The sequence below is a fragment of the Capsicum annuum genome, chromosome 7, assembly GCF_002878395.1.
Source record: "Capsicum annuum cultivar UCD-10X-F1 chromosome 7, UCD10Xv1.1, whole genome shotgun sequence".
Classification (NCBI taxonomy): Eukaryota; Viridiplantae; Streptophyta; class Magnoliopsida; order Solanales; family Solanaceae; genus Capsicum; species Capsicum annuum.
This window is the reverse complement of record NC_061117.1, coordinates 23,317,517-23,379,566: the sequence shown is the minus strand read 5'-3', so window position 1 is coordinate 23,379,566 and position 62,050 is coordinate 23,317,517. Positions and strand designations below refer to the sequence as shown.

At 35.9% G+C, this 62,050-nt stretch overlaps 1 long non-coding RNA gene across 4 annotated transcripts; it reads right to left on the bottom strand.

Moving 5' to 3' along the window:
• Nucleotides 1-2,258: 2,258 nt before the first annotated feature.
• On the bottom strand, nucleotides 2,259-22,700 carry LOC107856502. 4 transcript variants are annotated; one of them, XR_001670569.2, is made up of 7 exons: nucleotides 22,385-22,666; nucleotides 6,603-6,718; nucleotides 5,647-6,101; nucleotides 5,444-5,570; nucleotides 5,059-5,337; nucleotides 2,817-2,936; nucleotides 2,259-2,729 (listed from the first exon to the last, which is right to left on the bottom strand). It is a non-coding gene; the product is annotated as an uncharacterized LOC107856502 (long non-coding RNA). The 4 variants fall into 4 exon arrangements; XR_001670570.2 differs by having other exon boundaries at nucleotides 2,259-2,718; XR_007042657.1 differs by having other exon boundaries at nucleotides 2,259-2,936; nucleotides 5,647-5,859; nucleotides 5,933-6,101.
• Nucleotides 22,701-62,050: the final 39,350 nt, after the last annotated feature.

Sequence of the window (62,050 nt, the reverse complement as noted above, 5' to 3'; positions counted from 1 at the left end):
AAGTTGAAAGAGACTCATCGTTCTTTTTGGGGAGGGGAGCAATACGCGTGAACTGATTTCTCTGAAAGATAAAGAGACGCGTGAGATTAGGAAAAAATATTCTTTGGCACTTGATTGTTTGACTAAGATTCGGACCATCTGATCGTTTGATCGGACGGTTCAAATTTATTAAAAAATATAAGAAAGAAAAAGAATAATAATATATATATATATATGTATATAAAACGAATAATAATAATAATAAAGAATAGAATTTTTTTTATATAGAGAGAGAAAAAAAAAATACCCAATTACCCCCTGAACTATACCTAAAAGGGCTATGCTACACCCCTACTTAAAAGGGGTCCCATTACCCCCTGAACTAATTAAAAGTGAAATTTTCACCCCTTTAATGCCTATGAGGCACATATGTGGCACACACGTGTGCTTATGTGAACACTTCAGTGTGTTGTGCCACATAGGCACTAAGGGGGTGAAAATTCCACTTTTAATTTATTCAGGGGGTAATAGGACCCCCTTTAAATTGATGTGTGGCATAACGCTTTTGGGTATAGTTCAGGGGGATAATTGGGTATTATATCATATATATATATATAAAACTGAAAATTCTTGATTCCTAAATTGAAAAAATATTTAACAATCGAGATGAATTTGTATTTGTTGGATGAATATTTGTGTTGCTTGCCGGCGTGGTGGTATGTTATTGATGGATATTGTGTGGGCGGATTGATGAGGTGGATATAGGGAATGGACTGAATTTTAAATCAAAGTTGGGCCTCTTTGGTCTGAAATTGATAAATAATTGGGCTTGAATAAATATAATTAATGATTATTCCCACAAATTAATGATTTTGATATTGAAATTGTGTAACTCAACCCAGTCTTGTGAAACTTATTTTGAACATGAGAATATTCATATTGAACAACCTTTGAAATCATTGCATGATATAAAAGGGTATTGAAACATAACAGTTTTATAATTGAACCTTGGGGTCGTGGATTCCCCCAAGCTAATGAATAATTGAACCTACGGGGTCGTAGATTCCCCTGTATAAATGAATGATTGGAGCTTGTGAGGTCATGGATTCCCCTATTTATAATAATTTAAAGGGCATAATGATAATAACTTGCAAGTATAGTTGGTATGACGATATCAACAGTGTATGCCTTAATGAATAATATGGTTCAATGAATAGAAATATGTGTATGTTTTAATTGGGATTAAAGGGGGTTGTGTTGCTGGCCATGAAGGTGGAGGTCCTGAAGGACTAATACTGGAAACCCATATTTGCCGGCGTGATGGTTGGTCTTGATGACTATGTGCTTATGTCTCACATGATATATATTTTTGTCAGGGATAGGCGAAGGGTTGTGGATTTCCCGACCTTCTTTGACGCTTCTGGTTTGTGCTGCTAACACGTATTACGGCCCGACCAGGGGGAGAGAGTTGGGCCCATATATCCTATGGGTACTAATATGACGATTAAGCTACACTATTAGAAATTAGTATTTTTCCTACCGTTGATATAGTCGGAATGTAGTTAGAAAACAAGGTATTTTCGACAATTTTTTGACTGTTTCATGGTTATCAGAATATAGATTGTCGAAAAAATATCTTCGACTACAGTAGTTGGAAATTTCTGACAACTGTAGTAGCAAATTGTAAATTATAAAATGACCAAATAAAAAAAAAATTCGACTACGATAGTCGAAAGATTAATAAACTAATTAAAAATAATTATTTAATAATTATAAATCGTCCGACTACTGTAGTTGGAAATGTAATAAATAATTATTTAATAATTACAATTATTCCGACTACTGTAGTCAGAAAAGTAATAAACAATTATTTAATAATTATAATTATTCAAACTACTGTAGTCAGAACTTTAATAAATAATTATTTAATAACTATTGTTCCAACTACTTTAGTTAGAATTTTAATAAATAAATATTTACTTACAAAATCTTTTCAATTATTGTGGTCAGAAACTAATAAAATAATTATCCCGACTACTGTAGTCGAAAATGTAATAAATAACTATTTAATAATTATAACTGTTTCGACTACAGTAGTAGAAACTTTAATAAATAATTATTTAATAATTATTCTTTCGCCTACTTTAGTCAGAATTTTAATAAATAAATATTCACAAGTAAAATAATTATTTAATAAAATCTTTCATTAGCTTACACTACTCTCAAATTATAATCAACATAACTAATGTATTTTTCACAGTAGGATCAAGCACGACAAAAATTTAAAAATTCAACCACTTTAAAACTTCCCAAACAAACATCGAGTTAAATAGTTTAAACATCTAAATGACACAACCAAAAATAAGAACAATATACAATCTAATCATCACCAGGTTCACTCTCTTCCTCATCATGAAATACTTGAGGCATGTACTTCTTGACCAACTCCTCAAATTTAACAAATTTTGCAAACTTAGCATCATTAGATGCACATTGTTGCGTCAACTCTACAATTTGCTTTTACATCGCTTCCATTTCTTTCAAAGTTTGCAAAGTAGAAGGGGAATTGGGAAACAACGAAAGACTACTTGAAGATTGTAGAACCCCACGACCGTATGTTCTACCTTTCTTTGGACCACTTACCATAGTTGTCCACATGTTAGTCATATTAGCAGGTGATGGTTGGACCATGGTACCATCCTCTGAAGTAGATTGGGTTTGACGCCAATCTTCTATGCTCTTTTGAAATCCTTCCCGAAAGAAAAATTATTTTCCAGTATGTAAACAAGCTAAGTTGAGTAATAATAAAACAATGTATGTAAAAGTTATTATCTTACATATGCATCCTCAGCATGCATTTCGACTCAATCTTCTCTTGTACCGTCCTTATTTTTCTTCTTATGCGTCTCTTCGAAGACCTCAAGAAAAGTTGGCTCTTTTCCCCCATTTAAATATTTCTGCAAAATTTTAGAAAAGAGATGAATAAACCGTGAAAGAAAAATTGATCTCTTTCTTACTGAACATAATGAACCAAAAAATAGTTAACAGCCAGAGTCAATGGCTACATATTTAATATGTCAAGTCATTTTCCATCCAGTATTTTAAATGGCTACATATGCATTGTGTAGAGTAAATCTTACATAGATTTACACAAGTAAATTATTCAGTAGATCCAAAACAAAATTAGCTGTTATGTATTCTGCATACCAAAGCTATACTTACAGTTTTTAGGGCCTACCTTTCCACCATGCCAAAGAATAACCAAACAACAACAAAATATTGTTTTGTGTGTGCTACCATGTTGACTAATTTTCCATACTTCTCACATTTTCTCAAATAGGCTCCAGTATCAGTGGCCAAGAAGCCAGCATTCTCACTGCAGGTGAAGCTTTTCTCCAATGTATTTGAGTTAGTGGCTATGAAATATGCACAGGGTAGAGACTGTTACATGTTTTTTAATAATAAACTTTTCTTTCCACTTTAAAACTACTATTGTTTCTTTTTGTCCAAATTGTCCATCAAATGACAGGAGCAGCAAATTGTTAACTGATGCGTACTATTGTTTAACAGCAGCAACAAATTGTTAAAACAGCCTAGAATTAGTTCTTAAACATTACCAATAACTATCTGTTCACTGAAAAACAGGTCTGCATAAGCTACTCACCAAGAAATTCTCTTTAAATCAAACAAAAGAAAGACAAAAGGCAAGGTAACCGTCTTTAGATGACAAAGGAAACAAAACTACCTTCATAATGAATGCCAAAGTTGCAAATGGTTTTACAGCATAGCTAGTTTCACTAGTTTATCTCAATTTCAAATAGTTAGTTTCACTAGATTAGAGATTAAAGACAAACAACATAGCTGGAATCTAAAGTTACAAGTGTCATTTTGAACACCTCTAGCTTACCAGTTTTTTCGTTGGCATTTGCCATAATCCAGTCAACCTCACTTTTTCAGTGAACTACCTGTCTATCAATGCCCATCCAATTGAGTAACTTGCTCTATATACTTGTCACAAACGAGCATCGGAACAACATATGATCAATGTTTTTCTTCTTCACTTTACATAGTGGATATGCCATATCCTCCAAGTTCACCCAACAAGATTATTTTTTCTAGATTTGGAGCCTCTTATGCATTGTATGGTATAGCATAAACAACCATTTTAATATACTTATCATGCTGAATATATAACAACTGGCTTCCTTTAGAACAATTTAATAAACTTATCTTCTATTAATAAGGAAATCATTGTCTCCAGAAAATGTCTCATAGCAAACACACACTCAAAATCACACAGAAAATGTCTCATAGCAAACACACAGAAAATGTCTATATGCTATTAAGTATATAGCAGTTGATAAACGCACTTTAGAGAAATGTCTTTAATTCAGATTTTCATCTTCCTGATGACGCGCACTCAAAATCAAATCCTTAGTAATCTTATACGATACTAACTTCCCTACTGTTTTGTCAGCTGTGATAACGACAACTGTCGTACATCTTTGTTTGGTCAGCTAAGGGAATCACTTTTCATATTGGATCCCAAATTCTAGCAGGCTTGGAAGTTTCTAATCATCCTCAAGTTGTCCCCCAAGAGTTACACTAAATCGGGGAAAACTCTACGACTAACCAAGGTTTGCATGAAATTGTTTTCCATCACATTCAAGTGGTGTAGTAGAATCAGGGAATATTGTGAACAGACAGACTGAAGTAGACACTTCAATGGCTAATAATTCTCGTATTCGAGGCATAGGGAAAAATCCAGCAGTCATGCAATTGGTGTAAACAAGAATCGGGAGTCGCATACCACTTGTGCTGATGGAACTGAAGAAGATGACATTCTTTTGGTAATTTTTGGTTTGGCTTAAGCATATTACAGAAAAGACTTCCCACTTTCCCTAGAATATATCACATTATTTGTTGTTGACTTTTGAAACTAGGAATTGCAGACTCGATCCAATTTGAATATACTGATGTTTTAGGTAAAAATTACTCCCTCATGTTCCAAGAAACAAAAAGATTGTACAACAACATAGAATCACTAGCATAGATGTTAATAATTTAAGCTAATATTACCGGTCTTCGTCGGTGGGTAGCAAAACTCATCGAACCTCCAGTGTGCAATGAGCCACCCTTTTCAGAGGCTCTATTTGTCTTTGCCTGGTCCCTTCCCGCCTTATATTCAGGAGTATCCCATTTTTCCAAGAACTTGACACACACATCATCTGTCAGCCAACCAGGATTTTTCAAGTTCTTTCGAGCCTCATACAAGTGTTCTTTGATCTGTAGAGCTTCTTTGAACTTGAAAACGACTTGTACTTCATTTTTATGACAAGACTTCTATGCACACTTTGTCTGCAAAATAGTTGAATATAGAGTCATAAAATGAGTTGATGGATACAAAGGTAAATTCATCATTGATAGCATACTGAAATGGTAAATTCTTTGAATTTGATTATACCGCAAACTGTTTCCACATAAGAATTCTGATGTCGAGTCGAATCTCATTCCAACTACCCCATGGCTCCGTGTAAAATAGTTTAATTGTTTCTATAACCATATGCCCGACGCTATATGCGAGAATGGACCTACAATAAAATTATATTAAATCATCTTAGCTTTTGAAAATTTTAAAAATTAAGGAAAAACATAAGTGTTACTTACCCATTACCATCAGGGATGATAATTAGTCTCCCGTGGCTGTCATATTCTACTACCTCTTTAAATTTCAGATTCTATAAAGTAGCTGCTTTAGCATTACATGTTGTAGCACTATCAATGAATGCCGATGTTGATGTGGTAGGACCTCCAATTCTCAATCCAGAAAGGCTAGGTGTGGATGATGTCGAAGGTACAGATGAAGAGCTACTACCCAGACTATTACAGGAAGAAGAGGTTTGGAACTGGTCAGATGGTGGGGGCATGAAAAATACATTTGGTAGTGAAATACCTTGGAGGAGGACAAACATTTGTAGTGGCTGGTTGAAGAGTTGTGGTAACAGGTGGTGGTGGTGGTGTTGTATATTGACCTGCATGAAGATTATCAGGTCCTTTCTTACCTTTCTTATGCCATCCATTACCATGACCTTTTGATGCCATTGATTTTCTTTATTAACCACCTGGACAAGAAAAAGAACAACCAAATTGAACAAAACAAACAACACACATATACTATAGAGTATGAAACTTGCTTAAATTACTACACTCAGTAAGAACATTGAATGGCCAGAAAACAGAAACCTTTGACCTCTAAAAGCTAACAGCTAATGTCCAATTACAATCTATTAAAACAAAACTTGAAGCTCTAACTGAGTTAATGTTAGTAAATCTACCAAATGCACAGAATAGACTCCGATTAGATAACCTAGGATTGTTCCAATGGGGAAGTATCTGTGTGCCCAACTAATTAAATCACATCAGCTCTCGAATAACAGAGTACACATCAGAGCTACTACTAACATTATGAAGTGATCTATAATAAAAATGCATTGGATGTTGTGCAACCTATACAAGCAGCCAACATAAAGTTTAGTAAATTCTTATAAATGATTGAAGATTTAACACTTTTGAGAGAATTAAAGAATAATAGCAAAATTCAAATATAAAAAGAAGAGGATTACCTGCCAACAGAATAAAGGCCAAGCGCAAGGAGATCCTCTAATGGGGTTGGAAGAACAGGTATCAGAAGTGACACTGATAAACCAGTTGCTCCAAGACCACCGAAAGTACCCAAGAACTGAAAAATGAATGAGCTATCCTCAGAAATTTGTTTTGCGCTAATCATATTTTAAATAGCATATATATGCTTAAAAAATATGGACATCTCTGCTAGAAATATTGCACACCCCACAAATAGATCAATGAGGTTACAATAATAGGATATTATTACCACCAATATCTATTTTCCAAAAAAGCATTTGATTTGATCTTCCAAATACACAAGAACATCCACATTAATAATTAAAATGATTATGCTTTTCCATCATTTCAAAAAGTTTTAAAATAATGGATGAATGCAATATAGTTGAGTAATACCAATTGAGCAAAACAGAAAACACATGTATACTATAGAAATTTACCACTGCTATTTAATCAAATAACTAGAAATGTTTTTACTGGCACCACAAATGTTAACAAAGAAAAGACACTATTGTCAAGTAAAATAGCAAAAAGCAGCAGCTAAAATACAATTCAAGACGTTGTTACTACACATTACTACTATTAATAAAACTCAATCATCATCGCTTGTTTCATAGTCATTCATCAATTCTTCTTCATCACTTATTTCATTTTCATTAAGTAACTCTTCCTGGCTTGTTTCATTTTCATCAAGTGACTCTTCCTCGCTTATTTCATTTTCATCAGTTGGATCTGGGTGTTCCTTCTCCATAATCATTAATATTCAATCTAAGTTCAGTAGGATTAAATTCTTCATATAGGCCTTCACTATGCTGCAACTCACCTGCTAATTCATCATCCACCCTTTCTTCAACACTTGAAATGTCATTCGGATATGCTATATCCAATGCATCCTCTATTTCAACTCTACATGGAATTTGTTTTTATAACTATACGTTATGCAAATTTATTCTTACACAAAAGATAAGGAGCATAATACACTTGTTTCACATTTTGTGCAATGAAAAATAAATCACAGAGTCCATACTCCCTTGATCGCTTAATTTCAACTATTTTGTACTGAGGGTGCACCTTTGTACCTAACCTAGGCGTAGGATCGTACCACTTACACCAAAAGAGTACCAACTTTTTATTTGGCCAACCAACGTAATAATTGAGTTCTAAAATCTCTTGAAGCACGCCATAATAATCAACACCACCATCACCTTTCACCCACACCCCACTATTGTTGGTTTTCTTGTCCTTAAAGAACTCTTCTGTATGAAATCTATACCCATTGACAGATTACCTAGAAAACTTTCTGACTTTAGCATAAGGTCCCCAAGCTATATCATGTAAAAATTATCATTTGGGTCAAAGTTATCTTGATTATGAACCTATAAAAAGTTTAAGAAAAGTTAGAATTTAAATATACATAAAACTGAACAAAAGTGTAAATCGTGTTAAATATTAAATTTACACTTACATATTCTCTAAACCATACTGAAAACATAGGATAAACAGCAGCATACCCGTGTAAAGTCATGAAGTAGCTGTCCGACAAAGTTATGACCTTCATTAGTTAAAGCTTAGATAGTCCTTGAATGGTTGTTGTTAATATAAATATACTCACTTATAAAAAGGCAGGACCTCGGGACAATTTAATAATACATGTGTTGTAGCTGACTTAAGCTCCACCTTATTCAAATATCAAAGTGGACCAACTTTCGAACTTCCTTTACCTGGTTGAATGAATATTAAAAATAGTGGTGCTGAAGGATCTAAATTGTATTCGTCATCATGCCTATTCAGTTGGTTTCTCAGACATGGTACATCATGTTTAAAATAATATGAATAAAAATAAAAGGTCTCTTGTAATACCCCGAAAAACCCAAACCAATGTTAGCACCATGCTTCAAGCTCATGAATAGTACATTATTATTCTTTGATAGTTTTATGAGTTAGTTTGATGTATATTAAGGCCTCAAATAACTCCCAGCTATTAGACGAATCAAAATAATCCTTATCGATTGAAATTTTAATAAGAACGTTGCATTAGTAAAATTAAAATGAGGATATCTTTTGCTCTACTCAAAATTTTCTAGCTCAAGACCCATCAAGTTGTAGGAAATTGAATTAGCTTTCCAACGATACTAATTTTGCCTAAATCCGATACTCGAGTGAGAAGTTATGGCTCTTTTAGTGCAAAGCAGTAGCTCAATGCGATAAATCCACATCGCGGGACAACAAATTCACGTTCGTCCTTTTACAGTGTGTCACCACAATAAGAACTGCATCGCGCCAAGGGGAATTTTTTCGGTTTTCAATTTCCAGTAAGGTACCGCGATTACCATCGCGTCGCGCCAAAAGTCCAGTTGGGAATCGTCCGTTTCCAGTGGCGCAACACGATAGCACCGCGTCGCTCCGTTGGCCAAAATGAGGATCATCAGCTTTCCAGTGGCCCGATGCGATTGTACCGCATCACGCCGGAGCTAAAAATCGAGATTTCTCAGTTCGCGATTTAATTTTCTAGGGACCATTTGGTCATTTTTCAAAGCCCCATATCCATCCAAACACGGAATTTAAGCCCCAATAAAGCATTATTTGCTCATTATTTCATAATTCGCTCAAATTAAATTAATCTCCTTTCAAGAACAAAAACCCTATCCTTCAAAATTCAAGATTAAATCTCAAGAATCACCATCAACTCTCACGAATTCATTAACCCAGGTATGTTAAGTGTTCATACATGGGTTCCTTTCACTCATGGAGCCCAAGTATCCAATTTTAAATTCAAAGATGTGATTATTACAGGTTATTGTGATTTTAAATTGTGGTTTTAACCATGAAAACCTTGATTCTATACTATGTTTACATGAAATTGTTGTTGTTATTAAATCCCACATATTTTAATATTGTTATTCACTGATTTAAACTCATAATTAGTGATGTTGGTATTGAAATTATGCTATTCCTCCAAGTTTTAAACTATTCTCATGCTTAACTTAAATTATGAATGTCAAGTGTTTGATGAAATGCCTACAAGAATGAATTTTTGATAAATGCTTTCATGTTATGTCCTCTAAGTTTAGTACTATCTTACTATTATTATTATTGAGTCCAGGGGTTATGAATACCCAAAAACTTAGTTGTTTACTTAACCTCAGTATCTTCAAATTAGTTTCATATATGTTATGAGTAATATCAGTTCAGTCAATTATCATGATCAGTTAAACCTAAAACAATTCAGAAATTCTGAGTCAATTCAGTTGGGAGTAGGATTTAGCACCAAGCGAGTGCCGGGAATACGATTTTCCCATCAGTTAGGCAGTCATTAGTAGCAGTTCCTATACTCCAGAACTACGTAGCTAGCATAGGATTTGAAGAGTAACCCGTCAGTTCAAGCTTGACTACCTCGTTGGGGTCACTCGTCGGTTTAGGCTTGACACCCTTAGTCCTTGGGGACAGCATATTAGTGTATCCACATAGCCAGTGTTAGTACCAGTGGCACGGTATTGACACCCTTCTAACTGGGGTCACAGTTTAAACCCCAACTTGTTCATTGGGGCATATCGGTTAGATGATAGCTCCCACAGTTTCAGTCAGTGATCAACTCAATAATTCAGTTTCAGTTGCTTGACCATAGCATACAGATATCAGTAATTCAGTTATTAGATTTCAATATTTTAGTTTTTAGATTATATTCAGAATATGATTATGCTTAGTCACGCAGTCTCAATATTTACAGATTTCATGCAACTTTAGTATTTACAGATTTCATGCATTTTATTTAGTATTTCATGCTATCTATTTACTCAGTCAGTTATTACTCATGATCATGAAACCATGCGCATCAAACTACCTCATTTAGCATACCAGTATATTCAAAGTACTGATCACACTCTTTTTTGTGCTATGATGTATCATATCATAGGTTCAAACACTCAGTTCTCGAATCGCACTTGGACCTCCCAGATTATTAGCAGTAGTGGTGAGTACTCATATTTCGAGGATAGATTATATTTATTTTCATGCTTTCAGTTCAGTATTTATATGGAGTTAGTTGGGGCTTGTCCCATCAACTCTCATTCAGTCAGTTTATAGGCTTTCAAATATTTTAGACAGTTAGTTCTCAGATTTCAATTGTCATTGTCAGACATTTTATCAGTATTAACAGTTTTGTTTATCAGATTTATTACTTAAAACCTAATGGTATTCCTCAGTTAAATTCTGCATATGTTATTGTATTGTTCAGTGCTCACAGCAGGTACTAGCTCATGGGTTATCTTATGGTTTTTCGGGATTGTAAGCACCATGTGGCTCCCAGGGTATACACTCGGGGTGTTACAAACTTGGTATCATAGCCTAAGGCTTTAAAGTATCCTAGGAAGTCTAAAAGCCACGTCAAGTAGAGTCTTGTGCATGGGTGTGAAGCGTGCCACACTTATGGACAAGAGGCTAAGGTGTTTTAGGAAAAGCTTCCCTTCTTTCAATATTCATATCGTGTGACTGAGCATGAGATCATGTTAAACACTTTGTCTAATCTATTCTTCCTTTCGTTTACACAACATGCCTCCCAGAAAAATAAACGAAAGAAGAATTGTAAACCAGTCAACATCTCCACCCGTTGAGGAAGATCCCTTGAATGAGTATGTTTCCCATACAGAGTTCAGAGCTGTATTCACTACTCTAGCTCACTCTGTAGAGGCTTATAATGCTCAGCCAACCATTGTTTCGGCCAACCCAGTGGCCAATACTGCGACAGCTAGGATTCAGGACTTTACCCAAATGAACCCTCCTCTATTTTCAAGACCCCCAAATCTGAAGAGAATCCACAGGAATTCTTAGACATGGTCTAGAAGGTAACAAATATTATAGGGGTAACTACTAGTGAGAGTGTTGAGTTAGCTGCCTATCAATTACAAGATATGGCTCATACATAATTTAAGCAGTGGAAGGTAGATAGAGGCACAGATGCAGGGCCTATAGAATATGAAGAGTTTGCTACTACCTTCTTAGATAGGTTCTTTCCGTTAGAGTTGAGAGAGGCTAAGGCGTTAGAGTTTATTAATTTAAGGCAGCGCAACATGAGTGTAAAGGAGTATTCCCTCAAGATTACTTAGTTAGCTAGGTATTCTCCTCATGTGGTAGCTGATAGCAGGTCTAAGATGAGCAAGTTTGTGTCTGATGTATTTGATAGTGTGGTCAAAGAGTGTAGGACCGCAATGCTGATTAAGGAGATGGAATTGTCTAGGTTAATGGTCCATGCTCAATATATTAAAGAGCAGAAGACTAAGAAGAGAGAGGGAGAACAAAAGGGCTAGAATGGGTAGTTTTAATTTCAATCAGCCAAGGTCAGAAGGTGGTAACCGTCCTCAGTTTCATCAAAAATCTTCAATCCCAGCTCCATCTTCAGCTAGTGCCCCAGTACCCAAATTCATAAATGATAATCGGCATAGGGCTTCAGGCTCTAAGTCCCAAGGCAGGGTTAACAATGGTCATACAAATTCTTTTTGCCAACAATGCAGTAGAAACCATCAGGGTGAGTATAGAGAGGGCAGTGATATATGTTTTAGGTGTGGCAAGCTAGGCCATTAGATTCAGAAGATTTGGGTAGTTGCTCAGAAATGTAGGGATTTGCGCCAACAGGGCTAGTCCCATCCATCATCAGTTCCAGTCGGCCGCCCGACTCAGCAGTGTGTCGCTTCCAGTGCTACCTGTGGTTAGCGTCCATACAGATTATATGCCCTTAAGTCCCGACAGGATCAGGAAAATTCTCCTGATGTTGTTACTAGTACGTTACAGGTCTTTCATTCACATATTTATGCTTTGTTAGACCTCAGAGCTTTTCTTTCTTTTGTAACCCCTTATATAGCTATCAACTTCGGAGTCAGTCTCGAAATCTTAGCAGAGCATTTTTCAGTGTGTACCCCAGTAGGTGTCTATTATAGCCAGGCAGGTATACAGGAGTTGTCCGATCACAGTGTCTTAGAAAGTTACTTCAGTGAATCTTGTGGAGTTAGAGATGACAGATTTTGACGTTATTATCGACATGGATTAGCTCCACTCATGGTATGCTTCAGTTGATTGTAGAAACAAAGTATTTCATTTTCAGTTTCCAAATGAACCAGTCCTTGAATGGAGGGGTAGTACTACAACTCTTAGGGGTCAGCTTGTTTTGTACCTTAGGGCGAGGAAAATGATATCAAAGGGGTGTATTTATCATCTTGTCTGAGTCAAAGACTCTAATTTTGATACTCCTAACCTTGAGTCGGTTTCAGTGGTGAGGGAATTCAAGATGTGTTCCCCGAAGATATTCTCAGAGTTCCTCCCAAAAGAGAAATCGGCTTCAGAATAGATCTTCTTCCAGATACCCAGCCTATCTTTATTCCGCCATACAGAATGGCTCCAGCCATACTCAAAGAGTTGAAAAAGTAATTTAAAGATCTCCTAGACAATGGATTCATCAAGCCCAGCATCTCTCCGTGGGGCGCACAGTCTTATTCATGCGTAAGAAAGATGGTTCTCTTAAATTGTGTATCGACTACCGTCAGTTGAACAAAGTCACAATAAAAAACAAGTATCCACTTCCCAGAATTAATGACTTATTTGACCAACTTCAAGGTGACAGTTATTTTTCTAAGATAGACCTCAGATCTGGCTATTATCAGCTCAGAGTCAAAAAATGTTACATTCTGAAAACAGCTTTTAGAACTCGGTATGGTCACTTTGAGTTTCTGGTCATGTCCTTTGGTAGCAGCCATTATGGACTCGATGAACCAAGTGTTCAAGCAGTACTTGACATGATCATTATAGTCTTCATTGATGACATCTTTGTCTACTCTTGTAACAAAAATGACCATACAGGCCACCTCAGACTAGTATTGCAGACTCTTAGAGCCTATCAGTTGTTTGCCGAATTCAGTAAGTGCAAATTTTGGCTAAGATCAGTAGCTTTTCTTGGCCATATTGTTTTTGGTGATGACATTAGAGTCGATCCTCAAAATACTAAGGCAGTGAGAAACTAGCCCAGACCCATCTCTCTATTAGATATCAGGAGTTTCTTGGGTTTGGCTGGCTATTACCGATGGTTTGTTGAAGGATTTTTGTCTATTGCATCTCCCATGTCAAGATTGACTCAGAAAAAAGTTAAGTTTCAGAGGTCAAATTCTTGTGAGAAGAGTTTTCAGGTATTGAAGACTCGACTCACTACAACCCCAGTTTTGATATTGCAAAATGGTTCATATGGGTTTATTGTGTACTGTGAAGCTTCCAGAGTTAGGTTGGGATGTGTTTTGATAAAGAGGGGTAAAGTTGTGGCCTATGCTTCTAGACAGCTTAAGCCTTATGAAAAGAATTACCCTACCCATGATCTTGAGTTAGCAGTTGTAGTATTTACCTTAAAGATTTAAAGACACTATTTGTAGGGGTGCATGTTGATGTGTTCACAAATCACAAAAGCTTGCAGTATGTGTTTTCACAGAAGGATTTGAATCTGCGCCAGAGGAGATGGTTAGAATTATTAAAAGGTTATGGTATGAGTGTTTTGTATCACCCGAGCAAGGCCAATGTAGTGGCAGATGCCCTAAGTAGATTGTCTATGGGCAGTGTTGCTCGTGTTGAAGGTGATAAGAAGAAGTTAGTTAGAAAAGTTCATCAGCTTTCCAGATTAAGTGTTCGTTTTATTGATTAAGCTGAGGGTAGTGTTTGGGTTTCGAATAGTTTGAAATCTTCTTTTTTTCCCAAAGTGAAAGAAAAGCAAGATAGGGATCCTAGTCAAGTGAAGTTGAAGGTGTCGTTTAGAGATCAAAAAGTAGAGGTTTTCTCCCAAGGAGGAGATGGTGTGCTGCGTTGCCACGAAAGGTTATGTGCGCCGTGTGTTGATGAGTTGAGACGGAAAATTCTTGTGGAGACGCATGGTGCGCATTATTCTATTCATCCAGGGGCCACAAAGATGTACCGTGATGTTCGGGAAATCTATTGGTGGAGTGGGATGAAGAAGGATATTGTAGAGTTTGTAGCTAAGTGCTCCACTTATCAGCAGGTTAAGATTGAACATCAGAAGCCAAGTGGGTCTATGCAGGAGTTTAGTATTCCCACTTGGAAATGGGAGGAAGTAAACATAGATTTTGTGACAGGTTTGCCTCGTACTCATTAGCAACATGATTTGATTTGGGTCATTGTGGACAGGATGACTAAATCAACCCATTTATTGCCAATCCATACTTCTTTTTCAGCCAAGGACTATGCCAAACTCTATCTCAGAAAGTTGGTCAGGTTGCACAGTGTTTTGTTATCTATCATCTCAGATAAAGGTACTCAGTTTACCTCTTACTTTTGGAAAGATTTTCAGAAGGGGCTTGGTACCCATGTTCACCTTAGTACAGCCTTCCACCCTCAGGCAGGTCAGGCAGAAAGGACCATTCAAACCCTTGAGGATATGTTGAGAGCATGTGTAGTAGACTTTCAGGGCAGTTGGGATGATCACCTATCTTTGATTGAATTCGCGTATAATAACAATTATCATTTTAGAATTCAGATGGCTCCATTTAAGGCTCGATATAGAAAAATATGTAGATCTCTAATTGGTTGGTTTGAAGTAGGAGAAACCACGCTAGTAGGGCCTGACTTAATATTTGATGCTTTAGAGAAAGTTCAGTTGATTAGGGAGAGGCTTAAGGCAACCTAGAGCCGACATAAATCATATATAGATGTGAGGAGGAAAGATCTTGAGTTTGAGATTAGTGATTTCGTATACCTAAAGATCTCTCCCATAAAGGGAGTAAAGAGGTTTAGTAAGAAGGGGAAGCTTAGTCCCCGATATGTTGGCCCTTATAGGATTTTGAGCCATTTTGGAAAGGTGGCTTATAAGATTGAGTTGCCTGCAGACTTAGCATCAGTGCACCCAGTATTCCACATCTCTTTGTTGAAGAAGTGTATTGGTGACCCAACTGTAGTTGTTCCCTTAGAAAGCATAGATGTTTAGAACAGTCTTTCCTACAAGGAAATATACGTACCAAGTACCCTCATCTTTTCTCCACAAACTTAGACTCAACCTAAGGTAACAATCTTCTTAGAATTTCTCTTTTCCATGCTCAGTTTCAGCTGCATATCATTCTCATGTCATTCATGAAATCACGTTTTCATCATGTATATTCAGCATGTAATCTCAGTTCCTCAGTGTTTTCAGCTTAATCAGTCTCATTCGAGGACGAATGTTCCCAAGGGAGAGATTGTAATACTCCAAAAAATCTAAACCAATGTTAGCGTCATGTTTCAAGTTTATGCATAGTACATTATCATTCTTTGATAGTTTTACGAGTTAGTTTGATGTATATTAAGGCCTCAAATAACTCCCAGCTATTAGACAAATCAGAATAATCCATACCGATTGAAATTTTGATAAGAACGTTGCCTTAGTCAACTTCAAACGAGCATATCTTTTGCTCTACTTAGAATTTTCCATCTCAAGACCCACTAAGTTGTAGGAAATTGAATTATCTTTCCAATGATACCAATTTTTCCAAAATTTGATACTCAGGTGAGAATTATAGCCCTTTTAGTGAAAAGCAGTAGCCCAACGCGATAACTCCGCGTCGTGGTGATGGCCAATTTCACGTTCGTCCTTTTCCAGTGTGTCATCATGGTAAACACTGCATCGCGCCAAGGGGAATTTTCACAATTGTCGATTCCCAGTAAGGTACCGCGATTAACATCGCGTCCTACCAAAAGTCCAATTGGGAATTGTCCTTTTCCAGTGGCGCAATGCGATAACACCATGTCGCGCCGTTGGCCAAAATAAGGATCGTCAGCTTTCTAGTGGCCTGACGCGATTGTACCGCATCATGCTAGAGCTAAAAATCAGGATTTCTCAGTTCGCGATTTAATTTTCTAGGGACCATATGGTCATTTTCCAAAGCCCTAAATCCATCCAAACACGAAATTTAAGCCCCAATAAAGCATTATTTGCTCATTATTTCACAATTCTCTCAAATTAAATTAATCTCCTTTCAAGAACAAAAACCCTAGCCTTCAAAATTCAAGATCAAATCTCAAGAATTCACCATCAACTCTCATGAATTCATTAACCCAGGTATGTTAAGTGTTCATACATGGGTTCCTTTCACTCATGGAGCCCAAGTATCCAATTTTAAATTCAAAGATGTGATTATTACAAGTTATTGTGATTTTAAATTGTGGTTTTAACCATGAAAACCTTGATTATATAATATGTTTACATGAAATTATTGTTGTTATTAAACCCTACATGTTTTAATATTATTATTCACTGATTTAAACTCATAATTGGTGATGTTGGAGTTGAAATTATTCTATTCTTCTAAGCTTTAAACTATTCCAATGCTTAACTTAAATTATGAATGTCAAGTGATTGAAGAAATACCTACAAGAATGAATTTTTGATAAATGCTTTCATGTTATGTCCTCTAAGTTTAGTACTATCTTACTATTACTGTTATTGAGTCCTGGGTGTTATGAATACCCAAAAACTTAGCTATTTACTTAACCTCAGTATTTTCAAATTACTTTCAGACATGTTATGAGCAATGTCAGTTCAATCAGTTATCATGATAGTTAAACCTAAAACAATTCAGAAATTCTGAGTCAATTCAGTTGGGAGTAGGATTTAGCACCAAGCGAGTGTCGAGAAGATGATTTTCCCATCAGTTAGGCAGTCATTAGTAGCAGTTCCTGTACTCCAGAACTACGTAGCCAGCATAGGATTTGAAGAGTAACCCGTTAGTTCAAGCTTGACTACCTCGCTGGGGTCACTCGTCGGTTTAGGCTTGACACCCTTAGTCCTTGGGGACAACATATTAGTGGATCCACATAGCCAGTGTTAGTACTGGTGGCACGGTATTGACACCCTTCTAACTAGGGTCACAGTTTGAACCCCAACTTGCTCATTGGGGCATGTCGATTAGATGATAGCTCCCACAGTTTCAGTCAGTGATCAACTCAATAATTCAGTTTCAGTTGCTTGACCATAGCGTACAGATATCAGTAATTCAGTTATTATATTTCAGTATTTTAGTTTACAGATTATATTCAGAACATGATTATGCTTAGTCATGCATTCTCAGTATTTACAGATTTTATGTGACTTTAGTATTTACATATTTCATGCATTTTATTTAGTATTTCATGCTATCTATTTACTCAGTCAGTTATTACTCATGATCATGAAACCATGCGCATCAAACTACCTCATTTAGCATACCAGTATATTCAAAGTACTGATTACACTCTTTTTTGTGCTATGATGTATCATATCATAGGTTCGAACACTCAGTTCTCGAATCGTACTTGGACCTCCCAGATTATTAGCAGTAGTGGTGAGTCCTCATATTTCGAGGACAGATTATATTTATTTTCATACTTTCAGTTCAGTATTTATATGAAGTTAGTTGGGGTCTGTCCCATCAACTCCCATTCTGTCAGTTTAGAGGCTTTCGGATATTTCAAATAGTTAGTCAGTTACCATATTTCATTTTTCATTGTCAGACGTTTTATCAGTATTAATAATTTTGTTTATCAGATTTATTACTTAAAACCTTATGGCATTCCTCAATTAAATGCTGCATATGTTATTATACTGTTCAGTTCTCGCAGCAGGTACCAGCTCATAGGTTAGCTTGTGGTTCCTCAAGACTGTAAGCACCGTGTGGAACCCAAGTTGTACTCTCGAGGCGTTACATCTCTTTATCCAAATAAGCCTCACATATTGATCCCTTAATTCGAGATCTGTTTTTTATGGTCCACTTACATTAGTCAATGGTCCTGCATAGTATGATCTTTTAGATGAAATAATGTTCAATTAAAACACTTGACGGTAAATGTTAAAACTCAATACCTCTTAAAGGGATACATTTATCTACACTAAACAGGCCCTCCAAGTCGTGCCTCTTGCACAAGGTGAATTTGAAGACACTCCATAACATAAAGAAAATAGGAGGAAAATTTTTTGGCAACTTGTTTAAGGTTAATGTTGATATCCCATCAAAGATAGGTTCCCCTCCCTTAATAAGTTAGAACTTAAATCTTTGAAAAATAAGCTTATCTCTGTTATGCGCTTCCATATTCTATTGGGCAATGCACAGAATGCAATACGCATTAATGACTCCATGAAATGTGACAGTCATGGCTTTTCATAGAGGTCAACTTTCCTTCCTTCATGTCAACACACCTAGACAAATTTGACGCATATCCATCTGCATTCTCAAATTATTAACCCAATCACAAATCACTTTTCTATCATCCAAAGTTAATGTGTAACTAGCCTTGGGCTTCTAAATCTTATTGTTTAAGTATGTCAGGTACAACTCATTGCACCGATAATACTCCCTTAAGTCCATCTTGGCCTTCAAGTTATCTTTTGTTTTGTTACTTACATCCATCACAATATTAAACAAGTTGTCGAAGAAATTTTTTTCAATATGAATGGCATCCAGATTATGAGCCAGAAGATTATCCTTCCAGTAATATAACTCCCAAAATATGCTTTGTTTAGTCCAGTTATATGTAATAACATAACCAAGTATCCTGGATGGTGGAGACTCTGTTACCTTAGACAGATTCCCTACTCTATCCCAAATTTCTTCTCGTGACAAAATTAGCAATGGCTCCTCAAAATCAGACTTATTTCACTAGTATTTCTCCTAAAATCATGTTGCATTGGCAAGAATCAATAGTAACAGCCAAACCATGAGTTTTTACCCCCATGTTTCAAAGTGAATGATTTTGTGTCTTCCATACAACAAGGGCAAGCTAACTTGCCTGCAGTCAACCACCCATACATCATTCCATAAGTAGGAAAGTCACTTATAGTCCACATCAAAGTAGCATACAATCCAAAGTTTTGTTTCATTGATACATCATATACTTCCACACCTTCATGCCACAATAAGTTCAACTCATCAATCAATGGTTGCAGATATACATCAATAAAAACTTTTAGATTGCAAGGACCTGGAATAATGCAAGTTATAAATATATACGAACTTGTCATACACAATTCTGGCGAGAGATTATAAGGAGTTGCAAACACTGGCCAACATGAATATGGTGCAGTTAAGACAGAAAATGGAGTGAATCCATCAGTAGATAATCCCAACCTAATGTTTCTTGGTTCACTAGCAAAATCCAAATAAACACTATCAAAATGCTTCCATACTTCTCCATCTGATGGATGACATAAAACACCATGTGGACTTTTATTTTTATAGTGCCATCTCATATGAGTGGCAGAGCTTATTGATGCATAAAACCTCTTTAACCGTGGTATAAGGGGTAAGTAATGCATCGACTTCACCGGAACCTTCTTCTTTTTGGCATGTGTGTCTTCCTTATAACTAGGTTGGTTACAAAATTTACAATGTTCTAAATTTGTATCTTCCTTATAAAATAACATACAACCTTTCTGGCAATAGTGAATCCTCTCTTATTAAAGTCCAAACTTAGAAACCAACTTCTCCATTGTGTAGAAATCTTTGGGTAAGTCAAGTTTATTTGGGTTAAGTTCATTCATAATTCCAATGTTAGAATTCATTCCCTCTTGAGAAATAGAATAATTTGACTTAATACTTAGTAACCGAACTGCAACTGATAACTTAGAATGCACTGATCTTTTATACAATGGATGACTAGCTTCCTTTAATTGTTCATAAAAGCGTTTGGACTCATCATTCGGTTCATTTTGAGCCCCTGAGTGTGTCCCAAAAATATCCCTAACCATCTCACTATATCGAGAACTTTTAGCATTATTCTATCTTAGTGGACTTTCAACATAATTTTGAAAAGCAAAATTATTAGTAGCACTACTCTCTCCGTAAGCTGTCCATACCGTATAATTCAACATAAATCCCTTCTTATAAAGATACAATGTAACAATATCTGGACTCAATAACTTGCCACACTTGCATTTCCAACAAGGACACCTAATTGTCCCTTCAATAAAAAATCATCAAGTTTCATTGCTTTAGCAATAAATCCAGCTACCCCATCTTTATATTCTTCCCTCAACTCTACATGGTTAAGATAAGTTCTATTATACATCCATGTATGATCTTCAGTTTCCATCTATACAAGAACGAAAACAATAACAATAAAGAAGAGAAACAAAAGCAAGATAACCAAAACAATAACAGGAGAAAAAACACCAATAGTAGTTATAGTATAACAGGTATATCTGTATCACTCATCTCTTAACTGGGACTGGCTGAACTTTCCCAGTTTTCTAAATGTTTATCACTTTTAAATTTTTTTCTATACTTTCTCTTGAATGCCTCAATATACAACTTTTTAATCAAAATATCTCTGTTCAAGACATTTTTGATAATCTAAATTCTCTTGAAAGTGTTGAAACTAACAAGAAGAAAGAGAAATTCCAAAACTTAAAACTCTTCGAATTCAGCTATAAAGAATGACAGTTGAAAGTTTAATAAGAGTGCCTCCTGCTGAAGAAGACTCAGTTTCCAACAATTTTCTAATTCACGTTTTCAAGATTGGGCTAATTATGAATAACATCTCATATAACCAATTTAGTGTTAGCCAACATCAAACAAAGCAATATGAATGACAATTTAAATGCACTGCCGACAAGTAAGAAAGGTTCTAGTAACAAAAAAAGCTTATGTTTATCTTGAAACAAGTTCAAATATATGAAGCAACTAAAGTATCAGTAGAACTTAGAAAAGCATATAGGTGTGTTAAGTCTGTGTACACTCTACCCTTTCCTAAACCTCACTTATGGGATTTCACTAGGTGTGTTGTTGTTCATCTATATATACTCAAGTTAACACTGAACATCAATTAAACATCTATTTTGGTACTTATCCTATTGATATATAAGCCTTGTAGTTACACAATCCATAGCTATAATCTCAATGCTAGAGCTGAACTACTTGCTTCAATTGTCTGAACTTATCCTATTTAAATGTAAGCCTGCACACACCAAAATCTATCACAACTCTCAATACTTTATTTAAAATGAAAAAAATCAGAAGTCGATCCAACAAAGCTTTACTAATATTAGATACGCAAACTAATTTCAACTTTAAAAGTTATGCTTATACTCAATGGCTTTTGTAACAGCTGAAACTGAGATATTCTCGAAGAACACAATCACAATAGGTCAAAACCACATGCTAAAGATACGAGAAACCAAGTCCACATCTTTTTGAGCGGCACCAGACACCAAGGAATAACAAAGAACTTAATGAGACTGCAAAGAGACTTGATGATAGATAAATATCGAGCAACATAGAAAATACATTCATAGCTTAGCCTTTATAAAACCAATAGCCAATCTATTTAAACAAATACTCACTTTATAAGTAAATCTACTTTGGTTAACGACAAATGATACAAAAGCATTTACCACCAAGAAGAAGTATTTCGACGAAGGCATACTAGGCCAAAAAATCCTAAAATGGGAAGATGTTGAAATCACCCATTTGAACCACCTTTAATTCAACTAAATCGCGATTAAAATCATAGAAAGAATAGAGTGACCAAATTAACACCAACGCCAAGATTGATGAACTAATAAATCTCAGATTTACCGTGGAAGGACCATATAAAACTTAGGAAATAACCATAGAAAGAAATTGTTAACTAAACATGGAAGGAAAAACCTATGTTTAGTCTTACAAACCACCAAACATCAACCTACAACTCATAATTGATGAATAAAACTTAAATTACTAAATAATCATCTCTTTAACATATCTACTTTTTTAAAGTAAATATAGAAGAAACACACTACCTGTTTCCGTCGACGTCGCAACCAACTCACCCTCGACGTTAATTTACTTTACAGCCACCACCATAATCAATTTTTAAGTGGTCGATGAACTAAACCAACTCACCACCGCCACTTGGTTGCTGAGGAGACAGAGAGACGATTTACCGGTGTTTAGTTTAAGTTTAATGGAGCTTTAAAGGTTCAATTGAGCTTTAAGGTTCAACGTTAATGGACGATTGTTGCTTCAATGAAGCTTAGACAGAGAGAACCCTAGTTTAGTTTAGAGAGAGAGAGGGGGCAGTTTAATTTATATTTTATAAATTAAATATAATGTTTCGACTATTACAGTCAGGTACAAATTGAATATATTTAATTATTTAATATTTCCAATTACATCGGTCAGAAATATTTAATATATTTAATTATTTACGTTTTTGACTGCAGTAGTCGAATATATGTTGAATAATATATTTAATTAATTATTAATTTTTTGTATAAGGGTATGATTATATATTTAGTCGTATATTTATTTAATTATTACTGTTTTCAACAGTAGTGGTCGGATATATATATTTAATAATATATTTAATTAATTATTTGTTTTTTTGTATAAGGGTCTGATTTTATATATATAGTACTATATTTATTTAATTATTTACATTTTCAACTACAGTGGTCAAATAGATATTTAATAATATATTTAATTAGTTATTTATAAAGCTTCTGACTATATCTATCGAAAGTATTCTAATCGAAGAGACCAAAATATTTGGTCATAATAATATTGATAATTTTTATATGCCCTGACTAACTACAATTGTCGGAATATATATTTTTTAAAATTTACCGTCAAATTATCTGACTATTGTTGTCGTAAATAGTGTCGAAGAAATATTTTGTAAAAAATAAAAATAAAAAATTAAGTTTTTCGACTGAAGTAGTCGAAAATTTTGCGACTGATTTTTCGGTTGAAACTTTTAGTCGAAAATATACGAATTTCTAGTTGTGTGCTACACGGTCCAAGCTAATGTTGTACTTCATGCTAAGCCTTGTTCCCAATCTCGGTATGACATATTAATATAAAAGTATATGCATATGATTGTGCACATTAGTTTTTGAATTAATTTTGGAATTATTGAACATGACATTATTTTATCCCTTCCCTGAGTTACATGCTAGTGCTCATCCCACTAACCACTTCGGACGCTATATCCCGACGCAATGCAAGGTTCGAAGGTAATTTTGTATTTTTTGCACAGTGATATATTTCTGGATTGTTAGCTTTCAACTTTGAAGTGGTGAGCTTTCACTCTCCGAAAGGATTACCATTTTAATGTCATATTTCATTTATGTCATAGACTAATATTTGATTTTTTTTAGCTATCGTCGAGGGCATGTCCCAACCTAGATTGATGTTGATTTCGTAGAGGCTTTGTGGATTATGGTGGATTGGGATGTTTATTGAATTCTTATAATCGTGTCGTGGTTTAGCTTATCTTACTTATATATATGGATTGGTTCCGCTGTCAGATATATAATGTGTTTTATTTGACAAGGCAATAAGGGGGTGGTCTCTGGTCCTAGTGAACTTCAGATACCCATCATGGCCTGGCCCTAGTTTGGGTCATGAAAAAGTTAGTGTCGGAGCGTACGTTCATGGTCAATTGAGTTTCCACAAAGCCGTGTTAATTATAGTTTCTTTATGGGTGTGTAGTGTGCCACACTTATAAGAGGAAGGCTACGAGGCATTTAGGAATGTTTCCCTTTCTTGTGATCTACTTTTGGGCTGTAGAGTCTTGGGTGTTGAAATCTCCTCTAGTCCCTGTTTGTTCATTTTTTACATCATGCCTCCCAGAAGTCTGATGTTCCTGGAACTCCTCTGTCCCTCTTGAGGATAATATAGATGAAGCTCATTATCTTACTCAAGGAGATCAGAGACGGTCAAGGGTCGCTGCTTTTGATTACCCCTGTGGAGTTCCACCTATCTCCACTATTCCTTTTCCAGCTAGTAGCACTCATACACAGTCACCCTAGGGAGATATTACTAATGCTGCGTTCCACCAATCCATTCATCTATTGATACACTTGGTGATATCTCAGTCACATCAGGTGGGTTCTGCTGATATTGCTAGGAGTTCATCTGAGGCCACTAAAGTTGGCTAGTTTATGAGGTTAAATCCTATGATTTTCACTGGTACTCAGGTTGATGAGGATCCTCAAGGTTCTATAGATGAGATAGAGAAGATATTCTGGGTATGCATACTACTAATGTGGAGGGTGTGGAATTCGCTGCTTATTAGTTGAAGAATATAGTGTACCAGTGGTATGAAGAGTGGATCAATTAGGGATGATAATGCAGAAGCGGTATTATTGGATGACTTTTTTAGTGCCTTTATGGATTAATTCTTTCTTCAGGAGTTGAGAGAGGCAAAAGCTGAGTTCATAAATTTGAAACAAGGAAAAATTATGGTTAAAGAGTACGCCTTGAAATTTCATCAGTTATCCCACTATGCTTCGGAGATAGTTTCTAGCATGAGGGCTAGAATGAGGAAATTTACTTCTGGTTGTCTTGGGACTTAATTTTAGAGTGCAAGGTTGCCCTGTTGAACAAGGATAAAGACATATCTAGACTTGTGGTGTACATGCAGCAGGTTGAAGAGGAAAAGAAGAAGTAAGAGAAGATGGGTAGAGGCAGAGTAAGAAGTTTTGGTATTCAGATCAGGGTAGAGCTCAATAATAGGGTGGTAGAGATGGTGGAAAATGGTCTATGAAGAAATGGGGCAATTTGGGTTCCTATTTTATGGCTAACGCTCCCTATCCTAAGTCGTCTGGTGATCTATGTTTCTAGGCTGACAGTGGGTCTAGGGCACAAGGTGCCTTATCACAGGCTAGCGAAGCTCAGTCAGCCCCATCTTATCCTCCTTGTAAATTTTATAGGCAATTACATCATGGTCAGTATGAGGAGGGGAGAAATTAGTGTTATATTTGTGGTCAACTGGGGAATTTTTAGTGACACTATCTAGCTAAGGTTGTTTCTAGAGCTAACAAGGTCCTACTTGCCTCTTCATCAGCTCCTGCACCAAAGAATGTTACCGCTAGATTTGACCCTTCTTGGAATCATCTTTATGCTCTTGCTTCTCATAAAGATTTTGAGATATCTCTGAATGTCATTACTGGTATGTTACAACTTTTCTCTCATGATGTGTACTGTTTGCTTAATCTAGGGTCTACTCTCTCTTATGTGACTCTTTATATGGCTATTTATTTTGGTTTTGGTCCTGAATATATTCCCAATCCCTTCTCTGTGTCCACCCTAGTGGGAGACTCTTTTGTGGTTAGGAGAGTCTATAGGGGTTGTGTGTTATCTGTCTATTGTAGGAAGACTTTGGTAGACTTGACAGAGTTGGATATGGTTTATTTCGATGTTATCTTGGGGATGGATTGGATCCATTCGTGCTATTTTTTTTTAGATTGGCAGACCTGTAAGGTCATTTTCAAATTCCCTAATGACCCAGTTATTAATTGGGGAGGAAGTTCCCTAGTGCCTAAGGGAAGGTTCATATCTTATCTTAGAGCCTAAAGTTAATTTCCAAGGGGTGTCTTTCTCATTTGGTTTAGGTTAAAGATTCTAACTCTGAAGGTCCTTCTTTATAATTTGTTCTCGTGGTGAATGAATTTCCTAAGGTCTTCTTTGATGCTCTTCCTGGTGTCACTCCTGATAGGAAATTGATTTTAGAACCGATCTTCTCCCAGACACTCGTCCTATCTCTATTCCCTATATAGAATGGCTCCAGTTGAGTTGAAGGATCTTAAGGGGCAATTGAATGATCTCCTTAATAAGGGTTTATCTGCCCTAGTGTTTCTCTGTGGGGTGCTCATGTTCTGTTCGTGCATAACAAGGATGGTTCCCTTCAGATGTGTATAGATTACCGCCAGTTAAATAGGGTGACTGTGAAAAATAAGTACCCTCTTTCGAGAAATGATAATCTATTCGACCAACTCCAGGGTAATAAATATTTTTTCTAAGATTGATCTCCAGTCCGGTTATCATCGATTAAAAATTAGGAAGGTGCATATCCTTAAGACTACTTTCCGCACCCAGTATAGGCACTCGAGTCCTTAGTCATGTCTTACGGGTTAACCAATGCCCCAGTGGCATTTATGGATCTTATTAATTAGCTATTCCACTAATTTTTAGATTTTTTGTCATTGTATTTATAGATGATATTCTGGTCTATTTCAAAAGTAAGACAGATCATGTTGATCCTCTCCGTTTAGTGTTGCAGACCCTTAAGGATCAGCGGTTGTATGCGAAACTTTCTAAGTGTGAGTTTTGGTTAAATGCAATGACATTTTTGGGTCATGTTGTTTCTAGTGAAGGGATCATAGTAGAACCACAGAAGGTTAATATAGTAAAGAAGTGGCCTAGACCCACGACTCCAACCGATACTCGGAGCTTCTTGAGTTTAGCTGGTTATTATAGGAGGTTTGTGAAAAGCTTCTCGTTGATTGTTGCACCTTTGAATAACTTGACTAATAAAAAGGTAAAGTTTCTATGGTTCAATGATTGCGAGGGGAGTCTTGAGAAGTTGAAAGGTAAATTGACTTTTGCTCCAGTTTTTACCCTGCTCGAGGGTACTAATTGCTTTATGGTTTATTGTGATACATTTTTTGTGGGACTTGATTGTGTATTAATACAGCATGGAAAGGTGGTAACATATCCCTCTAGGCAGTTGAAAGTTCGTGAGAAGAATTATCCGACTTATGATTTGGAGTTGCTGGTTGTGCTATTCACATTGAAAATTTGGCGATACTATCTATATGGGGTCCATGTTGACATTTATTCTGACTATAAGATCCTAAAATATGTATTCACCCAAAAGGAGTTAAATCTCAGGCAAAGGAGATGGCTTGAGGTGCTCAAGGACTATGACATAAGTCTCCACTATTACCCAGGTAAGGCTAACGTGGTTGTTGATGCTCTTAGCAGGTTATCTATGGGAAGTTTATCCCATGTGGACTAGAAAAAGTGGGTTTTGGTGAAATATATTCACCGTTTGGCTAATCTTGGAGTTTGTCTGTTAGATTCTAAGGATGGTGGTGTGTTTGTACAAGAGGTAGCGAGGTTATCTGTTAGAATTGAGGTGAAGGAGAAGCAGATGTTGGACCCTACCTTGAAGAAATCAAGGATGAATTAGGTAGGCAGAAAGTGATGGTTTTTTAGATTAGTGGTGATGGTATCTTGAGGTACCGAGGGAGGTTATGTATTCCCTATGTGGATGGGCTACGAGGTAGAATTTTGGCCGAAGCTCATGAGTCTCGATATACGGTTCATCCGGGTTCGACAATGATGTATCATGACCTTAAGAAGATTTATTGGTAGAATAACATAAAAAGGGACGTAACTAATTTTGTGGCTAAGTGCTTGGTGTGTCAAAGTTGGTGGAACACTTGATGCCCGTTGGATTGTCTTAATAAATTGAGTTTCCTGTGTGGACGTGGAAAGTGATTAATATGAATTTTTTTACCAGTCTACCGCGGTCTCAGAACCATTTTGATTCTATTTGGGTCATCGTGGATAAGATTACTAAGTCTGCTCATTTTATGACTGTAAAGATTAATTTTTCTGCCGAGGACTATGCAAGGAGGCTTATTCAGGAGATTATGAAATTGCATGGTGCTCCAATGTCTATCATTTCTTATTATGGTATTCAGTTCTCATTCTATTTTTGGCATTTATTTTAAAGAGTTTTAGGCACTAGGGTTAACCTTAGTACCGCTTTTCACCCGCAAACGATGGACAAGAAAAGGACCATTCATACATTGGAAGATAAGCTTCTAGATTGTGTGTTTGGCTTTGTGGTAGTTCGGTTGATCATTTGCCTCTCATCAAATTCGCTTATAACAACAAATATCACTCTATCATTGGAATGGCTCCGTTTGAGGCTTTGTATCGTAGAAGGTGTAGGTCTCCTATTGGGTGGTTTGAGTTTAGTGAGGATGGATTGTTTGGTCCCGACTTGGTTCATCAAGCTATGGAGAAGGTAAAGGTTATTTGGGATAGGCTTAAGACCGTCCAAAGTCGCCAAAATTCTTATAAGGACGTAAGGCAAAGAGAGTTAAAATTTGATGTTGGTGATTTGGTGTTCTTAAAGGTATCAGGAGTAATGAGATTTTGGAAGAAGAAAAAGCTCATCCCCCATTATGTGGGCCCATATTTGGTTTTGAATAGGGTGGTTAGTAAGGCTTATGAATTGGATTTTCCTTCTAGTTTCGGTTCCATTCATCCGGTCTTTCATCTTTCGTTGTTGAAGAAGTGTGTAGGTGATCCTTCTTTGATTATTACTTTGGAAAGTACGGGTATTTTGGACTCTTTGTCTTATGAAGTCCCAGTTATGAACTTGGATAAGAAAGTTCGTCGTTTGAGGACTAAGGACGTAGTGAAGGTTCTATGGAGAAACCAAAAGTTTGAAAAAACTACATGGGAAGCCGAAGCCGAAGAGGATATAAAGTCAAAGTATCCGTTCTTGTTCCCCGTTATAGATAATGGTGCTTAAGGTAAAACTTTCATTTTCCTCTTGTTACTTTCAGAGTTTTTTTTTGTTTGTTTTTTGTTATTCTAGCTATTTCTCATGCCATAAGTGTCCTAGCTCATCATTCGAGGACAAATGATCCTAAGAGGGGATAATGTAACACCCTCAAAATTTTGAGCATTTTATTTTTGGCCATTCCATGATCAAAATATCAATTTTTGACTTAAACTGTGTTTAGGCATGTGAATGAGGTGTCCCAGGAAAGTTTTGAAAGTTTTGGATAGGGTTCGGGGTGGTTTTGGACCCCGAAGGTAGTGAGCCTCCGTGATATCCCAGTGTCACGGAGGATAGCCTCTACTTTAGGGTCTGTGACACGAAGTATAATATCCGCGTAAAGCCTCTGCGATAAGGTTCGTGCCAAGGACCTATGTAAAAGCTAGTGCAGTTTTTGTTTTAATTAATTGGGATGAGGGATATTGGGGTCTTTTCACCTATATACGACCCTTAAACATAATATAGCCTATTCCTTTCAGTTTTAAGTGATAATATTTGTAATACCCCATGTTTGAAAGTCTCTGTGCATTATATGACTCACTTCCTTCAGTCGTACATACAACATATAAGAAGTATGTTGTAGTTGTATCCAAGACAACGTGGTATGATGGACATTATATTATAGGTATGACTTGAGCCTTAGAGTCGTAAGATAACCATACGAGTAGTATGAAGCGAATTCGTAAGTTTATCAGTGTAGACTTCTAAGATTTTGTCCAAGATATGAGTAGGGGGCTACAAGTCGTATGGAGATGATACTAGTCGTATGTAACCACTTGTATGATGATCAGTGTATACCATCCTTGATTTTGCCAATCTTACAAGTTGATGGACTTAGTCGTACCCTCACCATACGAGTAGTATGTTTGACTCTAAAGATTGGCGAGCAATTTCTATAAAAGTTTAGTTAAAGTGCTTTTTGTATTTTTCCCCTTTATAACTCCCAATCCACGACCTATAACCCTCCAAGAGGATTTATTTCCTTCTATTCCCCTATTAAATAACAACACCTTCCTTCTTCCATTTTCAAGGACTTGAAGTTTAGGGTTCCTCTCCTCAAATTTATCTTTCAAGTCCCAAGATTCAAGCTCTCTTCACAAGTAAAGAAACTTTAGGTATGTGTGGTTTATGAACAAGGTTACTTTTCCATCCTTGTGCCCAAAGTGCATGATATTGATATTGAATTTACTTGTTTTGAATTAGAGTTCATACCCAAATAGCCATAATCTTGAAGTATTATACTACCACGTAATTAAAAGCTTTAAGTGCATCAAGGCTACATATATTCATGTTTTGACTTGCAAGATTTGTATTATGATTTGAATTTCATTATCTTGACTAGATATTGTTGAAATATTTCAAGGTGATTATTGATTATGATGTTTTACTATGAAATTATATGAAATAAAGCATGAATTCCAAGTCCCTAGCACAAGCATTAAGTTTACAAGGAGGCTTAAGCCTTTGAAACTTCATTCACATACATTATAGCATGATTCAAGAAAGTTTGATCTTTGATCTAAAGATAAGATATGAAATCCACAACTATTCATCTTGATTATGATTTAAAGAAAAGAGAAGCATAACTGGTTTTTATTCCATAAACCCTTATGCTATTTTAAGGTGGATTTCTTAAAATATGAGCATATAAGTATTCTGGGAGTAGTATTTACCATCGAGAAAGGAATGCGGATGAGCGCATCCTAAATTCCTAGAAAGTACGAGCCACCGTAGGTTAATATTTTTCCCAATAGGGATAAGTATAGTGATCACTTAAGACAAGGTTCTATTCCGATGGCAAGGATAGAACAGCTCTCCCCAACATGGGTAAGACATTGGACTCTATGGTTGCTCACATGGTTTATGTCGGTTAGAAGAATCTCCTATAAGAAAGAATGAAAAGTAAATCCTTTAGAAACTAAGTGTCATGGCTCACAAAGTTTATCATTATGCTTTATTATTCGTGTTTATAATCTTGCAGTCTATTATCTTATTTAGATTCAAGGTGAGTCATTTACGCTTAGCATCCATCATTTGAAAGTTTACTTATATACTCTGTTATTGTTTTACTTATGCATTTACCTCACATACTCAGTACATTGCAAAGGTACTGACCCACATATATGTCTATGTGCTACATTGTTTTATACTATAGGTTCGGGTGCTCGTTTCCAACAGCATGATTGACTGCATGCATTAAAACCTATATCCCGACTTTTGGTGAGTCCTCATAGTTTGAGGACCTAGTTTATCAGATTTATGCTCATTGATAATAGTGTGTTAGTTATTTGATTTATGTTTATGTTTGGGTCAGTTAGGGTCTATCCCAGTGTCTCTCTAGACATTAATAAAGGCTTGTCAGACTAATTATGTTTTTAGTTCAAAGAATTTATTTAAAAATATTCAATTTAAAGACTTTTATTAAGATTTGAGATCGTTTACCTTCAAGTTACTATGTGTGTGAGTTCTCTTTTCACGTGAATTTCAAGCTAAACATATATAATGGGTTAGCTTTGGGCTATTCGTAGTTTTAAGCACCATGTGACGTCCAGGGGGTACTTTTAGGGAGATACAAACTTAGTATCAGATCCTAAGGTTTAAAGAGTCCTAGGGAGTCGGACAAGTCGCGTTACCTAGAGTCTTGATCATGGATATTAAGTGCGCCTCATTTATGAACAGAAGGCTACGAAACGATTTAAGAATCATCATTTCTTTCATGTTCTATAGTGCTTACAGTTGTCTCTATCTGCCTTAACTCATGCTTTTACGTGACAAAATATGCCTCCTCGCCGAGTCGATGCACGCAGAAATGATGATCAACCACCTCTGCATACCAGCCCTTTGAATGAGAATATATCTCATGCTAAATTTTGGGATACCTTTCAAGCATTGGCCCAATCTGTGAATGCAAATATTCAAGGAAACCAACAAGTAGCAGTCTTACTTCAGCAAAATAGTAATTTAGCGGCAGCTCAGATTCGGGACTTTATGAGGATGAATCCACTTGAGTTCCATAGGTTAAAGGTGGATGGGGATCCTCAACTCTTTATTGATGAGGTGATAAATATTACTCAGATTATGTATGTCATTGAATATGAGAGTGTAGAGTTGGACTCTTATGGGCTGAAGGATATCGCTTATGATTGGGTTGTTATGTGTAAGGAGGGTAAGGGTGAGAATGTAGCTCCTATAAGTTGGCAGCTATTTCAAAAAGCTTTTCTGGACAGGTTCTTTCTATGTGGGATGAGGAAGGATAAGCTGGAGAAGTTCATGAACCTGAGGCAGGGCTCTATGATAGTGAAGAAGTACTGCCTTAAGTTCACTCAGTTGTCTAAGTATGCTCCTGGGTGCTATCTGACTCTAGAGCTCGTATAAGTAAGTTTGTTACTAGGGTATCTGTTATGCTGGTCAAAGAGTGTAGGACTGCCATGCTGATTGGGGATATGGTTATTGCTCGGTAGATGGCTCATGCTCAATAGATTGAGGCAAAAAAGTTGAAGGAAATAGAGAAGAGAAATAAGAGGGCTAGAACTAGATAGTTTGAGTATAGTTAGCCACGGTCTGGAGAGGAAAACCATTCGCGGTTTTAGGGTTAATCATCAGTGCCTGTGCTATCTTCAGCAAACGCCCCTACACCCAGAACTAGGCAGGAGTAGTGGGGTAGAAATTCGAACTCCAGGACTCAAAACAGTGTAGTTGGGAGGCCTAGTTACTCGACATATATAAAATATGGCAGGACCCATCCTGGTGAGTTTTTGATGGGCAAAAGGGGTTGCTATGGTTGTGGCAAGCTATACCATAGAATCAAGAAGTGTTTGTATGCTAAGCACGCTATACCATAAAACCAAGAAGTGTCTGCATGCTAAGAAGGGAAGTAGGGATATTTGTCCTCAAACTCAGGTTACTACTACACCAACTCAGCCAGGTCACCCTGTTCCTCCACAAGGCGATCAACCAATATTGTTGGCAGTCAGCGCTAGAATTAATTTTATATTTTACCATACTATCAAGAGCAGGAGAGCTCACTAGATGTTGTCACTATTATACTTCATGTCTTTCACATTTGATGTATATGTTTTGCAAGACCCGAGATCAAATTTCTATTATGTAACTCCATTAGTTGCTGTAAAATTTTGGGGTAGGTCTTGAAATTCTCTCCTAGCCTTTCTCAGTTTCTACCCTAGTGGGTGAGTCAGTTATTGTTAGATGGGTCTATAGGGAATTCCCTATTAATATCCATCATAAGATCATACTAGATGACCTAATAGAGTTAGAAATGGTGGATTTTGATATTATTCTGGGCATGGATTGGCTCTATTCATGCTATGCATCAATAGATTGTTGCACCCATATAGTAAAGTTTCAATTTCCTGATGAGGCAGTTTTTGAGTGGAAGGGTAGTTCTGTGTCTCCCAAAGGTCATTTCATCTCTTATCTTAAGGCCAGAAGATTAATATCAAAAGGGTGCATTGTAATACCCCAAACTTTTCTTAAGCTTAATTTCGCCTCGAGAAGGTTAATGAAAGACTTTCTAAGTGAATATCATTTAAACCATATAGAATTTTCCTAATTTGACCTTTTATCATGTGGAAAATTTAATTATCTTTCCAACAATATAAGATCCACCCAAATCCGATAACCAGGCAAGAAGTTATGGCTAATTTAAGTGCTAGTCATAAAACAACGTCATTTTAGTGCTTGGCGCGTCGCGGAGAGGGTCTATTTGACAATTATCAATTTTCAGTGTAACTCCATGATAGCGATACGTCGCACTGAAGTTCTAGGTCCAAACCAATGGGATAGCGCAATACCACTGCATCGCGGTGACCCCCAGAATCCCGTTTGTCAAATTCCAGTGAGCAATCGCGATAGTGGTGCGTCGCGGTGGCCCATAAAATCAGGTTTTCCAATTCAATTTTTCCAGCTTCGTACAGATGTTAAAAAGTGCACTTTGAACTTTTTGAAAGCCTCTTAAATAGTCCAAACACCTAATCCAAGGTCATTCCAAGGATCGTATATGACTTTTCTCATAGAATTCTCTCAATTAAAAACCCTACGCATCCAAACCCAATTCCAAGAATCTACTAAGTTCACCATTAATTCTTCAAATTGATTCAAGAATTGGATTCCTTAAACCAAGAGCATCAAGAATATCCATTCAAGTGAATGAATAGAGTCCCAAGGGCTAGAGTTCATCCAAAGCTCCTAATTCAAGGTATGTGGGGTTTGAACAAAAATACTTCTTTCGTTCTTGTGTCCAAAGATTCAATTTTTATAAATGAATTTCATACTTTTGCAAGTGGGTCTATACCAAAATTATATTATTTTGAGAATATGAATTGATAAGTTGTTCAAGCTTGGAATTGCATGATTATTTCACTTATTTATGATTTGAATTGATAATTCATGCTATAAATTGCACATTCCTATATTGATGTGATATTTTCAAGGGTTTCCAAGATTGGTGTCATCAATTAAGTTTTATTGTGAAATTATGATCCTTTAAGAATATACATGCCTTAAGTCCAAGAATGAATTCTTGATACTTTCTAAAGTTTTTCTAGAAGTGTATTGATATTTCCATGCTATTAAAGTTTTAAATCCTATTGGTGATAGTTTACCAAAGTTTCAAGAAAATAGTTAATTTTAATCCTAAGCTAAGAAAGAAAATCCACACCATTTGATTTAAGCTAAAGGGAAACATAGTTGGCTTCCATTGCATATTTCTTAGTTGCTTAAGGTGAATTTTTCTTAAAAGTTCTGAGCTTAAGTAATGGAGTAGTATTTAACACCGAGTTGGGCTTGATTCCAAGGTCTCATGCCCCAAAACTACGAGCCACCGTAGGATTGATTTACCCTAAGTGGGCTAAGCTAGTGATATCTAAAAGTAGAAGGTTCTACTCCGACGGCAAGGATAGAACAGCTCTCCCCAGCGTGGGCAATACGTTGGACTCCATGTAGCTCACATGGTTTATGTCGGTTAGAAGAAACTCCCAAGTTTCCTAGAGTTTCAAGTCTTAAAGTTATTAAGGTTTTAAGTCCTTGAGTTTCAAAGAAGTTCCTTGTTTTCAAAAGACTAAAGTGCATGTTCTAAAAGTTGTTGTTTTAAGAGTTCAACTAGTTTACAAGCTGGAGATCAAAGAAAGAATACAGATTTAGAGTAAAGTGTAATGGCTCACATGAATTATACTACATGTTTCATTATTCATGATTTATGAGAGTTTTATTCAAGCTATGTGAGTCATCTACAAACCATGTATGTTTTCCATAAAGATATAATGTATTGATATTTAGTTTCATACACCCCCATATACTCAGTAAATTCCCAAGTGTTGATCCACATATACGTCTGTATGATACATTATCTCATAATGTAGGTTCAGGTGCTCAGTCCCAGCAACGTCAGTGATCTCGAGTACCTTTATCTACATCTCCACTATGGTGAGTCCTCTTGGTTCGAGGACCTATCTCCAGACCCTTCAATATTTTTAGTAGTTATCTTCTCCTTTCAGTTTAGTTTGAGTCGGTTGGGGATCTGTCCCAATGGCTCCCTAGGTTGTTGAATAGTAGAGGCTTGTCAGACTAAATGGTGAGTATATTTAGATTTGTAGTATTTTGTTACTTTTATAGTACTTATTCGGATTTCTGTTAGACATGATATGACATGATTCCTTATTTTGCTCCCATTATCTTTAAGTAAGCTTTATACTAAGTAGCAGGCTCAATGGGTTAGCTTGGGGCTACTTGTAGCCTTAAGCACCGTGTGACGCTTCGAGACAGTATTTTGGGGCGTTACAAACTTGGTATCAGAGCCTAAGGTTTTAGGAGTCCTAAGAAGTCTGACAAGCCGCGTTAAGTAGAGTTTTGATCATCGATGTGTAGCACGCCAGATCTATGAGCAAGAGGCTACAAGACATTTTAGGAAAAATTTGTTTCTTTCAGATTCTATCGTGCCTACAGTTGTCTCTCCCGGCTATTGATTCGTGCTCTATTATTTTAGAAAATGTCTCCCTGAAGAGAGAATGCCCATAGAAACAATAACAAGCAACCCCAGCCTGTTGATCCCTTGAATGATACTGTGTCTCATGCTGAGTTTTGGGTGGCCTTTCAGGCATTACCCTAAGCAGTTACCACTAATGTTTAGGCGAATAACTAGGCCGCAGTTCTGCCTCAGTAAGGAGGTGATTTACCCACTGTTAGGATCTGTGATTTTATGAGTATAAACCTTCCAGAGTTCTATGGGTCGAAGGTAGGTGAGGACCTACAGTTGTATCTCGAGGAGGTAAGGAAGATCACCTAAGTAATGCATATCTCAGAGGGTAAAAGTGTTGAGCTGGCGTCTTATAGGTTGAAGGACATTGCTTATGACTGAGTTGTTGCATGGATGAAGAATAGAGGGGAAGATGATGCTTTCGTTACTTGGCAGGTATTCCAAGATGTATTCTTGGACAAGTTCTTCCCACTAGAGATAAGGGAAGAAAAGATAGAGGAATTCATAAACTTAAGGTAGGGCCCCATCACTATTAAGGAGTACTACATGAATTTCAATCAGTTAGCTAAATATGCTCCTGACTTGATTTCTGACACCCAAGCTAGTATGAGTAAGATCATGACTGGAGTATCTGAACTGGTGTTGAAAGAGTGTAGGACTGCTATGCTTAAAAGAGACATGGATCTTGCTAGGCTGATGATTCATGCCCAGTAAATAGAGGCAAACAAGATAAGGGAAAGAGATAGAGTGAGGGGAAACAAGAGGGCTAGATCTGAGCAACATGAGTATGGTCAGGCTAGGTCCCATGGAGGAAACCGTCCAGATTTTCAGAGTCGTTCGTCCATGCCAGCACCTTCTTCAGCTAGTGCTCTCGTGCACAGAAATAGGTAGGAAAAAGGGAACAGGCCTTCTATTTCCAAGTCCTAGAACAGTATAAGTAATAGGCCTAATTATCCTCCCTGTGCTAAGTGTAGTAGGACCCATCCCGGTGAGTGCTTGGCCGAACAGAGGGGTTGTTTTAGTTGTGACAAGTTAGACCACAGACTTAGAGAGTGTCCGCATGCCAGGCAGGGGAACAGAGATATGCGACCTCAAATTAGGCTAATAGTGCCCTAGCTCCTTTATCCCGTCCAACTCCTCCTCAGGACTTCTTCCAATACTGCTGGCAGTCAGTGCCAGAACAGGTTCTATGCCTTACCATCATATCAGGAGCAGGAGGATTCTCCCAATGTTGTTACTGGTATGCTCCACGTCTTTCACTTTGATGTTTATGTGTTGTTAGAACCCGGGTTAAGTTTCTCTTTTATGACCCCACTTGTAGCTATGAGTTTTGAAATAAGTCCCGAAAAGATTCCTGATTCTTTCCTAGTTTCTACTCCAATGGGGGAGTCAGTTGTTGCTAAACAAGTGTATAAAAAGTATCTCGTTACTGTTCTTCATAGATTCATACTTGTTGATTTAATAGAGTTGGACATGGTGGATTTTAACCTTATTCTAGGTATGGATTGGCTTCATTCCTGCTACGCATCTACAGACTGTCGTACCTATGTGGTTAAGTTTCAGTTTTCAAATGAGCCAGTCTTCGAGTGGTCCGGGAGTTCAGTATCTCCCAAGAGTCATTTTATATCCTATCTCAAAGCCAGAAAGCTAATATCCAAAGGTTGCATTTATCAACTAGTTTGAGTTAAGGACACTAGGTCTGAGGCTCCAACCATTCAGTCAGCCAACATTGTTAATGAGTTCCCTGATGTTTTTTTGAAAGATCTCTCAGGGGTACCTTCTGGTAGAGAGATAAAATTTAGGATTGACCTTCTTCCCGATACTCAGCCTATTTCTATTCCTCCCTACCGTGTGGCACCTGTAGAGCTTAAGGAGTTGAAAGAGTAACTCAAAGATCTTTTAGAAAAAGGTTTTATAAGGCCCAGTGTGTCACCTTGGGGCGCACCTGTTCTATTCATGCAAAAGAAAAATGGTTCTTTGTTTATATGCATTGACTATCATCAGCTTAATAAGGTCACTGTCAAGAATAAGTATCCTCTTTCGAGAATTGACGACCTGTTTGATCAGTTGCAAGGTGCAAGTTATTTCTCAAAGAAAAACCTTAGATCCGGCTATCATCAACTTAGAGTAAGGGAGTATGATATCCCAAAGACATCCTTCCGAACCCATTATGGTCACTTTGAGTTTCTAGTCTTGTCTTTCGGGCTAACCAGTGCTCTAGCGGCTTTCATGGACCTCATGAATCGAGTGTTCAAGCAGTATCTTGATACGTTTGTCATCGTTTTCATAGATGATATCCTTGTTTACTCCCGTACTGAGAATGACAATGTGAATCATCTTAGAATTATTTTGCAAACTCGTAGAGATTATTAGTTATTCTCCAAATTCATCAAGTGTGAATTTTGGCTAAAATCAGTAGCCTTTCTGGGTCATATCATTTCAGCCGAAGGCATTAGAGTTGATCCCCAAAAGACAGAAGTTGTAAGAAATTAACCCAGACTTATCTCTCCGTCAGACATTAGGAGTTTCTTGGGTATAGATGGCTACTACCATTGTTTTGTTGAAGGTTTATCTTCTATTGCATCCCCCATAACTCGGTTGACCCAAAAGAAAGTTAAGTTTCTTTGGTCAGATTCCTGTGAGAAGAGTTTTCAAGAGTTGAAGACTCGACTCACCTCAGCCCCTGTGTTGACTTTGCCTGATGGTATGGATGGTTTTGTGGTGTATTGTGATACCTCTAAAGTTGGTTTGGGTTGTGTGTTGATGCAGAGAAGTAAGGTTATAGACTATGCCTCTAGACAGTTGAAGCCACATGAAAAGAACTACCCAACCCATGATCTTGAATTAGCTGCTTGGTTTTTATTTTGAAAATCTGGAGACACTATCTGTATGGTGTTCATGTTGATGTGTTTACAGACCACAATAGCTTGCAGTATGTTTTTTCTCAGAAGGAGTTGAATCTTTACTAGAGGAGATGGTTATAGTTGCTAAAAGATTATGATATGAGCGTGTTGTACCATTCGAGCAAGGCTAATATAGTGGCAGATGCCCTTAGCAGGTTATCTATGGGCAGTATGACTCATGTAGAGAAGGGTAAGAAAGAGTTAGCTCGTGATGTGCATTGTCTAGCTAGATTGGGTGTTAGGTTGCTTGATTCTACTTAGGGGAGTATTTTGGTGTAGAGTAGTTCCAAATCCTCTTTAGTTTCGAAAGTAAAGGAGAAGCAAGACTTAAATGCTAGTTTGGTCAGACTGAAGGAGTCAGTTAAGGACCAAAAGGTAAAGGGTTTCTCCTAAAAGGGAGATGGGGTGTTGAAAATACAAGGTAGATTACGTGTTCCTTGTGTTGATGATCTGAGGCAGAGAATTATGACTAAAGCGCATGGAGCGCGGTATTCTATTCATCCCGATGCTACCAAGATGTATTTCGACTTGCAGGAAATCTATTGGTGGAGTGGTATGAAGAAGAATATAGCTGAGTTCGTAGCTAAGTGTGCAACTTGCGAACAAGTCAAGGTAGAGCACCAGAGACCTGGTGGTGTGATGCAAGAATTTGGTATACCCACTTGGAAGTGGAAAAAAGTGAATATGGATTTCGTGACTGGTTTACCTCTTTTGTGTCATCACTATGATTCTATTTGGGTTGTTGTAGACAGGCTGACTAAGTCAGCGCATTTCTTGCCCGTGTATACATCCTATACAACTGTGGGTTATGCTAGATTGTATATTCAATAGTTGTTCAAGCTGCATGGAGTTTCCTTGTCTATCATCTCAGATAGGGGTACTCAGTTTACTTCTCAGTTTTGGAGGGAACTCCAAAAGGGTCTTGGTACCCAAGTTTATTTGAGTTCTGCTTTTCATCCGCAGATAGATGGTTAGGCTGAGAGGACCATCCAAACTTTGAAGGATATGTTGAAAGCATGTGCTCTTAACTTCAAGGTAGTTGGGATGAGCATTTACCATTGATTGAGTTTGCATATAACAATAATTACATGCTAGCATCAAAATGGCACCATTTGAGGTTTTGTATGGTAGAAGATGTAGATCACCCATAGGTTGGTTTGAAGTGGGTGAGGCTACTTTGATTAGGACAAATACAGTATTTGAGGCTATGTAGAAGGTGAAGTTAATTAGAGAAAGGTTGAAGATATCCAGAGTCGTCAGAAGTCATATACAGACGTGAGAATAAGAGACCTTGAGTTTGAAGTTAATAACTTGGTATATCTGAAAATCACCCATGAAAGGGGTGAAAAGATTTGGCAAGAAGGGGAAGCTTAGTCCCCGATATGTTGGCCCCTATAGAATCCTAATTCGGGTGGTGAGAGTAGCCTATGAGCTTGAGCTACCCGTAGAGTTGTCAGTTGTGCATCCTATATTTCATGTCTCTATGCTTAAGAAGCATGTTGGTGATTCCATCGTTGTGGATCCTTCAGAGAACCAGATATCCCGACTAGCCTTTCGTTTGAAGAGATTCCAGTTGAGATTCTAGACCACCAGTTCCATAGACTGAGGAACAAATAGGTTCCCTTGGTTAAAGTATTATGGCAAAACCAATCAGTTGAGGGCGCTACTTGGGAATCCGAGTCAAATATGAGATCCAAGTACCCGCACCTATTCTCCGCAAGTTTAGATCAAGTCAAAGGTACCTTTCCTTCTTAATTCAGTCCTTTTCTAGTCAAAGATTCAGTTATATAGCTATTCTTAATAAAAGTTCATGCATTCTCCAAAGTATTCAAGAGTTTAGAAAGATATAGATTTAGTTTAGCCATTTGTTTCAGCTGTGTATCCTTAGTTTTCTCTATATTCTTAACTTAACTAGTGACATTCGAGGATGAATGTTCCCAAGAGGGAGATATTGTAATACCCTAAACTTTTCTTAAGCTTAATTTTGCCTCAAGAAGGTTAATGAATGACTTCCTAAGTGATAATCATTTAAACCATATAGATTTTTCCTAATTTCGACTTTTTATCATGTGGAAAATTTAATTAGCTTTCCAACGATATAAGATTCGCACAAATCCGATAACCGGACAAGAAGTTATGGCTAATTTAAGTCCTAGTCGTAAAACAGCATCATTTTAGTGCTTGGCGCATCGTGGAGAGGGTCTCTTTGACAATTGTCAATTTTCAGTGGAACTCCGCAATAGCGGCGCGTCACGCTGAAGTTCCAGGTCCCAACCAGTAGGGCAACGCGATAGCACCGCATCGCAGTGACCCCCAGAATCCCGTTTGTCAAATTCTAGTGAGCCACCACGACAGTGGCGCGTCGCGGTGGCCCATAAAATTGGGTTTTCCTGTTCAATTTTTCCAGCTTTGTACAGAAGTTAAAAAGGGCACTTTGGACTTTTTTCAAGCCCCTTAAATAGCCCAAACACCTAATCCAAGGTCATTCCAAGCATCATATACGACTTTTCTCAAAGAATTCTCTCATTTAAAAACCCTAAGCATCCAAACCCAATTCCAAGAATCTCCTAAGTTCACCATTAATTCTTCAAATTGATTCAAGAATTGGATTCCTCAAACCAAGAGCATCAAGAATATCCATTCAAGTGTACGAATAGAGTCCCAAGCTTGGAATTGCATGATTATTTCGCTTATTTATGATTGGAATTGATAATTCATGCTATAAATTGCACATTCCTATATTGATGTGATATTTTCAAGGGTTTTCAAGATTGGTGTCATGAATTAAGTTTTATTGTGAAATTATGATCCTTTAAGAATATACATGCCTTAAGTCCAAGAATGCATTGTTGATACTTTCTAAAGTTTTTCTAGAAGTGTATTGATATTTCCATGCTATTAAAGTTTTAAAGCCTATTGGTGATAGTCTACCAAAGTTTCAAGAAAAGAGTTGATTTTAATCCTACGCTAAGAAAGAAAATCCACACCATTTGATTTAAGATAAAGGGAAACATAGTTGGCTTCCATTTCATATTTCTGAGTTGCTTAAGGTGGATTTTTCTTAAAAGTTCTGAGCTTAAGTAAGGGAGTAGTATTTAGCACCGAGTTGGGCTTGATTCCAAGGTCTTATGCCCTAGAATTATGAGCCACCGTAGGATTTGATTTACCCCAAGTGGGTTAAGCTAGTGATCACTAAAATTAAAAGGTTCTACTCCGATGGCAAGGATAGAACAGCTCTCCCCAATGTGGGAAAGACGTTGAACACAATGTAGCTCATATGGTTTATGTCGGTTAGAAGAAACTCCCAAGTTTCCTAGAGTTTCAAGTCTTAAAGTTAGTAAGGTTTTAAGTCCTTGATTTTCAAAGAAGTTCCTTGTTTTCAAAAGACTAAAGTGCATGTTATAAAAGTTGTTTTAAGAGTTCAACTAGTTTACAAGCTGGGGATTAAAGAAAGAATACAGATTTAGAATAAAGTGTAATGGCTCACGTGAATTATACTACATGTTTCATTATTCATGATTTATGAGAGTTTTATTCAAGATATGTGAGTCATCTACAGACCATGTATGTTTTCTATAAAGATTTAATGTATTGATATTTAGTTGCATACACCCCCATATACTTAGTACATTGCCAAGTGCTGATCCACATATAGGTCTGTGTGCTACATTATCTCATAATGTAGGTTCAGGTGCTCTGTCCCAGCAACATCAGTGATCTCGAGTACCTTTATCTACACCTTCACTATGGTGAATCCTCATGGTTCGAGGACCTATCTCAAGACACTTCAGTATTTTTAGTAGTTGTTCTACTGCTTTCAGTTCAGTTCGAGTCAGTTGGGGATCTGTCCCAATGGCTCCCTAGGTTGTTGAATAGTAGAGGCTTTGTCAGACTAGATGGTCAGTATATTTAGATTTGTAGTCTTTTGTGACTTTTACAGTACTCATTCATATTTCAGTTAGACATGATATGACATAATTCCTTATTTTGTTCCCATTATCTTTAAGTAAGCTTCATACTAAGTAGCAGGATCAAAGGGTTAGCTTGGGGCTGCTTGTAGCCTTAAGCACCGTGTGACGCTCCGGGACAGTATTTCGGGGTGTTACATGCATCTACCATTTAGTTCAAGTCAAAGATACTAAGTCTGAAGTCCCGATAGTTCAGTCATTTTGGGTAGTAAATGAGTTCCCGGAGGTTTTCACCAAAGATTTTCCAAGGGTACCTCTAGATAGAGAAATTGAATTCGGTATTGATCTTCTTCCGAATATCTAACCAATTTCTACCCCTCTGTATCGTATAGCTCCAGCTAAACTTAAAGAATTAAAAGAACAGTTTAAGGACCTCTTAGATAAAGATTTCATCAGACCCAATATTTCTCTGTGGGGTTCTCCAGCCCTTTTTGTGTGCAAGAAAGATGACACTCTCATAATGTGTATAGATTATAGACAGCTAAACAAGGTTACCATCAAGAGAAAGTATCCCATTCCCAGAATTAATGATTTGTTTGATCATCGTCAGTGTGCCCGATGGTTCTCCAAGATTAACCTTAGGTCTGGATACCATCAGTTGAAAGTTAGGGAGAAAGACATTCTGAAAATAACTTTTCAAATGAGGTATGGCCATTTTGAGTTTGTGGTTATGTCGTTTGGACTAACAAATGTTCCTGTAACCTTTATGGATTTGATGAACAGGGCCTTCAAATAGTACTTGGACATATTTGTCTTTGCTTTATCGATGACATACTGGTGTATTTCAGAAGTGAGGAAGAACATGCAGACCATTTGAGAATAGTTCTGCAGACCCTCAAGGACCGTCAATTGTATGCGAAGTTTGGTAAATGTGTGTTTTGGTTGGAATCTATTCCTTTCTTGGGACATGTCATTTCAGGGGCTGGTATTCATGTAGATCCTCAGAATACTAATGCAATGAAGCATTGGACTAGACCCATCACTCCATCTAATATCAGGAGCTTTTTGGGTTTGGCTGGATATTATAGAAAATTTGTTGAAGGATTCTCCTCTATAGATGCACCATTGACTAAACTGACCCAAAATAAAGTGAAGTTCATATGGTCGAATAAGTGTGAGAAGAGTTTCCGAGAGTTGAAGGGTAGATTGACGTCGGCACTAGTGCTACCGCTGCCAGAAGGGTTAGGAGAATTTGTGGTACATTGCGATGCCTCTAGAGTTGGGTTAGGCTGTGTGTTGATGCAAAATGGGAGAGTGATAGTATATACCTCTAGGTAACTTAAGGATCACGAAAAGAATTATCCAACTCACGACTTGAAGTTAGCTACTGTGGTTTTATCCTTGAAAATTTGGAGGCACTACCTTTATGGTATGTGTTTTGCCCTTTTCGGTTTTGAAGGATTGGAAAACATTAATTTCGACCTTTTAAACTATTTTAAAACTTTAAAGAAAATTTTGTAACAATCTAAGAAATTACAAAGTCGCCACTTAATTTATTGGAAAAGAAATTAAGAAAACTTTTAAGGAAAATCCTAAGTCTTAAAACAGAAAAAAGACTTAGGCTTTTAGGAAAATTCCGAGTAAGAAGTTCTTATTAACATCTTAGGAAAGTTTTTAAGGTATCTAAAATGTCTGCTAGCTTGCGGTTATCCGGACTATTTGAAAACCACCTTTGACTAACTTTGAAAAAGTGAAGTTGGTTTTTGAAAAGAAAGTGATTTTAGGAAAAGACTTGTATAAAATAAATTCTGACGACTTAGTAGGAAATTTAACTAAGTCCAAGCAAATTAATAACAACTAGCACGTAAAAGGAGAAGGGGGGACTAGAAAACTTAGGCCATTAGGTCCAAATTAATAAACCTGTCCTAAGCTAATTTGGGCTTTCGGCCCATCGTCACCTGTCCTAATCTAAATAATGGACATTGGACCTGTAACTTGCTTCACCTGTATTAATTTACAACTTTGGCTTCAAGGTCCAAATGAATGAACAAATAGATAAATAAATTAAAAAAAAAAAAAGAAAGAATAAGAGAATAATAAAAATCGAGACTTTTCAAGTCTCTTAGCGACCTCATCAATGGGTTTTGACCTATTTTCCTTCTTCCATCTTCTTGCACCCACATGCCATATAGTAGACCTTGGGTTTAAACTTTGGACTTGACTCGAAGAGGTGGGCCTCATTGGCCCATTACAAAATACAGAAGGAGAGGAGCTCATTTGGACTCGAGACATTTTTTACATGCAACGAAAAGATAAATAAATTAATATACATCATGGCATAAAAGTTACATATTTCAAAGCAAAAGAAAATATCAAGAACCAATTTTTGAATGACAATGATAAGTACACTTACACACGTATAACAAGAATGAGAGTGAACAGATAAAATGCAAAGCAAAGACATGATTTATGTTCATATTAAGAATGAACAAAGGTAAAAGGAAGAAGGCCATATTCAATGAATTAATGCGAGAACAAACAACATAAGCTTGCGAAAGTGAAGGAATGAGGCAAAAAGAAAAATATCGATGACTTCTAAAATTGAACAAACATAGACACTAATCCATATAAGAAAGGAAAATAAAGTCTAACTTTTCAAGAAAGAGAATCTTTAAATTTCAATTAAAGAGACACTAACAAAGATTCATACATCTAAATTACAACCAATATTTTAGGGAAAAATGTGTAACGACCTAAGGTTTATATTTCTAAGACATTGTTGATTCTCTTTTGATATTATGAATTAAAGAGAGACATGAATCAAGTCTTTACACACACAAAGAGAACATTTAACAATCTGGAGTAATAAATTAGAATAAAAGTTTAGCATCTCTAAAGGTGAAATATCGTTCAACAATAATACCATGCATGACTCGAAAATATCTAAATAATTCTATTTAGCCACAAAAGTCCAAATTTTTTCATTATTTTGACAAGATAACATGCGAACAGAAGAGGAATAAACATCTTGGATGGAAAATAAGCTAGCACTTTATCTCTTATATGAGGATTTTGAAATCCATTAAAATAATTAGCAAGCAAATGACAAATTCTTGACTTAACCAATTACTATTTTATTAAGGTGAAACAAACAATAGTAACTATTCTTTTCTACAATAAAGAAAACAACTTTACATGCTAAAAATAAACATATCCGCCAATAATGAATTTAATCAAGGCATGAGTACATTTTTCAAGCAAAGATCAAAACTTTATCCATAATAATCAAAGAATAAAGCCAAGCGGCAAAATAATGAATATTAACTATTCTTTTCAACATAAACGAAATAACATTACATGCTAACAACAAACATATCCACCAACAATGAGTTTAAACAAGGTACGAGTACGTCTTTTAAACGAAGATCAAAACTTTATCCATAATGATCAAAGAATAAAACCAAAAGACAAAACAATCAATACTAACTATTCTTTTCAACATAAAGGAAATAACTTTACATGCTAAAAACAAACATATCCACCAACAATGAGTTTAAACAAGGCATGAGTACGTCTTTTAAGCAAAGAACGAAAATTTATCCATAATAATCGAAGAATAAAGCCAAAGAAACGCGTTCAATGATTGCTAGCTCATTTTAATATAATGAACGTGAAAATAGTCATAATATCGATACCACAACATCTTATGGCCTTCAAAGTCGTCTACAACAAACAATTCCAGCAAACACAATTACAACTACGAACTACGAAGAAGAAAGAGATGAAGAAAAAATGATAATAAAACTAAAAAGGGAAAGGTGTGTTTACCTTTTGGGGGGCAGCAAATGGGACTTCAAGCTTTCTTCGGAGTCTTGATCACCACCGGAAATCAATCTTTCAAAAATTTCAATTAGACTACCGCTTGAAAAATTTTACAAAAGAAAAGAAATTTAACTATTTGCACAAAAGTTTTTCCCACTCTTTGAAACTTTTTTTTTCTAAAAAATTTCAACTATTTGCTCAAAAGCTTTTCAATTCTTTTAGGCTTTTTTCTTGACTTTCTTTCTACCAAAATAGTGGTAGTATATATAGGAAAGGATGGAGATCCAATTCTATTAATCCACCAATGTGGGAGAAAGTATTTAAGGGTGTTTTTGAAATTTTAATATGAAGATAAGGTGAGGTGGAAGATAAAATGAGAAAATTATACAATGTAGTACAATTTTTGAATTTCAAAATTGAAAAAAGGACAAGGTTGAGGGGGATTGTACAATATAGTACAATTTTTTAATTTAAAAATTTTAATTTAGAAAAAGGACAAGGTTGGGGGAATTGTACAATGTAGTACAATTTTGAATTTCAATATTGGAATAAGGACAAGGTTGAGGGGGAATTGTACATTATACTACAATTTTTGAATTTCAAAATTTGAATTTTGGGATTTGAAATTGATTTTGGTGGGAATTGGGTAGAAATTATGAGTCTTTGGGAATTTAGAGTTATTTAAAATATAACCCTAATTGTGATTTAAAATTTAGCCAAATTTATTTATTTTTGACCAAATTGAAAATCAATTGGCTCATTGTATTGCAATTATGGCCAATTTGATTTCAATTATGGCCAAATCTAATAGATTGGCTAAATTAAATTAAAATTCAATACAAATTAATACTTTCTTTAATTATGAACTTCTTAATTTAATAAAATCAAATAAATATTTCTCCAAATAAATTAATTTTTGAGAACAAATTTTATTTAAATCAAGACTATCCATTTAGATTCATTTTCAAACTTAATCAATAAAAATCTAATTTTGATAAAAATATTTATTTAAGTAACAAAATTTATACAATTTTTCATATGTAAATACGAAAATATAGAATCATTAATTAAATGATAAAATTAACCCAAATAAATATTTTAGAGCGCATTTATCTGAATGAAATAAATATTTTAATTTTATTAAAAATTGAAGAAACCTAAGGTTAAGTTTAGTCGTGGAGGACGAAAATTAGCTGTAAACAGTGTGCACGTTGACATTTTCACTGACCATAAGTCTTCAATATTTATTTTCTCAAAGGGAGTAGAATCTTCGTCAGAGAAGGTGGTTGGAGTTGTTGAAAGATTATGACATGAATATAGTTTATCATATGGGCAAGGCTAATATAGTGATAGATGCACTAAGTAGGTTGTCTATGGGTAATGTGTCCCATGTGAAAGAGGAAGGACGTGAGTTGGCTAAGAAAGTGCATAGGTTGGCTCGTTTGGGAGTATGTTTGCTCGACACTGATGATGGAGGAGGAGGAGTTCAGAACGGTTCAGAATCATCTTTGGTAGTGAAAGTGAAGGAGAAACAACAATGATATCATACTTAACCAAATATTGGAAGCAGTCCAGCAGCAAAAGGTTGAGGTTTTCTCCCATGGGGGAGATGGTATACTTCGCTACCAAGGTAGACTTTGTGTTCCGAATGTAGATGGGTTGAGGGAAAGAATACTAGTCGAGGCTCATGGTTTAAGGTATTCCATTCATCCTTGTGCTACTAAAATGTACCGCGACTTACAAGAGGTTTATTGGTGGAATGGTATTACTCGATGTAGCCAAGTGTCCCAATTATCAGCAAGTTAAGGTTGAACACCAAATACCGGGTGGTACATTGCAAGAGGTTAGTATCCCTACTTGGAAGTGGGAGGTAGTAAATATGGATTGTTGACACCCAATTTTGACTCTCCATACTTAAAATTAACGCATTTAGGCACCCTGATCATTAAATGGCACAATATGTATTTTTCACATATTTTTTGCAGTTGTTAATAAATTGTTGGTAATCATTATTATTTAAAGATTTTTGCTCATTTATTATCATATTTTAGTTTTACATAATTTATTGATAATTATATTTAATTTCATAAATTTTAGAATTTTTTTATCAACTTATTACTATTTTAATATTTTTGCATAGTCATTTGCATACGTACACAACACAACACTGTAATTTTTTACTGCACAGTATAATTTTAATTATTTATAGTATAATATGTTTTTTCAAGATAATTATATTTTTTATTTATTATTTATATTTTTTTTGTAATTATATATCGCATTCATATTTTTGTACATTATTTAATACGACCTATAAATATGAGTCGGCTTAATTATTTTAACATACAAAGTAACAAATCAATCGAGTCAAAATCAAGTCAACCTTTTTTAAAGATGACAATTGAGATGACTGATTAGATCTTTTATCCTTTGGTCAATATATATTATTTAATGATTAGATGATAGATTATTATTTTTTGGATAAAGAAAGGATTTCTTTTTTATTATAAATAAAAGGGGAGAGGGGAAATTATTTTGAACACAAAACAAATACACAATACACTCATACCCACCAAAAAAACAAGTCAGCCACCTCTTTCTTCTCTTTTCTCTATCCCTTTCATCTTCACAAAATTCCTCACCATGGCCAGCGAACCCCACCATGGTTGGCGAACCAACTAGCCCGCCCTCTTTATCCTCCAACGCTCCTCCCCTCTTCTCTTTTGCCACCCCCTCACTTTCTCTCTCTCAAATTCAGCAACCCACCGCCATCACTGGCCGGTGTAGATTTTGGTGAAACCAACACATCGTCGTGGCTGCTCGCCCTTCTCCCCTCTTTTCTTTGCCGCCATCTTCCTCCAGCATGCCTCCACTACTATCACTGTATCATCCCCCTCCCCTCCTATTTTTTAAAAATATAAATAATAATAATAATAATAATAATATTTTTTAGATCTGTTTGATGGTTGTATTTTCGGCGTTGCTTTAGCGAATCTACGTTGAAGCAACGCCAGTCACTTCCCCTTTCCGCTATATTATTTTGGGTGTTTGTGCAGATAGAATACAGATTGAACTTTAATATTTTTTTCTAAATTTTATTCCTGTTTGCTTGTGGTTGATGATTATTTTATTATTTTCTCTAACTTTGTTTCCATTGAAATTAAGTTATTCATTTTTTTTTTGTTTGTCAAAATTGTTATTTTGTCGATGAATATATTAACCACTATTTTGGACTATTGCTTTATATCTTTATTTATTATGTTGATTTTGATCACTGTTATTTTATTCCTTTTTTTACCATTTTCATGATAATACGATGAACATTTCATCTTTTTTGCACTTGCTATATGTTACTTTTTAATTTCTCGTAAACTGTGATTTGTTATGCAATTGAGATTTTGAACACTATTTTATTGAAGTTTTCCATAGGATTATTTATGACTACTTGATAATATCTTGTTTTGATTCATGTCTGTGGTTGTTTTGGCCATTGTTTAATCTTTGTTTGATATTCTTTTGTGTGTTTAAAAAAATAATATTTGGCCGATGAAGAAATTCTTCGTTAATTTTTTAGGCCTTTGAACAAATAAAAGACGGATATTACGTATATAAATACGTAATAAAATAAATAAATTTGGGTGATTACGAAATTTTTATAACAACGCAAAAAGTTTTATGATTCGTATCTTGGCAAGACGATTTTGGACGGCTAATAAATCAGCAACCACTTCGTAGCTATGACGTATTTAAAATCTAATCTGAGCCCACATTTTAACCAAAAAATTATATTTTATACATATATGCATACATACGTTCTCAATTTCTTTTGATAGTTGTTTATTTATTACTAACATTTTACTACAAGTGTTTATACAGGTTCTCGAGAATACATGTCTGAAACGACATTCAAGAAAAGAGTAAATTTTATATTTGTATTTTTAATATTCTTGTAATTGTACAAAAATATTAATCATAGTGAAATCTTTATTTTTGGGGTGTTGGGCGGGTTGGTCTTTATTTATGCAGTCTACGTCACGCATTTAGACAAATTTAGGTCGTAAATATTTATATTAAATATGTTCAGATTATTTAATCAAATAATTCACACTCTGTTACACTAAAATATATTACGTAGTCTTTTCTTTAAAACAAATTTTCTTTATTCGATTTAGTCTATTTTTTACATACATACACTATTATACTTTTGTTTATATATTATGACAACATACGTATTATATTATTTAATGCATATATTTGTAATTATAAATACTAATTTTTTTTTATCTTTTAATAAACCTAAGTCTAGCCGAGAACCACATTGTGGATTCTGAAGGGTGCCTAATACCTTTCCTTTGGAATAATTTGAACCCTTACCGAAAATTTAAATTGGTTTGTAGATTAAAACACAAGTCATACATGTTAATAAATAAATAGGTTTCCTATTTTTCCTTAAAAATTAGGTGGCGACTCTATACAAAATTAAATCTTTTTAGAGTCCATAATGTCGTGCTCGTTTTCACCTTAGGTAAAAATAAGGTATGATAGTTTGGCGACTCTGCTGGGGAGAACAAGGTTCTAACCATTACAAGCTTAGGTAAATATTACGTGTTTATACATTGTTATTTATTTCATACTAATTGTTTTGATTTATCTTGTTTATGTGGCATAAATTATTTATTTATTATTATTTTGTGTAGATTGTTTATTTATTTATCGCTTTATTAAATTCTCATTCCATTTATATTTTCTCCATTTTGGAAAACTGACACTCAAACACATTGTACACGCGGATTGTACATTGCACTTTCCTAAAAAAAATTTAAATCACCTTATTTTAGAGAGTTGGCATATACGTAGGGTGAGTGGGAGTTTTACTGTCGTGGGACTATGTGCCTTCTCATGTAGGAAATCCAAGTCCGTATCTACCCACTCTTAGTCAGCATAGGATAAGAACTAAAACAATACCTTTTAGGTACATGCATATTAGTCAATTTTGTTCAAGTGTCCGAAGGCTTCACGATCCAAGTGACACAATATTATTTCTTTGTATATATTTGAAGGATTATTATGTTTGTACATATTTATTTGCTCTAAATTGATTATTATTTAGTGGGAAGGTGTAATCTAACATTTGTTTTGCATGGTGGATCAATTAAAAAATGCACCTTAGCAACATAGCCATTAGCCGCATGTAGGTTTGAACTATGTTTTGACCTGATTCGTATTTTGACAAGATACGTAGGCAGCCTTGCATTAGGGTTCGGTCTCTTCACTTCAAGAGCACAATTTAATAGCTCCTCAAATCTAAATCTCATTGACATTAGTGCCTAGCCGGCCTACCTCCAGATCGTCGCCTGATTTTTGTGCAAGAATACCTAATTTCTTTTTTTTGAACGTCGTGAACAATTAAATTTATAGCATCTTGATCTTCACTTTCAAAAGCGAGGGTTCAACATTCTTTCAATCATAACAATTCTGCCAACTGCTGCGAATAATGTTATAATTTCTTCATTGTCTGAGTTTTTCAATCTTATTAGCATACTGAAGTTGTGTCAAAGCCCTCCCCGTGCTTGACGTCTATTTTCTCGATCATTTGATCGGAACTATTTTGATGTTAACAACAGTTCTTTTCTGATCGTCTTTCATATTATTTTCAAGAATGACCATCATTTTTTAACAATCATGCATTGCACATATAAATTTACAAATTTACCTGAACTACGCAGACCTGATTCTTGTTTTCACAAGATACGTAGGCAACCCTTATTTGGGTTCGGTCATATTTTTTTAAATAAAAAAATAATTTTGACTTGGTTGATACCAATACAGTTAGGAGTGTGCATGAGAAATAACAAATTAGTGTGATGAAAAAGATCGACTTTATGGTAAACTATATGTTCCTTTAGTACCTTTTATCACACTTGAGTAATGCTTGAAAATTTTCTTGCATACATCTAAACCAAGAATGAAACTAACCTCATCGTTTCATGTGAATTGTGTGGTTAGCTTTAGTTTAGTTCATTGCATTTCATTGTTTATCTAGAACTTGACCTTAATGTCTGTTGAGGCAAAATTCTGAGTTGCACTTGATCTAGGAAAGGATTGTAGGTCTTCTTTGGACTGATTGAGCCTTTTACAACCTACCAAATGACATTGATCCCTAGCATTCCCCCTTTTGAGCTTAAAACTTTTTTCTTTGGATAACCATATTTGTGCCTATACTTTTTTTGAGTGCTAAATGCACTATCCCTCTCTAGGCCCTACCTCCTTGAGTGCACTAAATTCGTGCAAATTATGGACGAAGATTCAAAATCAAAGATGAAAAATGCAAAAAATATGTTGTCCAGATGAATAAAATTGAAAAACTATTTCAAAAGGAGCAAAACCTCCACAAAAAAAGAGAAAAGAAAAAATAACAAAAAATATATAATTTTTTGAGGAAAAAAATGGAAAAAAAGCTCCAACACAAGATTCAAAATAATTCGAAGCAAATACAAAATAAGGGATAACGCAACACAACTAGGAAGATCACGCGTCAAAGCACAACAAATGTCGAAAGCACAATGCAATGTAATGCTCATTGAGGAATTAGTCACTTTCATTCCAGATATCATCCTACCCGTCCCTAAGCCTATATTACAAGCCAATAGCAAGTCCTACGAGATGCTATTTCAAGTATTATCATATTTGTGGATACTTACATAAAGGTCAAGCCTATGGTATCGCAATTGCATGCATTAACTTCCTTTCTGAGTATGAGTGTTTTTCTTAATATGACCCGAAATTCAAAAGAAAATTACTTAAATATGCTCGAAATTGGACTTTCTTTTACCCAAATATATGTGAAATGAGACTTTCTTTTTGGAGAGGACACTTGAAACATGAGAATAAGCATAGCGCAAAATCTCTATTTGGAGAAAGACCAAAAAATCTTGTCAATACCTAGGCGTGTCTAAGGTACCACTTGAAACTGTAGGAGTTACCCTGAAGTCGATCTCGGTTAGCTAAGAAGGAGATGGGGGAATTCTTATGCACACTACTAATTATTGGTACCAATTGAAGTCAAGATGTGATCGTGTCTTCTTCATCTTTCACCACTTTTTATAAAAATACAAAAATTTCTTTCATTTTTCAAGACGTCCACTTTCACGTACGTGCATTTTTTACCTTTCATTCAAGGTGTCCACTTTCACATAAATGCATTTTTACGATTCATTCAAGATGCCAATTTTCAAATACGGGCATTTGATTTTTCCTTTCAAGCGCATACCTTTAAATATCGGCATTTTATTCTTTTGTTAGGCACCCATCTTAAGTAGTTTTACATTTTTTATAGTCGTGTAAATCGAGAGGCTATTACAATTGTTCTGCCAATTTAGAGTCTTTTACATTTCAATAGCTCCGCCAATTAAGAGGCTATTACATTTCAGTCACCTCACTAGTTGAGGACCAGCCTCAGTATTCGTTCACAATCGAAAATGACAATCAACATCAGTCCTCGTAAACAATCGGAGACGTCATACATCTTTTTAAAAAAAATTCAAAAGTAACAATGTTAGCCATAGGTCATACACGGGGACAATTTTTTAAAACTGCCTCAAAACTTATCCTATTTTTTCTATTTTGAACTACATTGACCTGATTCTCGTGACACTCGAGATATGTAGGAAGCTTGTAATACCCCAAAAAATCCAAACCAATATTAGAGCCATTTACCAAGCTCATGTATAGCACATCATGGTTATTTTATAGTTTTATGATTAAGTTAGATGTATATTAAGGCTTCAAATAACTCCCAGCAATCAGACGAATCAAAACATTCCTTAACGATTGAATTCTTGAGAAGGATATCGGTATAGTCAAATTAAAACGAGTATATCTCTCATTATACTTGCAATTTTTGATCTCATGACCTATCAACGGATAGATAATTGAATTATCTTTCCAACGATACTAATTTTGGCTAAATCCGATATCGGAGCAAATAGTTATTCCTATTTTACTCCAGTATGTCAGGCTGGAAATAGTGTGACGACATTCGTGGTAGCTTATCACATTTGTGACGCCCTATCATGAAGGTCGTCAGCCTTAGGTAGAAACCAAATCCTAAGTGACGACATTCATGATAGCTTACTACATTTGGGACACTCTATCATGAAGGTCGTCAGCTTTATGCAGAATCCAGCTCCTAAGTGATGACATTCGTGGTATCTTACCATATTTTTGACACCATGTCACAAATATCGTTAGCTTTAGGCAGAATCCAGCTTCTGTTTGATGACATTTTTAACAGCTTATCATATTTTTGATGCCATGTCACAAAAGTCATCAGACTTAGGCAGAATCCAGCTTCTGTGTGATGATTTTTTGATGGCTTGTCACATTTTTTACGCCATGTCACAAATGTCATCATCCTTAGGCAGAATCCAGCCTCTGTGTGATGACATTTTTGATGACTTGTTACATTTTTGATGCCATATCACAAATGTCGTCAGCCTTAGACAGGATCCAGCTTCTGTGTGACGATATTTTTTACAGCTTCTCACATTTTTATGCCATGTCACAAATGTCATCAGCCTTAGGCAGAAACCATCAATTCCAGCTCCTGTGTGATGATATTTTTGATGGCTTGTCATATTTTTGATGCCTTGTCACAAATATCGTCAGCTATTATTTTCAGCAACTGGGAATTTATTTTATAAGGGTATTTTGATCTTTTCCCTTCACTTCCCATGACTTATAACCCTCAAGGAATGTATTATCTTCCATTCTCTTTAGTTAAAATATCTCAAAAAGCTCTCTCATACACTTTAAACCACAAGATTAGGGTTTTCTCTCAAGTTCATCTCCTCAGGAACAAGAACATTCTTTTCCAAAGGGGTTAAACCCTAGTCAAGAAAAATCAAGAGCAGGCCTAAGGATTTCTTCAGGAACCTTCAGAAACATTAGATCTCTTTCAAGATCTAGCTTTAAGATATGCGTAGTGTTCATCTATGGATCCAATCCATTCATAGAGCTCAAGAACCATGTTTTAAATACTATTTTGTGAACTTTTTGTGGTGATATGAGCATGTACATATTGATGATTGTTGTTTAAGTTTCAAGATGATATCTAGAGGTGTTTTCATGGAATATATATGCTTGTTAGTTGAAAACTATGAGCCGTAGATGGTGTAAAATGGTACAAGTTATGAAACACACCTATGCCTTAAAGAATGCATGCAAGGTGTTCGATAAAATGCTTAGGATGCTAGAAATTCATGTTTATATGGTTCCATGATGTCTAAATGACAAGTCCATGTTAGCTATATACTTTAATATGAATTCCATGCTTTTCATGTGTTTCTATTGTTGCAGTATGAAGTATGTATGATAATGGAGATATACAATATGCACACAAAATATAGCTATGCACTCTCTACCATGCTTAATATGTTAAGGGACTACATGATGTATAATATCCTCTATTTATGATAATGTGAATTGTGGACTCCAATCTTATGATCAAGTCAGTCATGTTGTGTCAGTTTCCTTTCATCGAGTCCTGGGGGTATTCGTACCCAAAAACTATAGTTGTGTGCCGAGAGTCATGTCATGTTTCACGATATACAAAATCAAGCTATGATTCAGTAGAATTTAGTCAGTCATGTGACTCAGGAAAACTCAATAATCTCAGTAGTTCAGTGATCTCAGTACTCAGTAATATCTAAAACCTTAGTATTCAAAGTCAATCTCAGTAACTTTAGTACTCTCAACCAGTCCTCACAACTCAGCACATTTTGGCAGTCATCGGAATCCAGTATACTTAGTTTAGCTCCGCTAAACAATACCACTAGTATCAATCTAGTTATTAAGTGTCAGTTTAGCTAATCAATTTAGTTCAGTTATTCAGTTCAGCCCAGTTATTTAGTTTAGTGTCTTTCATATATGAGTAGTATTCAGCACCGAGTGATCCTAGGGATGGGGACTCACCCGCTAGATTAGGACTGAGATCCTTAGAAGAAATCCCTAAGTTCTAGAACTATATAGCCAGCATAGGTTAAGACATTACAGCCTATTATATGATGGTAGATAAGGTGGCTTAACCTGTTATATGAGGGTTCCTACCGTTCTCACTAGAGTTACCTGTTATATGAGTGTTGCTCACATATTGTCCTTACCAGTGGCGCGGTATTGATACCCTTCCAGTCAGGGCAGAGATTGGACCCCAGTTAGCTTAGCTTGGGGCATGTCGGTTAGATGAATAAATCCTACAGTTTCAGTTACAGATTTAGGACTGTCAGATACAGTCAACTCAGTTTAGTAGTACAGATTCAGTACTGTTAGAGACAATCAATCCTTATCATTATAAATAGACTCCAAGATCACCCCTTAGACAGGACTGGTCTCAACTATAGTTAAAAGGTATCAGAATCATCAGATTTAAAGATCACCCGCTAGATAGGACTAATCTCAAATTCAATTATTCTATATAAAATAGAACTCAGATAGTTCTATCAGAACTTAGACTGTCAGATACAGTCACTCAATATCAGTTACATCGGTTAGGCCAATCATCATAGCTGTATCAGTTATATCAGTTTTCTGAACTCATGCATCAGTCATATCAGTTATCGAAATTCATAATATCAGTATTTAACTTCAGGACTGTCAGACACAGTCAACCAAACCAGTTCTTCATAATTTGAACTGTCAGAAATAATCGTTCATCTATTCAGTATCTCAGTATCACTACATTCATGTTGTTAGTATTCAGACTCAGTAGTCAGTATCTCCATTAGTTTAGTTACAATTATGTATGCATGTATGTATTCTCACGTTTATATTAGTTAGCATTGTTCATGTATATAACCCTTTGCATTTAGCCTACCTCACTTATATACTCAGTACATTCAGACGTACTGACACATTTGTGCTATGGTGCTTTCTCTTATATTACACCATAGGTTTAAAAGCACGAGCTCTAGATCAGCAGTAGCATTCCAGTGTTCAGAGTTTGCGGTGAGTCCTTCTCATTTGAGAACGATATGATTATTGCTACATTTACTATTCAGTTACTAGATGGAGTTAGTTGGAGACATGTTCCTTCAACTCCTTATTCAGTTCAGTTAAAGTCTTTCAGACTAGATGTCAGATTAGATAGTCAGATGTCATTATTTTCAGTATTTATGACTTATTTTGGTATTTTTATATCTTTTTCAAACATTTTGTTATCAGACATTTATTCAGCTCAAACGTTATGGCCTTTTATGTTTATGTTTCTGCTCATGCATATTGAGTAATCAATCTCAGACTCATTAGTATTTTTAGTTCATGGTAGCAGTTTTCTTTAAGCTTACTCACTCTTATATTCAGATTTTAGTACCAAACTTAGTATTCAGTTCCATGCTTAGTTTTCAATTCAAACGTGGTATCAGAGTCTAAGGTTTAATAGAGTCCTAGGAAGTTTAAAAGCCACATCCAATAGAGTCTTGTACATACGTGTGTTGTGCACCATACTTATGTGCAGGGGGCTATAAGATGTTTTAGGAACAGTTTCCCTTCTTTCATATCTCAGATCGTGCTATAGAAAGGTTCTCTAAGAAACTCATGTAGATTCTCATCATGCTTCACTCATGTTAATTCCACCTTACTTTCAAGGTAACAAAAATAGTAAAGCTTAAGTCCTAAAGATAGGGCTTTCTCAGACAGTATCCCATCAGTTAAGTTGTGTTCCAAAGTTGTACGGATCTCATTCATGATCATGAGAACTCGTTCTTGAACCTAGATTTAGATATGTCATCATATCCTTTCTCAAAATCAGTTTAAACCTCACTTTCAGTATTCAGTTATTAGGACCCAGCATTTAGATCCAGTATGGATCCCCGTTATAGTCTTAAGTTATAGTGTCAGCTTTAGATCAATATTTAGCTCAGAAATGCAGTTCAGTTTTAGACTTGCTCGACCATAGCGTAAAGTTATTAGCTACTCAGTTATAGGCATTTCAATACCTCAGTCTATGGAATATTTCTAAATTATGTAATACGTTTTGTCCTGTATTTTCAGACAATATAGCTTTCATGAAATCCATGATCAGTTATCTTATGTTACCCAGTCAGTCCCTTATCATATGCCTGATACTTTATGGCCTCAGCCCAGCTACTCAGATTAAGTGCAAATCAGTCTTGCATACCCAGCGTTTAGTTACCAGTTACTCAGTAAATCAGATAAGTCAGTATGTCTATGCATTCGTGCATCACGCTTCAATTTTAGGTCTCAGATAATCAATCACAGTTTCGTACCTAGGTACCTTGTGCATCGCCTCAACTTTCTTAATATCTCAGTAAGGTTAGTCCAGCATCCTTCAAGGGACATAGTGTCCCAAAGGGGAGATATATTATAGCCCCTAAACTTTCATGATTTAAACATGTCTTTTTCCTTGATGAATCTATCTTGGAGGAAGTGTTACTTATGAGCCGACCCTCTAGCCTCAAAACTCAGTCGTAGGCTATGTACTCAATGTCTCAGTTCAGTTCATAAATCAAGTTCCAAATTCAGTTATGTTCTTATGTTTTCATATTTTATGATATATTATGCAGTATATAGGTATAGATATCAGTCATGGGTTAGCTTGTGGTCCTTCGGGGTCATGATCATTGTGCAGCATTCTGGTTCAGAAAATTGGGGTGTTATAAATACCATTATATGTTCAGTCATATGATCATAAATCAGTTCAGTCATGTAGTCATGCATTAGATATGCATGGATTCAACTTATCAGTTAAGTATCAGATATGCATTCTTAGTTTGAGAAACTGAGTTTATCAAAACACTCATTCCTACATTCATAAATCAGCTACCCATGCATCAGATATACATGTACAGTATGATATGCTCAGTTTTCAGTCATGTCAGCCATGAAATCATGATCAGTCATTCATGCTATATATGAATCATTTTATCTTTTCTCCCCTCTCAAGGAGTCATCATTGAAGGACGAATGTCTTCAAGGGGGAGATATTGTAATACCCCAAAAAAATCTAAACCAATATTAGAGCCATGTACCAAGCTCATGCATAGTACATCATGGTTCTTTTAAGTTTTATGATTAAGTTAGATGTATATTAAGGCTTCAAATAACTCCCAGCTATCAGACGAATCAAAACATTCCTTACCAATTGAATTCTTGAGAAGGATATTGGTATAGTCAACTTCAAACGAGCATATCTCTTATTATACTTGAAATTTATGAGATCATAACCTATCAACAGATAGATAATTGAATTATCTTTCCAATAATATCAATTTCGCCTAAATCGAATATCAGAGCAAAGAGTTATTTCTATTTTACTCCAGCATGTCAAGCTAGAAACAGTGTGACAACATTCATGGTAGCTTAGCACATTTGTGATGCCCTATCACGAAGGTCGTCAGCCTTAAGCAGAAACCAGCTCCTAAGTGATGATATTCGTGGTAGCTTACCACATTTGTGACACCCTATCACGAAGGTCGTCAGCCTTAGGTAGAATCCATCTCTTAAGTGATGACATTCGTGGTAGCTTACCATATTTTTTATGCCATGTCACAAATATCGTCAGCCTTAGGCAGAATCCAACTTATGTGTGATGATATTTTTGATGGCTTGTTATATTTTTGATGCCATGTCATAAATTTTGTCAGCCTTAGGCAGAATCCAGTTTCTGTGTGACGATATTTTTTACGGCTTGTCACATTTTGATGCCATATCACAAATGTCGTCATCTTTAGGCAGAATCCAGCTTCTGTGTGATGACATTTTTTATGGTTTTTCACATTTTTGACACCATGTCACAAATGTTGTCAGCCTTAAGCAGGATCCAGCTTCTGTGTGACAACATTTTTTACGGCTTGTCACATTTTTGACGCCATGTCATAAAGGTCGTCAGCCTTAGGAAAAAACCATCAATTCCAGCTCTTGTGTGATGACATTTTTTATGGCTTGTCACATTTTTGATGCCTTGTCACAAATGTCGTCAGCTATTATTTTCAGCAACTGGGAATTTATTTCATAAGGGTATTTTGGTCTTTTCTATTCACTTCCCACGACTTATAACCCTCAAGGAATGTATTATCTTCCATTCTCTTTAGTTAAAACATCTCAAAAAGCTCTTTCATACACTTTCAACCATAAGATTAAGGTTTCCTCTCAAGATCATCTCCTCAGGAACAAGAACATTCTTTTCCAAAGGGGTTAAACCCTAGTCAAGAAAAATCAAGAGCAGGCCTAAGGATTTCTTCAGGAACCTTCAGAAACATTAGATCTCTTTCAAGATCTAGCTTTAAGGTATACGTAGTGTTCATCTATGGATCCAATCCATTCATAGAGCTCAAGAACCATGTTTTAAATACTATTTTGTGAACTTTTTGTGGTGATATGAGCATGTACATGTTGATGATTGTTGTTTAAGTTTCAAGATGATATCTAGAGGTGTTTTCATGGAATATATATGCTTGTTAGTTGAAAACTATGAACCATAGATGGTGTAAAATGGTACAAGTTATGAAACACACCTATGCCTTGAAGAATGCATGCAAGGTGTTCGATAAAATGCTTAGGATGCTAGAAATTCATGTTTATATGGTTCCATGATGTCTAAATGACAAGTCTATGTTAGCTATATACTTTAATATGAATTCTATGTTTTTCATGTGTTGCTATTGTTGTGGAATAAAACATGTATGATAATGGAGATATACAATATGCACACGAAATATAGCTATGCACTCCCTACCATGCTTAACATGTTGAGGGACTACATGATGTATAATATCCTCTATTTATGATAATGTGAATTGTGGACTCCAATCTTATGATTAAGTCAGTTATGTTGTGTCAGTTAGTTTCCTTCCATCGAGTCCTGGGGGTATTCGTACCCAAAAACTATAGATGTGTGCTGAGAGCCATGTCGTGTTTCACGATATACCAAATCAAGCCATGATTCAGTAGAATTCAGTCAGTCATGTGACTCAGGAAAACTCAGTAATCTTAGTAGTTCAGTAATCTCAGTGATCTCAGTACTCAGTAATATCTGTAACCTCAGCATTCAAAGTCAATCTTAGTAACTTTAGTACTCTCAACCAGTCCTCAGAACTCAGTGCATTCCGTCAGTCATCGAAATCCAGTAAACTTAGTTTAGCTCCACTAAACAATACCACTAGTATTAATCTAATTAATCAGTATTAGTTTAGCTAATCAGATCAGTTCAGCCCAGTTATTTAGTTTAGTGTCTTTCAGATGGAAGTATGATTCAGCACCGAGTGATCCTAGGGATGGGGACTCACCCGCTAGATTAGGACTGAGATCCTTAAAAGCAATCCCTAAGTTCCAGACTATATAGCCAGCATAGGTTGAGACGTCATAGCCTATTATATGAGGGTAGTTGAGGTAGATTAACCTGTTATATGAGGGTTCCCACCGTTCTCACTAGAGTTACCTGTTATATGAGGGTTGCTCACATG